The sequence below is a fragment of the Triticum aestivum genome, chromosome 7A, assembly GCF_018294505.1.
Source record: "Triticum aestivum cultivar Chinese Spring chromosome 7A, IWGSC CS RefSeq v2.1, whole genome shotgun sequence".
NCBI lineage: Eukaryota > Viridiplantae > Streptophyta > Magnoliopsida > Poales > Poaceae > Triticum > Triticum aestivum.
In genome coordinates this window covers 727,866,714-727,937,603 of record NC_057812.1, presented here as the reverse complement: position 1 = coordinate 727,937,603, position 70,890 = coordinate 727,866,714, and the positions used below count along the sequence as shown (strand labels likewise).

At 47.2% G+C, this 70,890-nt stretch overlaps 3 protein-coding genes and 2 long non-coding RNA genes across 11 annotated transcripts; 1 reads left to right on the top strand and 4 right to left on the bottom strand.

Annotated features, from left to right (window-relative positions):
- Positions 1 to 11,795: 11,795 nt before the first annotated feature.
- Positions 11,796 to 13,447, bottom strand: LOC123147127 (expansin-like A4). Its single transcript, XM_044566362.1, has one exon. It carries the CDS (start codon positions 13,270 to 13,272, stop codon positions 12,343 to 12,345), a length of 930 nt encoding a protein of 309 aa, XP_044422297.1. The 5' UTR covers positions 13,273 to 13,447; the 3' UTR covers positions 11,796 to 12,342.
- An 11,874-nt stretch (positions 13,448 to 25,321) lies between these two features.
- On the top strand, positions 25,322 to 56,947 carry LOC123149753 (uncharacterized). 5 transcript variants are annotated; one of them, XM_044569477.1, is made up of 5 exons: positions 25,322 to 25,462; positions 25,671 to 25,793; positions 26,069 to 26,159; positions 56,070 to 56,292; positions 56,455 to 56,947. In XM_044569477.1, exons 1-4 carry the CDS (start codon positions 25,410 to 25,412, stop codon positions 56,244 to 56,246), a joined length of 444 nt encoding a protein of 147 aa, XP_044425412.1. In that variant the 5' UTR covers positions 25,322 to 25,409; the 3' UTR covers positions 56,247 to 56,292; positions 56,455 to 56,947. The 5 variants fall into 5 exon arrangements, with proteins under 5 accessions (XP_044425412.1, XP_044425415.1, XP_044425414.1 ...); XM_044569480.1 differs by having other exon boundaries at positions 25,677 to 25,793; positions 26,072 to 26,159; positions 56,070 to 56,947; XM_044569479.1 differs by having other exon boundaries at positions 25,677 to 25,793; positions 56,070 to 56,947.
- LOC123149754 (uncharacterized) lies at positions 27,283 to 27,644 on the bottom strand. The gene is made up of 3 exons (XR_006474832.1): positions 27,608 to 27,644; positions 27,400 to 27,525; positions 27,283 to 27,321 (listed from the first exon to the last, which is right to left on the bottom strand). It is a non-coding gene; the product is annotated as an uncharacterized lncRNA (long non-coding RNA).
- On the bottom strand, positions 28,232 to 29,608 carry LOC123149752 (uncharacterized). Of its 2 annotated transcripts, none has more exons than XM_044569475.1 (8): positions 29,449 to 29,608; positions 29,300 to 29,374; positions 29,033 to 29,188; positions 28,893 to 28,958; positions 28,728 to 28,817; positions 28,542 to 28,654; positions 28,381 to 28,461; positions 28,232 to 28,301 (listed from the first exon to the last, which is right to left on the bottom strand). In XM_044569475.1, exons 2-7 carry the CDS (start codon positions 29,372 to 29,374, stop codon positions 28,455 to 28,457), a joined length of 507 nt encoding a protein of 168 aa, XP_044425410.1. In that variant the 5' UTR covers positions 29,449 to 29,608; the 3' UTR covers positions 28,232 to 28,301; positions 28,381 to 28,454. The 2 variants fall into 2 exon arrangements, with proteins under 2 accessions (XP_044425410.1, XP_044425408.1); XM_044569473.1 differs by having other exon boundaries at positions 28,542 to 28,657; positions 29,449 to 29,604.
- A 306-nt stretch (positions 56,948 to 57,253) lies between the features above and the next one.
- On the bottom strand, positions 57,254 to 58,944 carry LOC123147126 (uncharacterized). 2 transcript variants are annotated; one of them, XR_006473059.1, is made up of 4 exons: positions 58,127 to 58,944; positions 57,848 to 58,045; positions 57,637 to 57,733; positions 57,254 to 57,561 (listed from the first exon to the last, which is right to left on the bottom strand). It is a non-coding gene; the product is annotated as an uncharacterized lncRNA (long non-coding RNA). The 2 variants fall into 2 exon arrangements; XR_006473060.1 differs by lacking the exon at positions 58,127 to 58,944 and having other exon boundaries at positions 57,637 to 57,738; positions 57,848 to 57,890.
- Between the last annotated feature and the right edge of the window lie 11,946 nt (positions 58,945 to 70,890).

Genomic DNA, 70,890 nt, shown 5'->3' with positions numbered 1-70,890 from the left:
AAAGCACATACCTTGACAAAATTTTGAAGAAGTTCAAAATGGATCAAGCAAAGAAAGGGTTCTTGCCTGTGTTACAAGGTGTGAAATTGAGTAAGACTCAATGCCCGACCACTGCAGAAGATAGAGAGAATATGAAAGATGTTCCCTATGCATCAGCCATAGGCTCTATCATGTATGCAATGCTGTGTACCAGACCTGATGTATGCCTTGCTATAAGTTTAGCAGGGAGGTACCAAAGTAATCCAGGAGTGGATCACTGGACAGCGGTCAAGAACATCCTGAAATACCTGAAAAGGACTAAGGATATGTTTCTCGTATATGGAGGTGACAAAGAGCTCATCGTAAAAGGTTACGTTGATGCAAGCTTTGACACTGATCCGGATGATTCTAAATCGCAAACCGGATACGTGTTTACATTAAACGGTGGAGCTGTCAGTTGGTGCAGTTCTAAACAAAGCGTCGTAGCGGGATCTACATGTGAAGCGGAATACATAGCTGCTTCGGAAGCAGCAAATGAAGGAGTCTGGATGAAGGAGTTCATATCCGATCTAGGTGTCATACCTAGCGCATCGGGTCCAATGAAAATCTTTTGTGACAATACTGGTGCAATTGCCTTGGCAAAGGAATCCAGATTTCACAAAAGGACCAAACACATCAAGAGACGCTTCAACTCCATCCGGGATCTAGTCCAGGTGGGAGACATAGAGATTTGCAAGATACATACGGATCTGAATGTTGCAGACCCGTTGACTAAGCCTCTTCCACGAGCAAAACATGATCAGCACCAAAGCTCCATGGGTGTTAGAATCATTACAATGTAATCTAGATTATTGACTCTAGTGCAAGTGGGAGACTGAAGGAAATATGCCCTAGAGGCAATAATAAAGTTATTATTTATTTCCTCATAATCATGATAAATGTTTATTATTCATGCTAGAATTGTATTTACCAGAAACATAATACATGTGTGAATACATAGACAAACAAAGTGTCACTAGTATGCCTCTACTTGACTAGCTCGTTAATCAAAGATGGTTATGTTTCCTAACCATGAACAATGAGTTGTTATTTGATTAACGAGGTCACATCATTAGTAGAATGATCTGATTGACATGACCCATTCCATTAGCTTAGCACCCGATCGTTTAGTATGTTGCTATTGCTTTCTTCATGACTTATACATGTTCCTATGACTATGAGATTATGCAACTCCCGTTTACCGGAGGAACACTTTGGGTACTACCAAACGTCACAACGTAAATGGGTGATTATAAAGGAGTACTACAGGTGTCTCCAATGGTCGATGTTGGGTTGGCGTATTTCGAGATTAGGATTTGTCACTCCGATTGTCGGAGAGGTATCTCTGGGCCCTCTCAGTAATACACATCACATAAGCCTTGCAAGCATTACAACTAATATGTTAGTTGTGAGATGATGTATTACAGAACGAGTAAAGAGACTTGCCGGTAACGAGATTGAACTAGGTATTGGATACCGACGATCGAATCTCGGGCAAGTAACATACCGATGACAAAAGGAACAACGTATGTTGTTATGCGGTCTGACCGATAAAGATCTTCGTAGAATATGTAGGAGCCAATATGGGCATCCAGGTCCCGCTATTGGTTATTGACCGAAGACGTGTCTCGGTCATGTCTACATTGTTCTCGAACCCGTAGGGTCCGCACGCTTAAGGTTACGATGACAGTTATATTATGAGTTTATGCATTTTGATGTACCGAAGGTTGTTCGGAGTCCCGGATGTGATCACGGACATGACGAGGAGTCTCGAAATGGTCGAGACATAAAGATTGATATATTGGAAGCCTATGTTTGGACATCGAAAGTGTTCCGGGTGAAATCGGGATTTTACCGGGTTACCGGGAGGTTACCGGAACCCCCCGGGAGCCATATGGGCCTACATGGGCCTTAGTGGAAAGGAGAAAGGGACAGCCCAAGGGGCTGCGCGCCTCCCCCCTTCCCCTAGTCCTATTAGGACTAGGAGAGGTGGCCGGCCACCCCTCTCCCTCTTTCCCCCTTGGGAATCCTAGTTGGAATAGGATTGGGGGGGGGGGGAGTCCTACTCCCGGTAGGAGTAGGACTCCTCCTGCGCCTCTCTCTTGGCCGGCGCCCCCTCCCCCCTTGGCTCCTTTATATACTGAGGTAGAGGCACCCCAAAGACACACAAGTTGACACAAGTTGATCCACGTGATCGATTCCTTAGCCGTGTGCGGTGCCCCCTGCCACCATATTCCTCGATAATACTGTAGCGGAGTTTAGGCGAAGCCCTGCTGCTGTAGTTCACCAAGATCGTCACCACGCCGTCGTGCTGACGGAACTCTTCCCCGACACTTTGCTGGATCGGAGTCCGGGGATCATCATCGAGCTGAACATGTGCTCGAACTCGGAGGTGCCGTAGTTTCGGTGCTTGATCGGTTGGATCGTGAAGACGTACGACTACTTCCTCTACGTCGTGTCATCGCTTCCGCAGTCGGTCTGCGTTGGGTACGTAGACAATACTCTCCCCCTCGTTGCTATGCATCACATGATCTTGCGTGTGCGTAGGAAAATTTTTGAAATTACTACGAAACCCAACAGTTCCGGCCCTCATAGTCCGAGTTAGGTTATGTTTTGATGTTTTGGACGTGATTTGAGTCCTTTTCTTGTACGGGAAGTCCAGCCACCTCATATATATGTGAAGGGTGACGGCCGATTGAACAACACACAATTGATCTATCAATATATCATCTTTTTACCTTTACCTTTATCTCTCTCCCTTGTTCTTCTTCTTCCTCGTTCTTCGTTCGTTCTCCGTTTGCAGGGCGGCGAACCTCGATGCCCTAGGGGCGATCAGGTCGACCTAGGGCAGCCCATAGCTGCCGCACGCCCTGACGGGGTCCCTCCCGGGCGTGTGGGGTTTCGGGTCCTCAAAAGCACCCGCCGGATTGTCTTGCGTACCGCGCTTCCGGCTGGTCTCCTTCGGCATGAGCTGCGGTGCATCACCCGCGGCGTCGAAGATACACGGTGACGTGTTCATGTGCGAACACACTTTTTGGCGACTCCGCTGGGGACGAAGCTTTGAACGGTCTCCAGCCCGTTCTTGCTACGAAGAGATCGTCATCAAGTTGCTGCAATCTACAAAGGTAATATGAACACTCAATTCCCCTTTGTAGATGCAAATAATCCATATGTTGTTGCTGGATCACCAAATGAGCATAATGTATCAGCTAGCCCTAGTTTTATCAATCATGCATCTAATTATGCGCAAGGGCCAATGCAAAGCAATCTTCATGCTTCAAATTCTTATGATTTTAGCAACGTACAACATATGTATCCAAACTCTCATGCATCGGCAACCCCACAAATCCATATGCCGATGAACAACATGATGGGTTTGGTTAATCAATTTGAAACACCTCATGTTAAAATTTCCAATAGCATACAAGAAAATGTTTCACCTTTTTATTCATTGGCAACTAATTTGCAATATGTGAATACAACCTTGCTGATGGATGCGAGAATTGGCCATGCTACTGCTAGCTATTCGGCCAGTTACTCTCAACCGTCATATGCTAGACCTCATGTTAGTAATTTTTCGGCACCATACACAACTGTAGATGCTCAAAATTCGGCTTCACACCTTTCAAGTAATAGCCGAATAAATGTAAATTTTACAGGAGCGGTTGTGCCAAATATTGTAGAAAATGAGGTAGTGGTGGCTGCATTGAAGAGTTTAGCCCAGAATAAGAGGATTAGTGCTATTTGCCTTGAACAACATGAAAAAGGGCTATTTCCTGATTATGCCGCAATAAAAGCTAGAGTTTTGCAAGAAGATGAATATTTGCCAATTGATAAAATTGGCGAGCAAAAATATGGTTTTACAAAAATGCATATGCCTTCACCTAGTACTACATCATATTATACACCCCCTACACTACTGTAAAATTTCGACAACACCCGTGTGTCATTGCCGAGAGAATCTAAAAGCATCGGGGGGCAATCGTATCCGGAGTGGGCTGAATTTGAGAAAAAGCTTAAAGCCAACTTTGCCGCTCGCCACCAGAAACAAATAGAAAAATAATTGGCTTAGATAAAAGAAGCATTGCCAATGGGTAGTATCAATGAAAAGAAGGATGATTCGGAAGTCGAAAGTGCTTCGGTTGAAAAAGCCGAATCAAGTAGTATATATTCCAAATCCATCAAATCCAAAGAGGCAAGTATTATTGAGAAAGGGCATGGCAAGCATAGCAAAACAACCATGCTTGATTTTCTGAAGTTAATGGAACATACTTCCTGCCCTGTGAGTTTCGTGCCATAGAAATTGACAAGCTTCAAGGACAAGAACAAGTAGCCGAACAAAGTTCAATTGACAAAGATCTTCAAATTTATGATGCACGAAATCAAGAAGAAAATTGTGACATGGTGTTGGGAAGTCATCCAGAAGCAAAGCACAATATTATTCATCATATGCAATCATCATGCACTCACAACATATTTGAAGAGGTATGTCTAGCAAGTAATTTACCTATTTTCAGATTTGGTCACAACTTTATTGTTGATGCATCTATTAGAAAAATTCTAGTAAGTAATTTTCAAAGACCAATGAAGAAGGGCAATTTACTTGTTAGCGATAAAATTGTTACTAAGCATATCGGCCAATATATTGTACCATTCAAAGAGACCGATAGTGACTTATTACTGCAGCCAAAGTTTTTCCCATTGCTTTATTTAAAGTTCATATCTAATTGGGTAGCTTTTCTTGCTTCATGCTTGGCTTATGCATGGTCTCAATTGAGACGTGTATGTTCTAACTACTTTGATTTCATAAATTTAAAGCCAAGGTTAAAATCTTTTGGGAAAACCGATGCTAGTATAGTTTCTTATTTAATGACATCAGAAAAAGTATGCGAAAGAGAATTCATAGCCGAATGGGAAGATGCCAAATCTGAACCATTCGTTTGCTTAACTCCAAAGCCGTTCTCACAAAAAGATCGGCTAGAAAACAAAAAGTATACCTTCAGTTCAAACATGTGTGATCAAATCTTTACTTTGTTGTTGAAAAATAATTACATTAGAATTCTTGATCACCATGTCAAGCCATCTATCCAAGGACGAATGTATTGTAAGTTGGATGATTTGTCCAAGCATAATTTTGAGGACTGCCACATGTTTCGTCAAATAGTTAAATTGGCCATTGAAAAAGGACGATTGAAATTTGTTGAAACACTAAATGATGACAGTCTATTCCGATTGGTCTTGATGGAAAAAAGTTTTTGCATCGGCTACTTCAAGCCGATCCATCTAAAGAGAAGGTAAAAACTGCAGGTGATGGGATCAAGCTTTCAAGTAAAGAAGAAGTTGAAGATCACAATGAACATGAACTTGAGGGTGAGAATTCCATCGAAGCTACAATGAAGACGCTAAGGACGGCGGGGGGGGGGGCAACAAGGAAATCCAATGATCGATGAAAGCAAACCACAAGAAAACAAAGGCCGAAATAAGCGCAAGTGTAAGAGATCAAAAATCACCTTCACTGAACTATTGGATAAATATCAAAAGAAGAGTGGAGAAAAGAATGCTTATCGGCCAAATCATGCAAAGAAACCAAGATCACCCCCAAGGCGCAAATATGAGGATCGGTATTCGCAAAGTGAGCATTTTAATGCAACATATTCATATCCTTATTTTGGGCCGCCAGTGCCAATGCCGTGGATGCATCTCTATGCTCATGTAGATTCGTATCCATCATGGGACATGTATGATACAAGGGCACACTCTCCATCTTATTTTAGACCATATAACCAATATTATGCATCTCCAGAAGATCACATTTGAACAATCATATGTTAAAGGCCGTTTCAATCATAAGGAATCGGTCCGGAGCTCAAAGAAGAAGAAAGATGTGGTCAAACAAGTGTAGCGTGTTAAAAGAGATGGTCGTAAGAGTGCAACATTAGATTTGATCTCAAATGAAAAAGAGCTAATTGATGTGTTGACATTGGCTACTAAAGGCAATGAGACGAAGCAACCAATTATCAAGAGTCAAAGTGCCAAATCTGAAGAAAAGAAGTTGACAGTGCATAAGGTAAAACAAGAATTGCCATTGCTTCAAATAAAATCACAGCCGGGGTGCCCACTCGGCTTATCGTATTGGCGAAAGAAGGAATTACAAAAACTTAGTGCACAAGAGCTGAAAAAGAAGAACATGGCATGGGTTCCCAAGAGGAGCAGTCAAAATAAAAATGATGTGCAACCTTCTATTGCAACAAGTGTTATAAAAGTGAAGAAAGAGAAGGATGGAAACCAGAAACAATTAAGCCGAAGGTTTGCATCACCCCATCAAAATCTTCGGTTAGCACATCATCCATGTTTTTCAACCATACCATTGATGCCTTTGCCATGGAATTCATCATCAGGTATGATAAATTACCCTCCCTAGATTTATTTTGATCCATGGAAGCGACATAATTTTCTGCATCATGAGAGGGTATTACCAAATCTCTGTACAATTTATTAGCTACATTTTTTCTTGCTAATCCAAAGGGCCAAAATATTTGATTGCTATTTCATTTGTTTATTTCGGCTATACATGATTTGGTGAATGAATTCTACATGGACCTCATGGTAATGGCCGATACTTATCTATCGCCCTAAGAATATATGTAAGAATGGCCGATGTGGTACTCTAACACCGTCCTTAGTTTGAGTAGAGATTGAGAAAAGTGCTTGCAAAGGAATTTGTCAAATTGATGCCATTGAGGATATTATGCATAGACCAATTCACCAAAATTGCAAAGTGAACTTATGTTTTGATTGGGTGTGCTTTGGCTTGTTAGTTTTCAGAACTTACGTAAGGCCAAATCATGGTTGATTTTATTATTGAGCATCATATTGACATCATGCATAATATTGATTTTAGCTTGATCTCTCTAGTACCATGGAGATTATATATTGATGGTTAAATTTGTAGCAAGGGCCAAGGTGTTGGTGTTGTTTATATATCTCCTTATGGTGCTATTTTGTGAAGCCTCATGCCGCTTAAAATATTTTTGCACAATGATCAAAGTCGAATATGCATTGTCATTCGGATTGGAGCTTTGCCTTGCAATATGTTGTTGGAAATATGCCCTAGAGGCAATAATAGAATGATTATTATATTTCCTTGTTCATGATAATTGTCTATTATTCATGCTATAATTGTATTATCCGGAAATCGTAATACATGTGTGAATACATAGACCACAATGTGTCCCTAGTGAGCCTCTAGTTGACTAGCTCGTTGATCAACAGATAGTCATGGTTTCCTGGCTATGGACATGGGGATGTCATTGATAACGGGATCACATCATTAGGAGAATGATGTGATGGACAAGACCCAAACCTAAGCATAGCACAAAGATCGTGTAGTTCGTTTGATGTAGCTTTTCTGGATGTCAAGTATCATTTCCTTAGACCATGAGATTGTGCAACTCCCGAATACCATAGGAGTGCCTTGGGTGTGCCAAACGTCACAATGTAACTGGATGACTATAAAGGTACATTACAGGTATCTCCGAAAGTGTTTGTTGGGTTGGCACGAATCGAGACTGGGATTTGTCACTCCGTATGACGAAGAGGTATCTCTGGGCCCACTCAGTAATGCATCATCATAATGAGCTCAATGTGATCAAGTGGTTGATCACGGGATCATGCATTACGGTATGAGTAAAGTGACTTTCCGGTAACGAGACTGAACAAGGTATTGGGATACTGACGATCGAGTCTCGGGCAAGTAACGTACCGATTAACAAAGGGAATTGAGTACGGGATTGATTAGGTCCTCAACATCGTGGTTCATCCGATGAGATCATCGAGGAGCATGTGGGAGCCAACATGGGTATCCAGATCCCGCTGTTGGTTATTGACCAGAGAGTCGTCTCGGTCATGTCTGCTTGTCTCACAAACCCGTAGGGTCTACACACTTAAGGTTCGGTGACGCTAGGGTTGTATAGATATGAGTATGCAATAATACGAAAGTTGTTCGGAGTCCCGGATGAGATCCTGGACGTCACGAGGAGTTCCGGAATTGTCCGGAGGTGAAGAATTATATATAGGAAGTGTAGTTTCGGCCATCGGGAAAGTTTCGGGGTCACCGGTACACCGGATGGGTCCCGGGGGTCCACCGGGTGGGGCCACCCATCCCGTAGGGCCCCATGGGCTGAAGTGGGGAGGGGAACCAACCCATAGTGGGCTGGTGCGCCCCCCCTTGGGCCCCCCATGCGCCTAGGGTTGGGAACCCTAGGAGAGGGGGCGCCTCCACTTGCCTTGGGGGGTACTCCACCCCTTGGCCGCCCCCCCTAGGAGATCCCATATCCTAGGGCCGGCGCACCCCCCTAGGGGCCTATATAAAGGGGGGGAGGGAGGGCAGCCATACCTCAAGCCTTGGCACCTCCCTCTCCCTTGCTACACCTCTCCCTCTCGCAGAAGCTCGGTGAAGCCCTGCTGCGTTCACTGCTGCATCCACCACCACGCCGTCGTGCTGCCGGATCTTCATCAACCTCTCCTTCCCCCTTTGCTGGATCAAGAAGGAGGAGACGTCATCCGCTCCGTACGTGTGTTGAACGCGGAGGTGCCGTCCGTTCGGCACTCGGTCATCGGTGATTTGGATCATGGCGAGTACGACTCCATCATCCCCATTCTCTTGAACGCTTCCGCTCGCGATCTACAAGGGTATGTAGATGCACTCTGCTCCCGTTGCTAGTTGACTCCATAGATTGATCATGGTGAAACGTATGAATTTTTTTTGTTTTCTGCTACGATCCCCAACATAGGTGCTATACATATTGAGGCTTCCGGTGATTCGTTATTAGTAGTGCAACAAATATCCAAGGGTTATCAATGTTTTGATGAATCACTTATAGTTTATCTTTTGGTATGTCTAGATGCAAGATTTACCATGGGTTGCTTTAAAATTATTCATATATCTAGACGTGACAATTCGAAAGAGTTGGCACAGCAAGCATCCGGCTACTATGGTAACCATGGTGTATTGCATTTCTATCAATAGCCGATGCTAGGTCTTGCCAACATAGGTAAGGCCGACTCGAAGCCCACCGCTCCGGCCACTAATGAAACTTTTATGCAGACGAAGTAAGGATTGGAGGAAGTTCATTCTTGGTTATCTGCAAAATCCTAGCGAAAGGGTGAACAATATGGTTCGGGGGATGGTTTTGATCTATGGAATCTTATCACCGGATTGTTATAGAAGCTGAGAAGTTCTCACTGGATGGACTGCCAAGCTCCTAGACAGAGGCAATCGACTCATTGTTGACACCATATTTTGGCATGGTCAAAAATATAATTAAGAAGGCTTCAAATGGAAAAGTGCTCAAAGTGAGAAAGTTCCGTATCGTCAAAAGGAGAAACTTTGATATTTGGGCCGTAGCCATCCGATCTAATCTCTAAGGCCGAAGTTGTGTTTGAAGTACTGAGATTTTGCATTCCGAACACTATTCGTCTGATTATGCCCCCAAGATGGCCTCATAGGGGAAATGTTTCTACACGGATTGTCTTTGTCCCGTCGAAACAATCGATTTTGATATAAAAAACATCTAAATCGGAGCTCGTATGCAAAAGTTAGAGTCAAAAAGGTGTGCTGCATAAGTCTGCCCGGGAAGTTCCGGGCAAAACTTCCGGGGAGGTTCCGGGCTAAACCGAAAGTTTGCACGCGGTGCGCCCCGAAACTGGAATTTTAACATTATTTGCAGATTTACGGGGCCGATTTCGACATCAAGATGACCTCGGATGAAAAAGTGATCAACTAAGGAATTTTTCTGCATTGCAAGATCTACAACTTTGCTTTTGGGACCATCGCGATCCGAAGCCATATGCGACCTCCAGGAGCTTTGCAAGAGGGCTACTTGATGTAATCTTAGCCCGGAAGTTCTGGGCTGACCAGAAGTTCCGGCCCTTGTAGTCCGAGTTAGGTTATGTTTTGATGTTTTGGACGTGATTTGAGTCCTTTTCTTGTACGGGAAGTCCAGCCGCCTCATATATATGTAAGGGGTGACGGCCGATTGAACAACACACAATCGATCTATCAATATATCATTTTTTTACCTTTACCTTTATCTCTCTCCCTTGTTCTTCTTCTTCCTCGTTCTTCGTTCGTTCTTTGTTTGCAGGGCGGCGAACCTCGAGGCCCTAGGGGCGATCAGGTCGACCTAGGGCAGCCCATAGCCACCGCACGCCCTGACGGGGTCCCTCCTGGGTGTGTGGGATTTCGGGTCCTCAAAAGCACCCGCCGGATTGTCTTGCGTGCCGCGCTTTCGGCGGGTCTCCTTCGGCGTGAGCTGCGGTGCATCACCCCCGGTGTCGAAGGTACATCATCCTCATCTCGGCCGTTCTTGACTCCCTGCTTACATACTTCATGTTTGTCTTTCGCATCAAAAAACCCCTAAAAATCATTGATTCCCCGAGAAGATCCTTTTTCTGGGTTGGTGAGGATGACTATTCGGGTGCCAAATGCCTGATTGCGTGGAAAAATGTTTGCACGCCAAAAAAATCGGTGGGCTAGGGCTGAAAAATCTACAGGTTCAAAATAATTGCCTCCTAATGAAGTTTGCTGTCAAAGCCCTCTCATCCACACCATCACCATGGCTCGATTGGCTAGAGCTTGAACACCCCAATGCCCTAGTCTCCTCGGGCCCCCAAACCTCTTTCCTATGCCGCACGATTGCTCAACAAATCCCAACCTTACAGTCAATCTCCTTCGTTTTAACAAATAGTGGAACGCACACTTACTTCTGGTTAGACACCTGGCTCACCCCAAAACCTCTAGCTACCACCTACCCACACCTCTTCTCCCACTCAACACTGCAGCTGGTTAAAGTGGCTAACATCTTGCGTTTCAGTCTCGAAACAAACCTCCGTAATCGTCTCTCTCTCACAGTAGAGACAGAGCTGGTTTCGCTTTTGGCTGTTTTGCAGGACTTCGTGCCTTCGGCAGAGGAAGATCAACGGTTCCTCCTTAAGGGTCATGACTTCTCCACCAAGCAAGCTTACAGCACCATTATGGCAAGGCCAGAAATAGACCTCATTGCTCCTCTCATCTGGAACACCAAGGCTCCATGCAAGATCAAGATCTTCGCTTGGCTACTCTTTAAGGATCGCCTGGACACCGCCATCAACCTTACCCACAAGAGCATAATCCGCTCGGACTTATGCACACGGTGTGCCACGCGATCGGAAGATTCCATTCACCTCTTCATCTCTTGCCCCCTCGCCAACAGAATCTGGCAGAGAGTAGGCATTCTGCCTCAAGATGAAGACCTCAATGAACTTTGGGACGTTCCAATACCTCACCACCTGCCCAGAAACGCATGGCCCTTCGTCCTGCTTGCGCTACTCTCCTCCATATGGGCCGCGAGAAATGATATGCTCTTTAGAAATGTTGATCAATGTTCTGTAATAACTATCAGGAACCTAGTAGCAGACTTAGATCTTTGGTCACACCGTCTTGTTGATACGGGTGACAAGCAGGACGTCTCCTCGTGGCGTACCTACCTCTCTGCACGATGCATTGTGTCTGTGTAATCTGATTCTGCTGCCTCGGCAGTCGTTTTGAGCAATATATTTAGGTGGGGAGCTCCCCTCGGTGATTCTAAAAAAACTATGAGCGGTAGTTAAATGACGATGTCATGCATGTACAATAAACTACTACTCCATCCCATAATATAAGAATATTTTCAAGCTATGTTAGCTTGAAAAACATTCTTATATTATGGAACGGAGGGAGTAGAGATAAGTGTCACAAAATTAATTCCATAGAGAATACGGTGGAATAAGAATCAGCAATGGCCGCAAGATTTTTGGACTTGGACCCGCCGGCTAGATGCCGAATGCCTAATGCCGATAGCTCACCCACCCACTCATGTAGTGCATGCATGAGTACAATGACAACGATCTCAATTCTCAAGCGTGTCTATGTATAACCCATTAATATATGCACTAGCTACTTGCTACTGAGGTCAATGGCCGCCCGTCATGGTGGAACCACAATCATGGAGCACGCGCCATTTCTTCCGGCGGACCTTCGGCGACGACGACGGCGAAAAGTTGTAGGCGATGAAGGGGTCTAGGTTGGAATATCCTAAGGGCGTCGTTGCGAACTTCCCTTTCTTTCCGGTTCCTTTTCGCTGTTATGCCTCTTTCTCCGTTTCTCTTCACTTTTCCGCGTGTGCCGCGTGTCATACATCTTCCCGGCGGCCGGCCGGTGGCGTGCAGGCCTGGTCCGATGGACCACCGGTCGATCACTAGGAACCAGCAAGGATGCGAGCGCGCGTGTGCGTGTCAACTGGGCTCCTACTCCTCTTCGTCGTCGTCCCCGGAGGCAGAGGCGCAGCTGCATGTGCGCGCGGCGACGTCGGTGACGCGCAGCCCAGTGTCGTAGACCGCGCCGGCCTGCCACTCCGCGGGGAACACCGCCCCGTCAGCGCGCAGCCACTTGCCGCCGGAACCCGCGGTGACCACGAGCCGGAGCTGCAGCGGGCCGGCCGGCGCGCGCGACGTGCGCCACACCCCGGGAGACTGCTCGCGCCGCGTCATGTACTGCCATTGCGTCGGCGACGGTGCGGCGGCGCTCTGGGCAGCACGAAGAACCGCCTGCGCGACCTCGACGGCGACGATGTCGGTCTGGCCGCCCTGGTAGAGGAAGCAGAGGGCGAGGTGGCCCTTGTCCCTGTTGCTCGTCTCCTCCACCCTCACCGCTAGGTTCTTGCTGTTGTACATGCATGGTATCCTCCTGAAGTCGACGTCGACGGCCGTGTCCACTAAGCTCGCAAGCTGGCCACTGTGACCAGCAGTAGTCAAGGCGGCGAAGGCGTCCTTGCTGAGCAGGAACTTCCCGCCACCGACGACGCCTGCTGTTCTGTTCACCTTCGGCACGTCGGCAACGACGATGACCTTGACGCCGCCTTCCGAGCACGCGCTCCGGTCCCTGCACCTCAGCTGGTAGCAGGCGCCGCAGGCCTGGCCGCCGCGGAAAAATCCAGCACCGACGGCCGCAATGTGGAATCCCCCGTCGGCCGCGAGCTCCGCCGGATCACCGTATCCGCACGCGGCGCCTGTGAGGGCGCCGGCGTCCGGAGGGAGGATGGAGGCGGTGGAGCGGCGCGAGCACCAGCCGCAGCGGTACAAGGATGACGGCGAGGGAGCCACAGAAGCGCACGCGAGCAGCGGTTGGGCGACGGCAGCGGCCACCGCTAGGACGAGGACGAGGAGCAGGCGCGCCATGGTAGGTGGATCGATGAGGCTAGAGTCTAGAGAGCAAGATTAATAGTTAGTCGATGAGTATCCTCCTACTGTGCAGATGGATGTATGGATAACGTGGCTGAGAATGAGACTGGGATGAGAAGGTGTGTGGTTGAAGACTCTCTTTAAGCACCAAGCTAGCATCGAGAGTTGGAGACGGACTACGTGGGGGGCATGAAGAAGATCATGTCGAGGCAAAGGATCTTTTCAACTCCACATGCGTGCCAAGAATAGTCTGAGGAAAGTCTTAAACTGTATAGTTAACTGGCTACCAGTTGGAGGGGATCACGAGAGGATTTCATGTGCCCATGGGCTGGCCGTAGATCGTGTCTGCCTGATTCGGACGTGCACGATGGATGGACCGATGTGTACGTTCATGGCTGTCCTTGGACGAAAGCTAAGCTGCACCCCCATTTTCTTTCGTCTTGCGTGCAACGCGAGAAGCATGCGTACGTTGCGCCGGACCGGCTGACCGGCGGGCACGTCGAGTTCTCTACCCCAACCTGGTACGGTGTCGCCGGCTTCATGGATCCTGTCGGCATATTCCAAATCCCGTGATTAGAAACTAAGAGCATCTATCCGGCCGCGGACGCCCCTTAAATGTTATGCCGCATATCTACATACCGTAAATTTCGATCCTCAAATCCATACAATCCATACACGTTGATCATACAATACAAATTGTTTGAATTTCAAAGTTCGTAACAAAGCAAAGCAGATCATAGTTCAGCAAATCGGATATTCCAAAATGAAATCAATGTCCGAGCGTGACGGACGGCCTCGGATCACTGGCCGGGCGCCTGCTCCAAGCGGAATGTGTCGTGCTCCAGGCGAAATGCGTCCTGCCCCACTTGCATCCGGGCTGCCTCCTCCACCTGCATCCGGGCCGTAGCCGCCCTCGCCACCTCGTACTCCCTACGGTCGTTGATCTCCTTCTTCTTGTCCGCAAGCCACTTCTTCGCATGCTAATCCAAGAGGGTTTCGTCCACCAACATGATCCTCGCATCTTTCGCGTTCCGTGCGAGTTGCAACCTCTCCTTCTCAAGCTCTATGTCGGCAAATATCTTGGCCTTCTCGAGTTCCCGTTTGATCACCGCTTGTTGCTTCTTCAACTCGATCTTCTGCCTCTCAATTTCGAGCTTCTTCTACACCCTCTTCCGGTCCCACTTCATTCTTTTCTTTTACGCATCCAACATGAGATTGTACCTCTCCTCCTTCTTATTCTCCCTCACCGAAAAAAATGCTCGTCCATATGGACGACATTTTGGTAGCCTCGGCATAACTGGCGGCATGTGCCTTCTCCCACTTGTTTCCCATGACTAGGCCATTATCATTTGGTACGGTGGCTTTTCCATTCGACACGACAACATCATCCTCTTCATCGTCCAACCCAATTGATTGATTGGAGCTTGAGCCATAATTTCTCTTCTAGCCGGAGTTGAGATCGGTCACAAGTTGGTTCCACTTCGGCTTTTCATTCAATATGACCCAACAATGGCTAAAACCAAATGGTTTCTTCTCCACCTCGTGATACAAAGTGGCCGCCACCGCCGTCTAGCTAACAACATATGTATGAGCACGAGAATGCAAACACAAGAAGCATATGCAAAATGACGAGAAGATGAAGCCATTGAGCTTACGTGAGTTGCGACTTCCATCCCACTTTGAGAGCGTTTGGTCACTTGTGAGTAGTAGCCGATGTACTTGTTCACTTCCCCTTGAATAACCCCCCAACGATACTGGAGAGATGCCACATTGCGGGTGGTCACGATAGGATGCGGCTCCACATAATCCATTTGTTCGTGATACTCCTTCCAAATCTTTGTCCAATAGGTGTTCCCCTTTTACTCGTTGCCGCATATTGAATCCATTGTTGTGGCCAACCAAGCTTTGACCAACAAGATGTCCTCAAATCTTGAGAATGCTGGATCTCTTGCCTTCAGCGTCTTGGTCTTCTTCTTCTTCTTGCTTGGATTGGGATCGGATGTTTTCCAACTTCAAATGCAGTGGTGGCCTCCAATTCATACTTCATTTCGGTCGGATCTTCATTGTCATTCATCATGTTCGACAAGAACGCCTCCTACATGATTATGATTTGCAAGCACTCAGCATGTGCGAAATGAACTAGTGGTATACGCAAAAATCTGACCGGACAGTAGCAAAGAAACGCACCGACTCTTGTTCGGTCATTCCGTCAAACATGTTGAGGGCAGCCCGGACACTGCCTGTGCCCGTGCTCATCCGCGCCCGAACGAGCTGCGGCGAGTCATATACGCCGACCACCGACATCTGCGTGGGTGGAAAGCTCTCCGGAATGGCCCAACCAGCCGTCGAATCATCCTCTGTCCCAATGGGTCGGACGGCGTAATCCGTGTATGCGCTCGGATGGAAGGGATGCGGGGATCCGAGCGCGGCGGAGGAGACAGCCGCTCCACCATGTCTGAACCTCCCTGCAATGTTGCCTCCCTCTCTCGCTGTCGGCGTCGCCGCAACTTTCGGGCGACGTTCTCTGCCTTACAAGTTGCAGCCAACGAAGTGACCCCGCCAACGGACGAGGCAGACTGTGTCTCCATCGCGGCGTTGTGGGTCAGGCTGGACGACATCTTCGGCGGTAGAACGGAACCGGTGGTGAGGATTGGGAGCAAGGGTGGAGGACGGCGAGGGTCTGTGCACGGGAAAGGTTGGAGGGTGGCCGAAGAAGGAGAAATGGTTTGGTGGATTTGGTGCAATTTAGGGTGAGCTCAGGCTGTCGAGTCCGACATAGCGGGCGTGCCGAGCGCTCGGGCGCCCATATATCTGCCTCATATTTAGACTGGATATGAGAGATCCTGGTCAGACAGGACATTTGAGGCCCGTTTAAGAAGTCCTTTTAAATCAAAAATCGTGACCGAACAGTGACCGGACGGCTGTCCAGACATATGAGATGGGCTTAAGACGCCCAGAGGCGAGCAACCACGGCATTTCCAATCATGCACAAACGAGAGGGGCCGGTCTTGATGTCTTGTTGCGCGCCATGTGAGTGGTGGTGGGCACCTACGGCCGCACGGGCTCAAGTATCAACAGTTTTCTACTAGTAGTACAGTAGCTGCCAATTGAGTTGCCGGTGGGGGCACCGTCGTGGAAGAAGAACAGAGGGCAGGAAGGGATCTTGGGATTTCGACCCGCCGGCCAGGGCGACGGCGACGGCGACGGCCACGACCCACTAGCTAGCTAGATACATTTTCCTCTCCAGGTTAATTAGACCTTTTTCGATTATATTGATCCGTTGATGCAACCAGCTTCTTCTTATAATAAAGACGAAGCAAAGGGAAACAAGTTAGGTTACTTTGTTTGTTTTCGAATTACAAAAGTCCTTACGACCAAGCAGCAAAACTGCCCGTGAACTCACGTTACACAGCAAGGAAATTAAGAAGACACTGTCCTACTAGTGGATGCATTACTACGGAATAATGGAGTTGGAGTACATAACCTCGTCAGCACGTACGTGTGCATGCATACATGTACAGGGTTTCTCTCCATTAATAAGGAACAGTTTCGATACAAAGTGCACAGTAGAGCATGTACGTACTTGTTCCTTCATTAAAATTATTTTGAGAACGACGGCTTATATGTAAGTTGTTTGAAGTTGCAATTGGGGTAAGTTCATTTCGTTGGAGAAAAAGGAAGGAGACGATGTTGAACTCTGAGGTCGAGCTAGAAACGAGGCCGAGCCAATTGGAGGTGAGGAGTGAAGAAGAACCATTTAAGGCGGACGAAAGCTTAAGGAAAAACAATGGAGAGTGGCCCGTTGGATCTTGATCCAATGGTTAAGAAAATTGATTTATCCAAAATAAAACTTTAGGTGACTGAGATTTAGGAATTGTTTGGAAATGCTCCGCTCCCTAAAAATCAACTCGGTTCTATAAAACTCAAACCCTGGAAGCTCCACGAAATGTCGCTCCATAAAATAACTAGAATGGGGTACAACTCCATGTTTTCTATGAAGTACTTTATGGGGTGCTCCAAAAACTCTAGAAACTGGAGTTGGGGAAAAACTACCCATCACTACCACCAGTTAGTGGATACCCTTTTGTTTTTTCTCACGTCATCCAATCAAATAGACCTTTTTCATCAAATTTTCCATTTTTGAAGCTGCAGCTAGTTGGAAGCCAAACATGATAAACTGCTTTTTGGTGGAACCGCAACTCTAGAATAAAACTGTTCCAAAGTGGACTTGATGTAGTGAAGCTGATTTTGGAGCGGAGTAGTGCCAAACAGGCCCTAGTCCACATTTGAGATCCCTATTTGTTCCTTCATGGCATCTATGGTCAGTTAATTATCATATTTATGTGTGTTACTATGCATTCATGCATGCAGAGGAGACACATGATAAAGGTTGGAATAAGTCACCAATCACTTCAACTTTGGTTAAAACAACTGCCATGAGAAAGATCTTGCAAGTTGAAACAGAAGGAACTATTCAATCAATGTTGGAAGTGGCCGGATCAACAGGAATCCATGTGCCAGCTAGAAACTAGTAATACAATAATATTTTTCAGGCATGCATGTGGGGAACAAAATCTCCGTGATTTTGACTACGTCGTCTCTTGAAACTGTTTGCGATAACAGCCATAATCAATTTCTTCCCTGCAAAAAGAAAGCCATAATCAATTCCAGTATGGCACCTCTTTGAAAATGATACAACCCCTACTGTACGGATACGTACTGCTCCTGGCCGATTTGATCCCAGATTCATATTCTATCCATTAATATTATTTATATAAAGCAACAATTATGCTGAAATGAACTAATTAAAGAAATGCTTCATACTATGAATATTCATAGTACAACTAATTAAAGTGCAAGTGTACACAGTTGTTTGATTGGATTGGATCGATGATACACAGTTATGCAAACACATTGATTAGCCCGTATCTTAGCTCACCCACCCACTCTGCGTCCTAGCATGCATAGGTACTAAATGGCAGTGATCTCCAAGTCATGTGTGATGGCCACTAATATGCACTAGCTAGCCGGTTTCTAGTGTATTGGTCAATGGCCGCCGTTGGAGATGCCCTTACACAAGAAGTTGGCAACGACATATTATGATATTGATCAATCTCGAGTGCATGCAACTGGCCTCTAGCCACTAAGTAACGTCCATGCGCTAGCACTAGCACTAGCTAGTTACCATGGTGTCATGCATGGAAGATGGAACCCGCACCATACGTGCGACTTGCCCACCGCACTGAATTTTAACAAAGTATAGTACTAGTAGATTGTTTCATCGTTTCAACCATTGCTGCAGTCCATTTCATACCCATTTTCGGCTGATTTCGCTTTGGGATTACAATTTCAGACATGGAGGATAACGATTGGGAATGTTACTCACTAATCACAGAGAGCTAATCACATGTGTTCTGCCCCGCAAAAAAAAGCATATATGTTCCGAACGGCGTCATCATATTTGGCATGAAAAGTAATAGTTTGTTGGGGCTGCCTCTGCCCACCGATGCCAGAGTTCAGGAGCTGTTCATGGCTTCAGTTCAGTTCTGGGGGATGGACAACGGATTTGCTTCTGGACAGAGCCCTGGATGCATGGAATAAGTTTCTGTCACAGCTACCCGGCACTATTCAGTGTCTGCACCTGGAAACGGCTCACGGTGGCTCAAGCGCTTACCGGCGATCGTTGGATGCATCACCTAAGGGAGAATCTGACGCTGCAGGCTGTCTGTGAATTCACCGCCTTGTGGGTTCAGCTACAGGGTGTGGCGCTAGGCCAGCATCCGGACACGGTTTCCTGGCGGTGGACGGCAAACGGCGAGTTCTCCAGTCAGTCGGCCTATGCTATTAGTTGAAACACTGGGTTTAGGGTTTTGCGTGGGTGGCTAACATCCAGCCTCACGTCTTAATATATAGATGATCAGAATACAATTACATACGTATACAAATACGTGTACATGTACAATATGCTAGACCCTATTTTACATGCTCCCTCAATCTGAACTATATACAAGATTCAGATTGGTTCTAAAACGGTCTAGCATCTGTCGAGTAGAGGGTTTAGTAAATACATCCGCTAACTGATCATCAGTTGATATAAACCTGACTTCCAGTTTACCAACAGCTACCCGTTCCCTTATAAAATGGAAATCAATCTCAATGTGTTTGGTACGAGCATGAAACACTGGATTCACCGTCAGGTAAATTGCCCCTAAGTTATCACACCACAATATGGGTGTGCGTTGCCGTGTGACTCCAAGTTCTGTGAGAACTGTGTCTATCCAAATGTGTTCAGCCACGCCATTTGCCAATGCCTTATACTCTGCCTCGGTGCTAGACCTCGAGACCATAGGTTGCCTCTTGGAACTCCAAGATATAAGATTGGGTCCAACAAATACAGCAAAGCCACTAGTAGAATGCCGGTCATCAACACAACCTGCCCAGTCTGCGTCGGTGAATATACTGACTCCAGTAAATCTAGACTTACGAATCCGTAGTCCCGTGTCTAGCGTACCTTTGATATACCTCAGAATACGCTTAACTGCTTCCCAATGAACCTGGGTAGGCTGAGACAGGAACTGGCACACTTTGTTCACGACAAAGGAGATATCTGGACGGGTGAGTGTCAGATACTGCAGTGCTCCAACTACACTGCGGTACCTGAAAGAGTCATCGATACTCAGCAATGCTCCACTGTGACGCGAGAGGCTCTCGGATGTAGCAAGTGGAGTGGAAGTGGACTTGCAGTTCTCCATGTTGACGCGATGAAGAAGATCAAGTGCATACTTCTTCTGTGTCAATGTCATGCCCCTGAATGAAAGGACGCTTCCAATCCAAGAAAGTACTCCAGCCTGCCCAAGTCTTTGATGGGAAAACTCGCAGACAAGGACTGCACAAGGCGATCCACCACATGAGGTGTAGAATCGGCAATCACAATATCATCAACATACACCAGCATGTAGATCTGAATAGCACCATGTGAAAATATGAACAAGGACGCATCCGCCTTGGAAGGAACAAAGCCAAGCTGTGAGAGACGCTGACTCAATCGAGCATACCAGGCACGCGGCGACTGTTTGAGCCCGTAGATGGACCTCTGGAGTTTGCAGACATGAGAGGGATGATGAGCATCCTCAAAGCCAGGGGGCTGCTGCATGTAGACATCTTCGGCCAAAAATCCGTGAAGAAAAGCATTACTCACATCAATCTGGCGAAGACACCACCCGCGGGAGAAGGCGAGAGAGAGGACCAGACGAACCATGGTAGGCTTCACCACGGGGCTGAAAGCATCTCCATAGTCTATCCCTTGCTGTTGAGTAAAACCACGAGCAACGAGGCGAGCTTTGTGCTTGTCAACAGAACCATCCGGATGATGTTTGGTCTTAAAGATCCACTTGCAACCCACAATATTAACACCAGGAGGCCGAGGCACCAACATCCATGTGTTTGTGTGACGAAGGGCAGCAAATTCCTCAGACATGGCGGCACGCCAAGCCGGTTCACCAAGAGCATCACGATGAGAGGTTGGTGCGGCGAAGAATGCACGCCGACGAGTGTCGTACCGCACCGTACCATCCGCGTATGTCTTGGCCTTACGCGTATGATCGCGGTGACGGGTGACCATAGTGTGCCCGGTAGCTGCATCACTGGTAGAAGGTGGCGGCGACGAAGGAGACCCGGCCGGTGGTGTCGCGGCTGAACGATCGTCAGCAACAGGCAACACGGGCCGGGGGGACGCGTCGGACTGGGCCGAAACAGGCGACGAGGGAGATCCAGGTGGAGACGGCAGCCCAGAGGATGCGGCTGGTGACTCGACGACAACCGAAGTAGGCGAGGTGGGCTGGGCCGACCTAGGCGAGGCGGGGAACGCAGCGGGCAACCCAGTCGTGCCTGTGGTCGCGCCAGCGGGCGAGGCAGACGGGACCTCGAACGCGCCAGTGTGCGAGGCCGACAAGGCTGCCTCGGGAGGCGTGACATGCACGTCGGGGCCGTGCACGTCGATCGCGCCGGTGGATACAGGTGCGACGATGGGTTCCTGGGAAGAAATTAGAGCAGCATCTGCAGAAAACAAGTCAGGTGACAAATAGGACAGGTCTTATTTCCGCACATGGACATCCGAAACCGGTTCATTAGATGGAAAAGTGAGAGCATGCTCAATGGAGGCAATGTCAACCGAGACACCCGGGCTAGAGTAAGGGAAAACTGACTCGTCAAAAACAACATCACGAGAGATGTAGATCATACCCGAGGTGCGATCAAGACACTTATAGCCCTTATGCAGAGGGCTATAGCCAAGGAAGACACACATCTTCGAACGGAACTCTAGCTTGTGAGCATTATACTTGCGGAGACTAGGCCAGCAAGCACACCCAAAAATCCTGAGAGAGGAATAATTGGGTTGAACATGAAACAGGCGGAACATAGGCGTGTCTTTGTTGAGAACCGAAGTGGGCATACGGTTGATGAGATAACACGCCGTAAGAAAGGCCTCATCCCAAAACCGTAGTGGGAGAGACGAGTGTGCCAGTAAGGCAAGACCGGTCTCGACCAAATGACGGTGTTTGCGCTCGGCAATACCGTTCTGCTGAGATGTATGTGGACACGACACATGGTGAGAGATGCTCGTGCATTGAAAGTAGCGTTGGAGCTTGTGGTATTCACCACCCCAGTCGGACTGAACAACCTTGATTTTGCAATCCAAGAGGCGTTCGACATGAGCCTGAAAGTTATAGAAGACTTGCTCAAGTCGGACTTATGTTTAAGCAAATAAATCCAAGTGAAGCGCGTGTAATCATCAACAAAACTGACATAATACTTGTACCCCCCGAAGACGCAATAGCGGGACCCCAAACATCTGAATGTATTAATTCAAGAGGTACAGTGGTGACATGATAAGACGTGGAATACGGTAGCTGATGACTCTTAGCACGCTGACATGCATCACACACTAATGGTGAAGTATTTGAACTAGAGCAAGGAAGATCATGACTCCGAACAATGGAGGTTACCACATTATTTGTAGGGTGACCTAGACGTTGATGCCATTGCGACGACAAAACACGGACACTGGATGAAGCATGTCGAGATGACGAAGCACGAGTAAAGGGAATCGGATAGACCCCCCCTCGACTGCTACCTTGAAGAATGACGCTCCTGGTTGCTTTGTCCTTAACAAAGAAAAAACGACGGTGAAATTCAACAAACACGTCATTATCACAAACAAGGCGATAGACAGAAAGAAGATGCTCTCTGATGTGTGGAACATGAAGGATGTTGCGCAGTTTGAGAGATGAACCGGGTAAACAGGAATGACCAATGTGTGAAATAGACAAACCTGCACCATTGGCCACCTGAACCTGGTCCTTGCCATCATAGCGCTCATAAACCTGGAGGCGTTCAAGATCACTCGTCAAGTGATCCGTAGCTCCGGTGTCCAGCACCCAAGGATAGTCGACGGTGTTGGTGGAGACCGAGTTGGCGGAGCGAGAGTTGTGGTCCTGGTCATAACGCTTGCGGCAATCATCGGCCTCATGCCCCCAGTTTTTGCAAATTTGACACCGGGGGCGCCAACGGTTGTTGCGACGGCCACCACCACCGTTGTTGCCGCCGCTACCCCCGCCACCTTGCCGACCATTGGCGGCGTAGGAGGAGTTGCGGTTGCGGCCACCGTTGGGGCCGCCGTTGCCGCCTTGACGGCCTTGCCCGGGCTGGCCGTTGCCATCGGCCGGGCGACCCCCACCCTGGGAGGGGTAGGGCTCCGAGTAGGGAGCGCGTCCACCATGTCCGAAGGGGCTAGAGCGAGTCATGGCGTTAGCCGAGGAAGTCCACCCCTCCACCGCACTCTGCTGTGCCTGCAACGCCTCGAAGGATAGAACCAATGAGTAAAAGCTGGAGTAGGGCATGGGCGCGTTACTCACACCCAAGGAGGCGGCGATGGAGTTGTAGGCGGAGCCAAGGCCGGTGAGGATGTGATCGATAAGCTCATCATCGCGGATCGGGGAGCCGGCAGTGGCCATAATGTCGGCAAGCGCCTTCATCTTGTGCATGTATTCCGCGGCGGAGAGATCGTCCTTCCTCAGCGACTGAAGTTGCCGCCGGATGTGACGGACGTTGGTGCGGCTCTGGGCGCCGAACATGGCGGCGACGGCTGTCCACACCGCATGCGCCGACTCGTAGCCAATGAGTTGGCATGCAATATCCACATCCATGGAGGTGAGAAGGAGCCCCTTGACGCACTGATCTTGAACCCACCATTGGTGGTACTCCGAGTTGTCGACGGCGGTAGCAGCGTCGCCGGTGCCAACAACGAGTGTTTTGGCCGGTGCCGCCTTGGTGCCATCGAGGTGTCTGTGGAGGTTGGCACCGGTAAGGACAGTGCTGGTGATGCCTCCCCAAAGCATGAAGTTGTGACGACCGAGGCGGACGGAGATCGTCGGGACGGTGAGCGCGGCAGGAATCGTGGCGACGGGGGACGACACGAGGGAGTCGGCAGTTTGGCCGGTGGAGAGGGCGGAAGATGACATCGCTGCGGCGGCGTGGAGAAGAACGTCACGCGGCGGCGGCTGAGGCAAGATGCGGCGGCGGTGCGGAAGATGACACGCGCGGGAGCAGCGATCGGAAGCGGCGCAGCGTACAGGCAAAGCTAGCTAGCTAGCTAGCAAGCAGCTGGATGGATTCCTCTGGCTGGATTAATCTCGTACGTGAAGCAGCAAGCGGAAGCGGCGGCTACGCGGAGAGAGGATCGGGCGGCGGCGCGAGGGACCTGCGGCGGCGGCCTGACCTAGCTGATACCAAGTTGAAACACTGGGTTTAGGGTTTTGCGTGGGTGGCTAACATCCAGCCTCACGTCTCAATATATAGATGATCAAAATACAATTACATACGTATACAAATACGTGTATATGTATAATATGCTAGACCCTATTTTACACTATTCAGTTTGATGGATCAATGCGGATGAGTTACAAACAGCTGATCCGGAAGTCAGAGGCACCACTGAAATGCAAGGTGTTCTCATGGATGGCCTGTGCTTGGCAAAATCCTGACTGGGGACAATCTGAAGTAGCCAAACTGGCCTCACAACCCGATGTGTTGCCTCTGTAATGCCCAGCGGAGACCCCGTGCATCTCCTTGCTGGCTGCCCATTCACGATTAGCTTGTGGGGAAAGATTATGCAAAAGTGCAATCTGCCTTTGGCCCTTGTGCCGTCGCCAGGATGTGAGAACATTTGGGACTGTGGTACCAATGAAGACAGGAGGTGCCCGCGATCCACAAGGCAGCTTGGAGCTCGCTTGTGCAGCTCAGGTGGTGGACTGTGTGGAAGGACAGGAACACACGCATATTTGAGCAAAAGAACTCGACGGAGGAGCAAGTGCTTGATCGTATCAAGAATGGTCTCATCGATTGGACGTTGGCAGGCAAGCACAAGGTAGCACGGATGATTCATAGGCCACGGGAACCAGATTAATTCGCTTCATTGTTGGTAGGCTAGTATTGGTGCTTTCATTTGTCGGTCGCTTTGATACTAGTTTTATATCCTGGGCATATCCAAATGCCCCTGTAATAACTCTATCCTAATTTCAATGAAATGCTGTATCATGCAGCCTTTTACGGTGCATCAGATCAATATTGACCGTTCATATTTTCGTTTGGACGGTCTAGATATGGAAATACTACCACAGATTTTCGATAGTATATTTTCTTATCAGGGGTAGTTTCGGTAGTTTGCTATTTACCAAAAACGCGGGCTGGTTTCCTCAGAAAACGAGTGAAGGGCATTTGTGGAATTTCACGTATTCATCTTTTTTTTTTCATTAGCCATCGCCGTCTGCTCCCTGAGGGAAATGAGGCCGACTGTTTAGGCAGACCTCGAATGAGAAAAAAAATCCCAATCGAACGCTGGCCGCGGTAGGGCGAGAGGACGATGACGAGCCCCGGTCGCCGTGACGGCCCTTCGCGCAGTCAGTGCGGGCGCTAGGGTTTGGTGCCCCGCCTTCGGCCAGATGAGCGGGCACTGCGGCGTTGCCCCCATGGTGTCACAATCATCGTCGGCGAGATGGCCCTGCCATTCGTGTTCTGGAGCTGGTGGCTGAGGGGGAGGGGGGAGGGGGACGAAGGCGAGACGTTGCTGCAGCGGCATGCCCCATCGCCGTGACGGCCCTGCGCGCCGCCGAGTTGGAGTTCCACTAAGGTACTAGCTTCGTACAGATCTCACTTGTCGATTGATTTGATTTGCCGCATTGGATGATATTTGGGTCTGTAATTTGGGTTTGTAGTCGTTGAAATTGCACATCTATAGAAGCTGAAATCATTGTTATTATTATGGTGAGGAATCATGATACAAGTTGTTTTTCTGGTCGGCGGCTAAATGTCCCCGCCGTTCGTGTTCCCCTCCTAAGCTGCAGGATGTGGAGCGGGTCGCCGAGGGGGAGGACTAAGGCGAGACGTTGCCAGCATGCCCCGTCGCCGTCAAGGCCCTACACGCCGACCAGTGCCGTACAGATCTGTCGTGGCCGATGCAGGTACTCGCATCCGACCCATCGATCCATTGGCCCCCATTTCTTTCCTCGATTTCGTAAGCTAGCTTCTCCATCCTCTCTGGCCCAGGCACCGCCACTTGCTAGCTGTGTCTGTACCGAGGCTTATTCTGAAATTGGACCTAGGCTTATTCAGCTTAGTTCATGAATCATTAAGATGTCATAGCATCACAAATCCTATGTTTTTGTTTCTCACTCAAATAGTGCCGTGTGGAGATAAACAATGATGTCAAACGTGTATGTCTATCCTTCCTGTGTAGCAGTGACAAGCGATTTGGAGGGAAAAAGCTGATCCAGCCATGGTCCTCGCCTAGGAGGAGGACGAGTTCCATCACACCAGCAGCAGTTCAGGTCCATGCTCGTCCTCTCTGCTCATCTTGTGTACTTGCACAAGGATTTTTTTTGTATGTGATATTAGTGCAGAGCATGTGCAGTTTCAGATTCGACATAGAGCATGTTTCAGTTTCAGCTGATTCAGTCATGGTCATATGAACAGACATTCCAGTTCAGTCTAGTTAATTAGTACACCTGTTCAACACTCAGATAGGCAATGGATAGTTCCCAAGTGGGTGGCCAAGTTGGCTTTTTAGAAAATCCTGATCATCGATTAAATGGTAGGATGCACAAGTTGAAATAACAGGACAGCATTTGTCTATCATTCATTGGCATAATACAGAATTGAAACCCCAGGTTTAAAAAGATTGTGTTGCTTCCAAGGACACAAGTAACAAGGAAATTGCGACTGAAAGTGTAAAGCCACTTAGAAATTTTGTTTTTGAATCACATCCTATAAACCAAAGGGAATTGCATCATTAAACAGCGAATACAAGATTTTGTGCGTGAAAGACTTTAATTAAAAATTAATGCAGATATTCAATATGGATAAAAGTAGTAAATGTACGGCAATTTGCCGTATAGATAAAGTAGCACAACCAAAAAAAATGTTTGATACATCTTCGATGTATAGATAAAATAATAAAATTGAAAACGGTGTGGAAACCGTCTACGGGGCAAAAACCACACCACCCCCAATCCTATTAACTCTTCCCTAAGTCTAGCACCACACAACTATAGTGCGGAACCATCGTCTCCTAAGGCATCTCCGCTGTCATTGTGTCCGTCGTCACCTCCGAGGTCGACGTCTTCTAAATCATCTTCTAAGTCAACTGCTGGTATGGCCTTTCGAACTTTCAACTCATTGTGAGGTGAATTGATCAACGCAGCAGCAAGCCATCTTCTGAACTGTCTTATGTCATCCTGCATAGGAGGTAGACGTTAGGACCCTTTGTATATGTGAAAGTTAAGTTAGATAGGGAAGATGTAGGTACCTGGTTGAATATTGCCGACAATCTCACTCCAGTCCAATATTGGATGTATTTCAACACCCATCTTTTTGCTGTGGCACTTCATAGTCTGTGATAGGCCACGAAGCCACTTGAGTGTCCGGCCATCTACTTCCTGGCATTCTATTTTCCATCACTGCTATATCAATATGTGTTTCCATTCCAAGAAGCTGCAAGTAACATATCACTCAATTTAGTACATTATTCGTATAAACTGTAAGTTATGTAAAATGTTGTTAGAGCCTCACCGCAGCAATTACTTCTTTGCGGTTGTTGCGTGATTGGAGTGAGTCCAGAATTTGAATCTCCCTCTTTTGGGAGTTGACAACAGCCAGGAACCAGTGGTGGTTGGGAATATTTGAAGGTAGGAAAATCTGCGTGCAAAATTTGTAACTGGTTTGAAGTGCCTAAAAATAAAATTTCTTATTTATATAAGAGAAGGGTGGATTTTTTTACCATGTCATGTTTCAGGTAGTTATCTCCCGATTTAGTGCCTGATTTGCCGCTTAAAACATCCAAGGTACAATTCGGGACTGTGCCATCTCTCTTTAGGATGTTGACAATGGTCGACCTTTCGACATACACGGTACCATGGTCTCGTACACCTTCTAGTCCGTCCAGGCGTAGGAGTTCAAACGCCGCATCGAGTACCTAAGAAAGAAGATATTAGTTTAATTGGAAAACATATAAATAATCAAAGATACTATTTTGCGTTAGCACTTACATCGTCATCCACCCAAGCTGCAAAGGAGGAATGATCTGGTGTTGTCAGGCATTTAAGATACTTCTGCGTTAGAAGTATGTCCTTGATCTTCACCAACTTGGCGGTCTCAGGAGTAGTGTTTACATAGTCAACTACTATATTCTGTGTAACTCGATCTGTTTCTGCCTGAAAATTGATCAAGTCCTCCTTGAGCTGTTTTAGCTGCTGGGCGCTGCTTTTCCCGGGATTCATCTTCTTATTCTGTGTGTACATAATATCGTTACTGTCATGTGTCTATTAAGATAGAGCTCTTTTCCTTCTGAGCGCGGGGGTGTAAAATTCGTATTCCTCGCTCTGAAGGAGTGAAGACTTCTTTCTCTTCCGGCCGTCATGTCTGACACGCCTCCCTATGGAGTCCATGGCATCCATGGACGTATGCTTGACCTTCTGCGATATTTGACTTAAGGTTAGGAATATGGGTTGAGAAAAACGTTTGTTAGCAATTTGGTTAAGATGTGATGCAGACCTCATATTCGGAGGGTAAGTTCTTGCTATCGTCTCTTTCAGTCTTTGACTTCTGAGGGTGTACATATGTTTTCTTCACCTTCTGCAATGTTGTCATCAAGTTAAGAATATGGTTGAAATAAACCCTTTCCTAGCAATATAGTTCAGACATGTGATGCTGACCTCAGATTGGGAGGGTAAGTTCTTGCTGTCACTCCTAAAACGCTTACTAAATGAGTCCACAGCGTCATCTCTGTCTGTTTTTCCTTTGTGGGGGTCCACAGGTGTTTTTTTACCTTCTGTACAGATGGACAAGTTAGCACTAAGTATGGTTGACAAAAAAACATTGTACCAAGATGGAATTCATACCTCAAATTCCCCAGCAAGGTTCTTGCTGGGGTTGCTGTAGACACACTTTGGCACTTCATTTGTACTAGCAGCAACATTCTTTGAGGTTTTCTAGTTCGCACGTTAAAATGAAAAATGGTTAGCATACATTCTGACATGAAGACAGTTAGAAATTTTGTGACATACCTTGATATTATTATCAACTCTCTGACCCTCATTAAAGTCCTTCTGTCCTACTCCAAATCGATGATCCTATTAATGAAAAAATGTTAGTCATGCACTCATCTAGAAGGATGAATTACAACAAAAAAAGAACAAATGCATACATTGAATGCACAAATGAAGTCCTCCAAGCGCATGTTGTTTTGCTTCTGGCGCCTTTCTACTCCGTCCAGTTTTGCGTAAATCTCCGAATATTGCTGACACACTATTGCTTTTATCTCTCCCACCTGGGCGAGTACGCGGCCTAGTGTCCCATCGACCTACAAGTTAAGATAAATTAGAACTGATTGTTTCATAAAAATATTTGTACAAACAAATAGTTTCAGCCTAAGAAACGAGTAGTATCATTGTACAAGTTACATAGGACGTACCTCAAAAGTAGACTTTGTAGGTTGATGTGAAGCCTTCGACACTGGCTTCCAAGGGCGCCTGAGGTCGTCTACCATCTGCAGTTTTTTATATATTATGAGTCATTTTGCAAAAACTGAGCAGATGACAACTAGTGACAGTAAGCATATACCTGTCCTACTCCTATGTAGTTCTGCGATATTATTTTGTCGACCTTTGCTGCCTTTTCTTCGTCCCAGTATTGTATCAATGGTTTATCTCGTTGAAGATAGGAAATGGTGCGATCAATATGGTCGACTCGGAATTTCTCATAGAACCATGTCTGGGAGAGAATTAAAAAGAATACATAATTGACCAATTAAAGAATATCATAGGAAATAATGAGTTTGTACTACCTGCAGTAGTGGGAGATTTCCCTCCAAGTTTGCGGCACCGTTCACAAACTTCCTCACACTTGACATTAAGTGGTCAAGAGATAGTTTAGCATAATTTATGGAGTTTATAGTATGTATGTCGATAACAATTCCCAAATATTTGGGATCAACATAGGGTTGTGTCGTTGGGCAAACCAACTTGCCAATGGTGTACAAGACATAAGGCTTCACAAACCGTGGCCTCTCTTCGCCAATCATCTTCTTACGAAGACCTGAAAAGGTTGTTTGTCAAGTATTGTAATTATGAAATTTGTTCCATTATCAAACGAAAAAATAGTTCTGAAAATATCATATACCTTTCAAGGTCAGTTTGTTATCTTCAGGATCCTTTAAATCAAGCCATAAGTCCTGCACTTCTTTGAACGAAGGAGGGACATAGTCCCTCCCCATGCTGGGAAGGCCTGTGATGTGTTCTACGTCTTGCAAGGTTATTCTCATAGGTACCATGTGTATCACAAACGCGACAACTTGTGAATCATATGTGCTAGCAATCTTTTGGCACAAAACTCTCCTAACATTCATTGCGGGAGTCTTTAGAGTTTCGCGAATTGTCGTTTGACTAGCTATGACATACTGTTCCTGGGTTAGCGACTGGACAAACTCCGAGTACCCGTGCATTGATACAACCTGGGTACTATCGTGGTTCTAAGTCTGACAGTAATGTAGGGGGGTAAGTATGGAGAGGCGAGATCTTAGCTATGGAGAAGTTGTAAGGACGCAAGGTTTACGAGTTCAGGCCCTTCTCGGAAGAAGTAAAAACCCTACGTCTCGGAGCCCGGAGGCGGTCGACTGGATGATGTGAGTATGAGTTACAGAGGTGCGAACCCTTGTATCGGAGGAGGGGGTGGCTTATATAGAGTGCGCCAGGACCCCGGCCAGCCCACATTACGAAGGGTTCAATGTACATTAAGGCAGGGCGTTACTGGTAACGCTAGTAATAAAGTGCTATGATGACCATAAAAGCTATTTAATGACCGACCATTAGCGTGCGGGGTGACTTTAGGTCTCCTGGCCGTCGAGTGGTTGGATCTTGGTCGAGTGATCACTTCTTGGTCAAGTGACTTCGAGTCTGTCGAGTGGAACACCTTCAAGTCGATTGAAAGGTGATTTCTTCTAGAGATGTCCTTGGGTAGGGCAGTTAGGACAGGTCCATGACCCTACCCTAGGTACATAGCTTCATCATTAGCCCCCGATGGATCGAGGTCTGAGCGGGGAAGGAGTTGAGGACCTCTCCGACTCGTTTTTCATGCTGTGAGCATATCTTGCTCTAGATCAATGGACCCGAGTGGTGGCAGCAACTTTCTTTTCAGTCGCCTTGATCCATTCTTAATACTTCGTCGAGTGAGTTTCTTTACTTGTAAGGCTCCGAGTGACGGTGCGGAGGAGATCTTTGGTCTGACAAGTTATTTGCTGCCCGTGGATTTAGTGGGATTCGAATTTTGGGAAGCGTGCGGGATGGGGGAGGCCGTAGTAATCGGACGAGATAGAGCGGAGCCGCCTCGATCCCTGCGCCACCTTTTTCACCACGTATCGCTCGTGCGGTCGTTACGGGATTTGACAGAGCCATCTGGGCCTACCTGTCAGCCACTCAGAAGCGGCCTCATATAAGGCGTTGGACCGGAGTCTCCCGAACAGTGCGCCCCATTATCTCTTCTCCTCACACCTCTCCTCTAAGCTCGCTCTCGCTCCAGCGCCACCGCGCCACACGCGTCTCGTCGGCGACAATGGTGAAGGAGAAGACAGCGGCTCTGGAGCGGGCAAAGAAGGCGACGGCGAGGTCAAAGGGTAAGGTGATGAGCCGGGGCGGATCTTCCTCGCGGACTGGCCTGCCGAGGGGTTGGATCCAGGGCGACTGGATCCACTCGAGGATCTCCCAAGAAGACCTCGATGACCTGGCCGAGGGAGGCCTGATCCCTTACGACTCGGCGCGGCTTCCGGGGAAGGAATCCGAGCCGCAACCCCGGGAGGGTGAGCGCGTTCTTCTTGCCACCCACGTCGACCGTGGGTTTTCCTTGCCTCCTCATCCTTTCTTTCGAGGGTTTCTGAACTTTTTCGAGGCTCAACTCCACCATTTTAACCCCAACTCAATCGTTTATCTTGCCGTGTTCATTTCCTTGTGTGAGAACTTCTTGGGTTGTCGACCTCACTAGGGTCTTTTCAAGCATATTTTCACTTGTCGCTCCCAGACAGTGAAAAAGGCTAACCCGGGTGACGAGAGGGCCCAAGTGATCCAGATGTGTGGGGGTCTTGGCATCCAGACGAGGGGAAAAAGCTCCTTTCCGGCCATGATTCTTCCCGATTCAGTTCGCGGATGGCAGTCGACCTGGTTCTACTGCAAAGACCAGTCGACGCCAGGGCAATCGACTGGCCTCCCTCCCTTCACCATGGACCGAGTGGAAAAACCCTCCCCTTTGAAGGTGCTCCCGGAGGAGAAGGCGCACGTGAAGGTGTTAGTCAACCGAGTGGTCCAGCTCATTCGTGACGGGGTCACTGGTATGGATCTCTTGGAGGTCTTCCTTCGGCGGTGCATCCAGCCTCTCCAAGCCCGAGACCACCCGATGTGGATGTATTCGGGTCTAGAAGACTCCACTCGGATCCACCCGGAGGAGGTCGATGACGACACGCTGGAGAAGTGGTTGTCGAGCATTACCGGGAACAAGGACAACCCTAGAGGAGCCAGGAGAGTTCTCCCATTTGACCAGTCGCGTGCACCAGAGCAGGTCTGATTCTGAGTTTTTGCTTGTAATCTGAATTCACTCACGCAGCTGTCTGTATTGCGTCGACTAACTTTTTCTCCCTGCTTTCTTTCAGGCTATTATTGAAATGTATTTGATGCCCAACGGGGAGCAAGAGCAAGCTCTGGAAGGCGAGGCGAGTGGTGGCGAAAGTGGCGAGTGGACTTCCGATGGTGAAGGGGATGGAGGAAGCGACGACTCGAGTGATGAGGAAGAAGTCAAGCCGCCTCCTCGCATAGAGAGACGATCCAAGCTTGACCAGGATCGGCCGAGTGCCCGCGACAAGGCGACTGCTCAGGCTGGTCAGTCTTCGAAGCGTCCTCGGATCTCTTCACCAACCACGACTGATAAGGCGCCAAAGCATCCCAAAGTTGCAGAACCGAAGACTCGGGAGGCGCTGCCGAAGATCAAGATCGATATCCATGTCGCCTCCGCGTTAGTGTCTCTCCTTGTATTCACTCGACGCTCCGCGCTGTTTGTTTTTCTTGTTTTAGCCGGACGAACTTTGGAATTGTTAGCGCTGCCACTTTCGGGACCTCAGCTTACAGGGATGATAATGAGGTGATGGAGGATGCGGTCACTTCTAATTCGGGTATGATTTCTGCCATACTATCTTTCTTTGGTCGATTCAACTGCATCATGCATCACTGGGTGACGTGATTTTGGCAATTTGAACTTTGTACAGCTCCCAACATTATTGACCTCCCTGATGATGATTAAGAACCCGAGAGGTCTTTGATGAGGAAGAGTAGGCGAGCTCCTGTAAGTGAGGCGCTACAGTCGACGCCGAGGGCGGAACCAGTCGTTCAGGACACTGGTGATGTCAATCGGGGTTCTGTTACCTTCACGGAGCCCCTGTCGAGTGTGTTGCCTTCTTCTTCGACCGCTCAGGCCCCTGTCGACCCGCCTTCACTTTTTGCAACCCATCATGTCCCGGAGGACGAGGTGAATGCTGCTAGAGAAGCCATACACCAGGCGGGCATTATGATGGAGAAGATGAAGACGGTGCGGGACGTCAGCCAAGCCGCCTACGATGCTAGCTCGGCTCTCCAGAGTAATGTTCAGGTTAGTTGGTCGCCGCTTGTTCTGTTAGGATATGCTATCTGAAGATTCTTTCCGAAAATCTTTTTATCTGTACACTCACTGGGTGTGTCGATTGAATTTTTTGGACTAGTGGGGGCGCGCTGAGTGCATCCACTGGGTGTAGTCCCCGAGGCTACGGTGGACTGCTGGCAGTCGACCGTAGTCTTTGTATTTTGTTGAGTAAAACCGAACTGGTAGTTTGTTTCTTCCGCTCGATCCGGTCGAGTGGAATAAGAACCGGTGGGGGCACGCAAAGTGCACCCACTGGGTGTAGTCCCCGAGACCGCGGTCGACTGCGGGCAGTCGACTGTGGTCTGAGTTCTACTTTGTCTCTCTTTCTTCTTCTTTTTTGAACTCGACTCCGGCGGGCCGGTCGAGTGGAATCAGAACCGGTGGGGGCACGCAAAGTGCACCCACTGGGTGTAGTCCCCGAGACTATGGTGGACTGCGGGCAGTCGACTATAGTCTTAGTATTTGTCGTTTTTGGCTGTGTAATAATTTCTCCCCTTTGATTTCAGAAATCTTGTGATCTTGGAGCTCGCTTCGCTGATTTGGAAAGTCAGCAGATTCAACTGAAACTTGACTTGGAGCTGGCCAGGACAGAACTGCAGACGGTCAGAGACGGCGCCGCCGGTAAGACAAGTTTGTCGACTGGTCAGCTTTAGGATCGAGCACCCTTCTGCTATTTCTGAATCAATCATCATTTCTTTGCAAAAAAACTGCGAGAGGCTTTGGCGAAAAAGGATCAGTATTTGTCTGCTGCCCAGAAGGAGGCTGACGACAGGACCGCTCTGGCCGAACAGAAGCTGGCTTCAGTCGGCCAGTTGGAAGAAGAGAATACCAGGCTGAAGACTGCTATGAATGAAGCCAACAGGGAGTGCACACATTGGAAGAAGGAGAACCTCAACCTGACCGAAAAGATGGAAGGCGTCGCTCGTAGGAGGGACGATCTGGAGAGCTACCTGAGGAGTCTTGCCAAGAAGTTGTATATCAAGCTTGAAGATGCACATTTAGTTCCGACTGATTTTTTTGTGTTGACTCAGTGTATGAAAGTTGACTTATCCTTGGATCGTGAATGCAGAGTTTTGCCAGAACTTTGAAGAGGAGACCGGGCGGATCGAACCAGGTCTGGATCCAATCAACTCTCCCGTGAAAGATGAAACTGCCACGAATCTGCTCCGACTGGAATCTCGCATCGATGGTGTCATGCACTACTTGGCTCGACTGAAGGTCGCCATGTCACGGATCGACCCGGCACTCTGGCCAGAGGCTACGCTCCAAAACGATCTTGAGTCTCTGATGCCTCGACTTAACGGAATGCCTGACTGAGTGCAGGAGTGGAAGAAGTCTTCTGCTCGTTGTGGCGCTGATGTGGCTCTGTCCTTGGTTCGTGTCCACTGCAAGGACGTGCGACAAGACAAGCTGGCCGCAATCAAGGTCGCAAACACCCAGAAGCACGACTTCTTAACTTTTATGGAGACCTTCATAGCTGCCGCCACTCGGATTGCCGATGGCATCGACCTGGACGAGTTCGTTGAGCCTGCCAGCCCTCCTCCCGCGAAGTGAACAAACTCTTGTGTCCTACCTTAAATTTGCCTTGGAATGCCGAGTGGTTTTTGTAACCATTAAACTTTTTCGGGCCGCATGCCCGAGTACCTCGATCCGTGATCCAGAACCTTTAGGATTTTATCTGAACTTGGTTTACCGTTGAGTATCTTTATGGATCTCCTGCTGAGTGAACCCAATCTTTATTCGAGACAACTTTCTGTATTTGCAGCGCAGCTCCGAAGGAGGGGGAAGTAGTCGACCCATGCCTTGTATTTGTGGCGAAGCTCTCCAGGAGAAGGGGGCAGTCGACCCGTACTTCATTATTGTAGAGCGGGATGAATCGCGCATTGTATTTGTGGCGAAGCTCTCCAGGAGAAGGTGGCAGTCGACCTGCCCCTCATCGTCCTTGAGGATTGAGATGTGTTTGGGAGAACTTAGGCGAGTACTGGACTGCAGCTAAGCCCCCAAATGGGAGGATTGCTCTCCACTCGGTAGGATTTTTTCAAAGTTAGGCGAGTGCCTGACTGCAGCTAAGTCTCTAGGTGGGAGAACTTAGGTGAGTACTGGACTGCAGCTAAGCCCCCGAGTGGGAGGGTTGCTCTTCACTCGGTAGGATTTTTCAAACTTAGGCGAGTGCCTGACTGCAGCTAAGTCTCTAGGTGGGAGAACTTAGGCGAGTACTGGACTACAGCTAAGCCCCCGAGTGGGAGGGTTGCTCTCCACTTGGTAGGATTTTTCAAACTTAGGCGAGTGCCTGACTGCAGCTAAGTCTCTGAGTGGGAGAACTTAGAAGAGTACTGGACTGCAGCTAAGCCCCCGAGTGGGAGGGTTGCTCTCCACTCAATAGGATTTTTCAAACTTAGGCGAGTGCCTGACTGCAGCTAAGTCTCTAAGTGGGAGAACTTAGGCGAGTACTAGACTGCAGCTAAGCCCCCGAGTGGGAGGGTTGCTCTCCACTCGGTAGGATTTTTCAAACTTAGGCGAGTACCTGACTGCAGCTAAGTCTCTAGGTGGGAGAACTTAGGCGAGTACTGGACTGCGGCTAAGCCCCCGAGTGGGAGGGTTGCTCTCCACTCGGTAGGATTTTTCAAACTTAGGCGAGTGCCTGACTGCAGCTAAGTCTCTGAGTGGGAGAACTTAGGCGAGTACTGGACTGCAGCTAAGCCCTCGAGTGGGAGGGTTGCTCTTCACTCGGTAGGAATTTTCAAACTTAGGCGAGTGCCTGACTGCAGCTAAGTCTCTGAGTGGGAGAACTTAGGCGAGTACTAGACTGCAGCTAAGCCCCCGAGTGGGAGGGTTGCTCTTCACTCGGTAGGATTTTTCAAACTTAGGCGAGTACCTGACTGCAGCTAAGTCTCTAGGTGGGAGAACTTAGGCGAGTACTGGATTGCAGCTAAGCCCCCGAGTGGGAGGATTGCTCTCCACTCGGTAGGATTTTTCAAACTTAGGAGAAACGGATTCGCAGCTAAGCCCCCGAGTGGGAAGATTGCTCTCCACTCGGTAGGATTTTTCAAACTTAGGCGAAGCGGATTCGCAGCTAAGCCACCCGCTGGGGGATTTCTTACGCAAACAAAAACAATAATAATCACTGCGAAAATTATAACACTCTTGTCTTTGATAAATAAACTACAGGAGTTTTTCTTATTACATCTCGTCCGAGTGAGAATTCAAGTATAAAAGGGGCGGAGTAGCTCCGCATTCCAGGCTCGTGGCTCATCAATCTGGCGATGGGCATTGTAGATGTGGTATGCTCCATTGTGGAGGACTCTGGTGACTATGAAGGGGCCTTCCCAAATAGGAGCAAGCTTGTGTGGTTTCTGCTGATCCACTCGAAGGACTAAGTCGCCTTCTTGGAAGGCTCGGCTCTTCATGTTTCTGGCATGGAATCGACACAAGTCTTGCTGATAGATGGTCGATCGGATCAGGGCCATTTATCTTTCTTCTTCTAGGAGGTCGACTGCGTCCTGCCGGGCTTGTTCTGCTTCATCTTCTTAGTAGACCTCGACTCTGGGAGCGTTGTGAAGCAGGTCGCTCGGTAAGACTGCCTCGGCTCCGTAGACCAGAAAGAATGGGGTTCTTCCGGTCGATCAATTCGGAGTTGTCCTTAATCCCTAAAGGACTGATGGGAGCTCGTCGACCCATGCACCTGCTGCGTGCTTGAGATCAGCATCAATTGGGGTTTCAGTCCTTTGAGAATTAGGCCATTTGCCCCTTCTGCTTGTCCATTCGACTGGGGGTGAGCGACCGAAGCATAGTCGACCCGAGTGCCCTGAGAGGCGCAAAAGGCCCTGAACTTGTCTGAATCGAAGTTTGACCCATTGTCCGTGATGATACTGTGCGGAACTCCATATCTGAATATCAACTCTCTGATGAAACTGATAGCGGTGCAAGCATCGAGATTCTTGATAGGCTTGGCTTCAATCCATTTGGTGAACTTGTCGACTGCTACTAGCACATGAGTGAAGCCGCTCCTGCCTGTTCTCAGTGGCCCAACCATGTCCAGCCCCCAAACAGCGAAGGGCCAGACGAGTGGAATGGTTTTCAGGGCTGACGCGGGCCTGTGCGGCATATTGGAGTAATACTGACATCCTTCACATTTGTCGACTATCTCTTTAGCCATCTCATTGGCCCTTGGCCAGTAGAACCCCGAGTGGATGAACACAGGTCCGAGAGGACGCATGATGACCACAGGTCCCCGAGTGGATATCGTTAAGGATCATCTGACCTTCTTCTGGTGTGATACACTTTTGGCCGACCCTAGTCGCGCTTTCCCTATATAACTGTCCTTTTATGACTGTAAAGGCCTTGGATCGATGGACGATCTATCGAGCCTCTTCCTCGTCTTCTGAGAGTTCTTTCCTTAGGATCTACGCGATATACGGTTCTGTCCAGACGGGAGTGATAACCGGCACTTCCATTATCAGATCGACCACAGCTGGAACTTCAACTTCAGTTGGATCCTTGGAGCTTTTTGGCTACGGGGCCTCTTCCGTGAAGGGATCCTACTGGACTGATGGTGTGTGGATGTGTTCCAAAAACACATTGCTGGGAATGGCTTCTTTTTTGGAACCTATTTTTGCCAAATCATCAGCTGCTTGATTTTTCAGTCGGGGTATGTGATGAAGCTCTAACCCCTTGAATTTCTTCTCCAGCTTTCTCACTGCATTGCAATAACCAGTCATGGCTGGACTTCTGACATCCCACTCCTTCATCACCTGATTAACCACCAAATCTGAGTCGCCATAGACCATGAGGCGACGGACGCCGAGTGAGATGGCCATGTGCAACCCATATAAAAGTGCTTCATATTCTGCCTCGTTATTGGAGGAATCAAAATGGATTTGAAGAACATATCTGAGTTTATCTCCTCTGAGGGACACCAACACCACTCCGGCACTGGAACCACTCAGCATCTTGGAGCCGTCGAAAAACATAGTCCAATGCTCCGAGTGAATCTGAGTCGGCAGCTGCTGTTCAATCCACTCGGCGACGAAATCTGCGATTGCTTGGGACTTGATAGCTTTCTTTGCCTCAAACTTGATATCAAGGGGAAGGAGTTCAATCGCCCATTTTGCCACTCGACCAGTTGCATCCCTGTTATGCAGGATCTCTTAATGGAGCGTCGCTGACGACTGTAATGGAATGACCAGAGAAGTAGTGAGCAACTTTCTTGGTGGTCATATAAATCCCATATACAAGTTTCTGATAGTGAGGATATCTTTGCTTCGATGGGGTCAAGACTTCAGAAATATAATATACTGGGCGCTGAACTTTGAAGGTTTTCCCTTCTTCTTCCCGCTCGACCGTAAGTAGCGTACTGACGATTTGTCCTATGGCTGCAATGTAAAGCAGCAAAGGCTCTTTGCCGATTGGGGCAGCAAGCACCGGCTGGGTGGAGAGCAGAGCTTTGAGCTCTGCAAACGCTGCATCAGCTTCGGGAGTTCACTCGAACTTGTCGGACTTCTTCATCAATCAGTAAAGAGGTAATGCCTTTTCACCGAGACGAGATATGAATCGACTTAGGGCAGCCAAACAACCAGTAAGCTTCTGGACGTCGTGCACTCGCACAGGGCTTTTCATTCAGAGTATAGTGCCAATGTTTTATGGATTGGCGTCGATTCCCCGTTCGGAAACGAGAAAACCGAGTAATTTTCCGCCAGGGACTCCGAATGTACACTTTGATGGATTAAGCTTGATATCATACCTCCTGAGGTTGGCAAAGGTTTCAGCAAGGTCAGTCAGCAGGTCGAAACCCTTTCTTGACTTGACCACAATATCATCCATGTATGCTTCCACGTTCCGACTGATTTGAGTGAGTAAACACTTCTGAATCCTCCTCATGAATGTGGCTCCGGCATTCTTGAGGCCGAACGGCATGGTAACATAACAGAAGCACCCGAATGGAGTGATGAAAGCTGTCTTGATCTCATCAGGTCCATACAGACGGATCTGATGGTACCGGGAATAGGCGTCTAAGAAAGAAAGTCGCTCACATCCCGCAGTCAAGTCGACTATCTGGTCGATGCGGGGAGAGGAAAATGATCTTTCGGGCAGGCCCGATTGATATGTTTAAAGTCAATGCACATGCAAAGTGACTTGTCCTTCTTGGGGACCATGACAACGTTGGCGAGCTACTCGGAGTGGAAGATTTCTCGGATGAACTCCGCTGCTAAGAGCCGAGCCACCTCTTCGCCAATAGATTCTCTCTTTTGGACGGCGGTCCGTCGAAGATGTTCCTTGATAGGTTTTACTTTTGAGTCGACTCTCAGGCGATGCTCAGCCAGCTCCCTGGGAACACCTGGCATGTCAAAAGGCTTCCACGCGAAGATGTCCCAGTTCTCATGGAGGAACTGGATGAGCGCTTCTTCTTATTTGGAGTTGAGTGTTGTCGAGATATGAGTCGGGGCGGCGCTGGGGTCGGTCGGGTGGATGTGAGCTGTCTTCGTGTCGCCAGTCGACTGGAAAGCTGACTCTGTAGCGGGCTTCTTGGCTCGCAACAGATCACTCGGGTCTGCAGTCTTCTGGTATTCCTGCAACTCCACCACTGACATCTGTGCGTCGGCGATCTTCGAACCTTTCTGAAAACATTCGTCCGCTTTCTTCCGATTGCCCGTAATGGTGATCACACCTTTGGGGCCAGGCATCTTCAATTTGAGATACACGTAATATGGTCGGGCCATGAAGCGTGCATAAGCCGGCCTGCCCAAAATAGCGTGATAGGCATTCTGGAAGTCTACAACTTCAAATGTCAATTTTTCTTTGCGGTAATTCTTGGAATCACCGAAAACCACATCAAGAGCAATCTGGCCGAGTGATTCAGCCTTCTTCCTAGGAATGACTCCATGGAAACTCATGTTGCTGGCACTGAGTCTGGACATCAGAATGCCCATCCCCTTCAACGTCTCAGCGTATAATATGTTCAAACCACTGCCACCATCCATCAGGACTTTGGTCAGTCGAGTGCCTTCAACAACTGGGTCTACCACCAAAGCTTGCCTCCCAGGGGTGGTGATGTGCGTTAGGTGGTCGGACTGGTCGAACGTTATGGCAGTCTGAGACCATTTCAAGTAACTAGGTGTCGCCGGAGCGACCATATTCACCTCTCGGTTAATAACTTTCAGTCGACTTTTGCTCTCAACATCAGCAAAAATCATCAGGGTGGAATTGACTTGAGGGTATCCGTCATCACTGTCCTCTTTGTCTTCGACCTTGTTTGACTCCTTTTCCTTACCCTTGGGCTGCTTGCCCTGGAACTGCTGGATCAAGAGTCGACACTGCCGAGTGGTATGTTTTGGGTAAATAAAATTACCCTCTTCATCTTTCTTCGTGTGGACGAGACACGGTAAGTCCAACACATCATTTCCCTCCTGGTCTTTAACCTTTTTGGGGTTTCAAGGCCCTTTAGGTTTCCCTTTAGACTTTCCTTGGGCCAAAGCTAAGGCTTCCTCGGGAGCCGCTGGCTCGGCTTTCCGCTTCTGTTTCCGACTGGAATTGCCTCCGGTTTCTTTGGCGACTGACTTGAGCTTGCCACTCCTGAGTCGATCCTCATCTTCGCCATTAGCGTACTTGGTGGCAATCTCCATCATCCGATTCAGCGACATATCTCCGGTTCGACCGAATTTCAAATTCAGTTCTCTGTACTTGACGCCTTCCTTGAAGGCACAAACTGCTTGGTGGTCAGGCACATTCTCCACCGAGTGATGTAACATGATCCATCTCTGGATGTAATCCCTCAAGGTTTCATTCGGCTTTTGCACATAGGACCGCAGTTCCATCAGTCCTGTCGGTCGCTTGCATGTGCCTTCAAATGTGGTGACGAACACTCGGGAGAGATCTTCCCAAGTGTAAATGCTGCTAGGTGCTAACTGGTTTAGCCACGCTCTGGCCGAGCCCTCCAACATGAGAGGCATGTGCTTCATGGCCACTTCATCATTGCCGTCGCCAATCTGGACGGCCACTCGGTAGTCCTCAAGCCAAGTATCGGGCTTGGACTCGCCAGTGAACTTACTGACTCCAGTCGCCAACCTGAAATTGGGAGGAATCACAGCGGCCCTGATGGCTCTACTAAAGCACCCTGGCCCCGAAACATGTACTCTGCTGCTGGTAGGTGCATCTCTGTCGTGACCTTCTCGGTGAGCCCTGTTCCTGTCGACCAAACCCTGGACGAGAATGGATCTCGCGTCAAAGCCTGGCCCTCTGGGGTCAACTGGAATCCTTCGCCCACCACTATGAGGGCGCCTGTCATCCTGCTGGCGAGGCACATACGACCCGCTCCTCGGGGGAGGCGTGGGCACTCGACGTCGACCGTCACGATCGACTCGGTGATCATACTGCTCATGGTTCCCATACTGGTCACGCTGGTCACCACGTCCCTCACGCCTCGGGGGCGATCTCGGGCTGTGAGCCAACTGGACTGTGTCCGCGGCAACGGATCTGCTGTGAATCCTGTTCCGCGACCGAGAAACAGCGGAATTCTGATCTCCTGCTGCCCGGAGTAATGCTCTGATCTGCAGCAAGCCTCTGCCAGCCTCCGACTGGGAAGGCTGAATCGACTCCGCTATACGGGCTGCAGCTGCTAAATTCTGAATCGGAGTTCGATATACCTGTGGGGGCGGGAAGAGCTGACGTCGACTGGATTCGGGAACCCGTTGTCGCGCACGCTCGTCGAGTGCTCGCTGGAGGTTCTCCAGTCGAGTGCGCTCGGCCAAGTTTGCCAGGCGTGCGTCTTCCAAGGCGCGAGCCTCGGGGGTTTCTCCGACGATAGGAGTGTGCAGTGCATCCATGTTCCGGCGGCGAAGTTCTTCTCTCTGCAGCGACGTGAGAGACTCGGGAAGATACTCTTCATGGAGACACGACGGGTCGCCTCCTCCCGCGCCTCCGTTGGTGCAGGTAAAACCAGGGGGACTGGGCGGTGTGTCGACCATCAGAACCTCTGCTGCCGGATCGCTGCTGTCGCATTCGGGTGCAGTCTCTTCGGAGCCAGTCGACAGGTCGAACAGGCCCTAGAGGGATTCGTCGGGCTCGATCGCCGCGACTTGAGGGATGGCCGACTGGTGGGCCACCGCGTGTCTCACCCACCGCTGAAGTCTCGACCGACCGGAGCGCTTGCGCCGGCGGGAAACGGGGAGGGAGGACAACATAGGAGCCGACTGGTAGGGGGTCGACGGTTGCCGCAGGAGCACGCCGCGGACGCATGCGCTAAAGTGCGTTGCCCCGCGGACAGGGTGTGCGTCCACGTCGAGCCGAGCTTCCTAAAGCCAGGCGGAGTCGTCGGCGATGAATGTGAGCGCGCCGAGACGGATCTCGCGGCCCTCCACCAAAACTCCGTCGAAAACCATGATGATTCGGATCGGAAAAGATCGCAACTCCTCCAACAAAACGCTAAAACACCGGCCCCACGGTGGGCGCCAACTGTCGTGGTTCTAAGTCTGGCAGTAATGTAGGGGGGTAAGTATGGAGAGGCGAGATCTTAGCTATGAGAAGTTGTAAGGACGCAAGGTTTACGAGTTCAGACCCTTCTCGGAAGAAGTAAAAACCCTACGTCTCGGAGCCTGGAGGCGGTCGACTGGATGATGTGAGTATGAGTTACAGAGGTGCGAACCCTTGTCTCGGAGGAGGGAGGTGGCTTATATAGAGTGCACCAGGACCCCGGCCAGCCCACGTTTCGAAGGGTTTAATGTACATTAAGGCAGGGCGTTACTGGTAACGCTAGTAATAAAGTGCTATGATGACCATAAAAGCTATTTAATGACCGACCGTTAGCGTGCGGGGTGACTTTAGGTCTCCTGGCCGTCGAGTGGTTGGATCTTGGTCGAGTGATCGTTTCTTGGTCGAGTGACTTCGAGTCTGTCGAGTGGAACACCTTCAAGTCGATTGAAAGGTGATTTCTTTTAGAGATGTCCTTGGGTAGGGCAGTTAGGACATGTCCATGACCCTACCCTAGGTACATAGCTTCATCAGGTACCCTGTATGTGCAAAGATTATTTTCAGTGACAAGCCAACAAAAATAAGAGATTTATTGTGAACAAATAATTAAGATTATCATTTAGGCTGTTTATTTGGCTATATGCGGTGTTGTTTTAATTTGCATGCATGTTCTCTTTCTATCTTTAATTTGCATGCATGTTCTCTTTCTATCTTCAGTAAGAGTAGGCTATGGTGAACGTGCCTACGGATTTTCAGCATATTTTTACTAAGAAATAAAAATATAATTTTACTGTACGTACCACTGAGAAATAAAAATATAACTTTACTGTACTCATTCGTTGACGTACTATATTGATGGCTAATTAGTTTAAGACGTGCCAGGCTGAAGTAATGATTTGATTAATGTAACTTGTACTTAAGCTAATCTTTTTTTGTGTAATCTACTGATCTTTTTTTGATGTAATGTAAACAGGATGTAATCGGGATTGTCATTCAAAAAAAGGAAATCGGGACTGATCTACACAAGAGGCGTCATGTGGATCTATAGTAGGCTATGGTAAATCGGGACTGCTATGTCATGCTGATCTACACGAGTTGATGTACGGGTTCAATGAGATATGTATACCTTCTTTGCCGACGAGTGTGGCGGCTTCGGTGCACCTAACTTTGTTGATGAAGGTGGGGGCTTCGATGCACGTGACTTGGACTGTTTCGTGACTGACTGTGCAGGCCTGACGGACGCAGCAGGATGATAGGAAGACATATGACGGTGGTGGTGATGGTGATGGCGAGATTGGTTGCTTCTGCTCAAGGTTCAAGGATGGGATTCAAGGAGGGAGGCTGGGCTGTGGTGAGGTTTAGGTTGATGCGTACAAAGCATATATATATGCTGGGTACACGCGATCGTGTAGGTTACAATCTAGTCATTTATTTCTTGCCGAAGAGATAAACCCGTGTTTTGTTTATTGTTGATGGGATTGGAAGTAACTTTCTAGAATCCTCCAAAATTTTCCTATCGAAAATACCACCTCCTCAAAATCTTTTGCATGCAGTCCGGTAATGTAGGGCGTGCATGCCTCGTCTCCTTCCGTTGCTAACGATAGCTACCTTTCTGGAAAGGAAACAAAATCGCCGGTCGGTTATCTACTTCTGTTAGACTACGTATATGTATCATTTATCTCCCCACAAAGGGGCCCCACCTCCCTTCCAATCATGCCCTCACATAATGCGTTCCCTGCACATATTAACACGACGAATAACGTTCTCATATAATGTGTTGCCTCCATTACAAATTGTCAAGGTTGCATTAATTGTGCCCATTGAACGGATGCCCGGACCCACGCAAGTATGAGCTAGTATGAGTTGTTCGAACCCACATGATGCCAAATGTGAGTACGAGTCGTCCAAACCCATAAGTGTCAGTACGGCTGCTCGGAACCCACAAGTGTCAGTACGGCCAGTCTTGACGGAATTTGTGTTTGGTGTCTGAAGTCGTTCATTTTTTGCGTGGGGTCCTCCCTTGGCAATTCGCACATGATGCCAAATTTTGGAATTGTGTCATGCATGGCAGGAGATACACCATGTGGAAACGTACTGCTTCAGTTAGGACGGAAGGCCAAGTCTCAAAGTGTTTTTTTTGGATCCACCAAACAGACCCAAATTTTTTGCACATGCACACAACATGGCAAGCACACATGCCAATTTTCGTTCACACCTAACATTTTATGCAATTTCTATGGTTTTCCGATGAAAAACCCGTAAAATACACGCCGGTCGTGACAGAACTTGTGTTTGGTGTCTGAACTCATTCATTTTTGGCGTGAGGTCCTCCCTTGGCAATTCGTACATGATGTCAAATTTTGGAATCGTGTCATGCATGGCAAGAGATACACCATGTGGAAACGTGCTGCTTCGGTTATGACGGAAGGCCAAGTCTCAAAGTGTTTTTTTTGGATCCACCAAACGGACCCAAATTTTTTGCACACGCACACAACAACATGGCAAGCACACATGCCAATTTTCGTTCACATCTAACATTTTATGCAATTTCTATGGTTTTCCGATGAAAAAACCGTAAAATACACGCCGGTCGTGACGGAACTTGTGTTTGGTGTCTGAACTCGTTCATTTTTTGTGTGGGGTCCTCTCTTGGCAATTCCCACATGATGCCAAATTTTGGAATCGTGTCATGCATGGCAAGAGATACACCATGTGGAAATGTGTTGCTTCGGTGAGGACGGAAGGCCAAGTCTCAAAGTGTTTTGTTTTTGGATCCACCAAACGGACCCAAATTTTTTGCACACGCACACAACAACATGGCAAGCACACATGCCAATTTTCGTTCACATCTAACATTTTATGCAATTTCTATGGTTCTCTGATGAAAAACCCATAAAATACTGGCCGACAAGAATCAGTTTGTTTTTTTGTTTATTTGTATTAATAGTTTTGGCCTTCGTGAATGTTCCTCGTCACACTTTATTTTTCAAAGAAACGTATTGGTTTTATTTTGAGTGAAGTCTGAAACGAACCTTGTGGTTGTAGACGCGGTCGCAAATGAACCCCGACCTTCAAATCCCGGAACTCCATACCCCGAACTATCATTACAAGAAATATGCTCAATTGCAACCGATCCCCTCCAATATGGATTCATCTAGGACATCCCGCCACCATATGCATGTCTTATGGTCGTTGCCAAAACTCGCAGTGAATTTGAAATAGGCCATGGACATGGATCACCAAAGTGAAAAGAATGCCTCCGAGATTCAATCATAAACCGCGATGTTGCTTGAGTTTTTGGTATAATGCCAATTCTTTGTCCCTGTCCCACGAGACTCTCGCCGCCGCCGCCTATGGCGGTCGATCCCGGCCGAATCCGGTGGCTGCCGGCAGCGCCCAGCACACCCACGTAATCCCCTCAGCCCGCTCCTCCATCTCCTCCGGCCAGATTCGGTGGGCGCGTCCTCCTGCTCACCCCGGGCATAAAAATCGAAGACCAAAACCGAAAAGACCGAGACCGAACCCGAAAAGACCGAATTCGAAAAGATCGAATAGAAAACGGTCTGTGCAAATAGAAGACCGAACTAGTTTCGGTCTGATCGGTCATGCTATGTTTAGGACCGAATAGACCAAATGGACCGATTAATAAAAGCCCATCCCAAGGCCCGTCCGGCCAGCCCACTAGACCCAACTACAGAGTAGAGTACAAGACCTCACATCCTCACATCCCGATTCACAGAAACCACCAGCAGCCAATCTCTCGTTCTCCAACTACTAACCCTAGACGCCATCTGCTGCTTGCCTCGATGCACGCCGCGCGCCCCAGAACGAGGACCGGCGCCCGAGCGGTGGCCCTGGCCGGTGAAGACCGTGTTGGAAATATGCCCTAGAGGCAATAATAAATTAGTTATTATTATATTTCCTTGTTCATGATAATCGTTTAATATCCATGCAAGAATTGTATTGATAGGAAACTCAGATACATGTGTGGATACATAGACAACACCATGTCCCTAGTAAGCCTCTAGTTGACTGGCTCGTTGATCAATATATGGTTACGGTTTCCTGACCATGGACATTGGATGTCATTGATAACGGGATCACATCATTAGGAGAATGATGTGATGGACAAAGACCCAATCCTAAGCCTAGCACAAGATCATGTAGTTCGTATGCTAAAGCTTTTCTAATGTCAAGTATCATTTCCTTAGACCATGAGATTGTGCAACTCCCGGATACCGTAGAAGTGATTTGGGTGTGCCAAACGTCACAAGTAACTGGGTGGCTATAAAGGTACACTACAGGTATCTCCGAAAGTGTCTGTTGGGTTGGCACGAATCGAGACTGGGATTTGTCACTCCGTGTAAACGGAGAGGTATCTCTGGGCCCACTCGGTAGGACATCATCATAATGTGCACAATATGTGATCAAGGAGTTTATCACGGGATGATGTGTTACGGAACGAGTAAAGAGACTTGCCGGTAACGAGATTGAACAAGGTATCAGGATAACGACGATCGAATCTCGGGCAAGTGTCGTACCGATAGACAAAGGGAACTGTATACGGGATTGATTAAGTCCTTGACATCGTGGTTCATTTGATGAGATCATCGTGGAACATGTGGGAGCCAACATGGGTATCCAGATCCTGCTGTTGGTTATTGACCGGAGAGTCATCTCGGTCATGTCTGCATGTCTCCCGAACCCGTAGGGTCTACACACTTAAGGTTCGGTGACGCTAGGGTTATAGAGATATTAGTATGCGGTAACCCGAAAGTTTTTCGGAGTCCCGGATGAGATCCCGGACGTCACGAGGAGTTCCGGAATGGTCCGGAGGTAAAGAATTATATATAGGAAGTGCTATTTCGGCCATCGGGACAAGTTTCGGGGTCACCGGTATTGTACCGGGACCACCGGAAGGGTCCCGGGGGTCCACCGGGTGGGGCCACCTGCCCCCGGGGGCCACATGGGCTGTAGGGGGCACGCCTTGGCCTATATGGGCCAAGGGCACCAGCCCCAAAAGGCCCATGCGCCAAGAGTCAAGGAAAAGGAAGAGTCCTAAAGGGGGAAGGCACCTCCGAGGTGCCTTGGGGAGGTGGGACTCCTCCCTGGCCGCACCCTTCCTTGGAGGAAGGGCCAAGGCTGCCCCCCCTCTCCCTTGGCCCTATATATAGTGGGGGGAAGGGAGGGCAGCCCAACCTAAGCCCTGGCGCCTCCCTCTCCCTCCCATGACACATCTCCCTCCTCCCGCAGCGCTTGGCGAAGCCTTGTTGGAATCCCGCTACTTCCACCACCACGCCGTCGTGCTGCTGGATCTCCATCAACCTCTCCTTCCCCCTGCTGGATCAAGAAGGAGGAGACGTCGCTGCTCCGTACGTGTGTTGAACGCGGAGGTGTCGTCCGTTAGGCGCTAGGATCATCGGTGATTTGGATCACGACGAGTACGACTCCATCAACCCCGTTCTCTTGAACGCTTCCACGCGCGATCTACAAGGGTATGTAGATCCACTCCTCCCTCATTGCTAGATGACTCCATAGATAGATCTTGGTGACATGTAGGAAAATTTTGAATTTATGCTACGTTCCCCAACAGTGGCATCATGAGCTAGGTCTATGCGTAGTTTCTATGCATGAGTAGAACACAAAGTAGTTGTGGGCGTTGATTTTGTTCAATATGCTTACCGTTACTAGTCCAATCTTGATTCGGTGGCATTGTGGGATGAAGCAGCCCGGACCGACCTTACATGTACTCTTACGTGAGACTGGTTCCATCGACTGACATGCACTAGTTGCATAAGGTGGCTAGCGGGTGTCTGTCTCTCCCACTTTAGTCAGATCGGATTCGATGAAAAGGGTCCTTATGAAGGGTAAATAGCAATTGGCATATCACGTTGTGGTTTTTGCGTAGGTAAGAAACGTTCTTGCTAGAAACCCATAGCAGCCACGTAAAACATGCAAACAACAATTAGAGGACGTCTAACTTGTTTTTGTAGGGTATGCTATGTGATGTGATATGGCCAAAGGATGTGATGAATGATATATGTGATGTATGAGATGATCATGTTCTTGTAATAGGAATCACGACTTGCATGTCGATGAGTATGACAACCGGCAGGAGCCATAGGAGTTGACTTAATTTATTTATGACCTGCGTGTCAACATAAACGTCATGTAATTACTTTACTTTATTGCTAACCGTTAGCTGTAGTAGTAGAAGTAATAGTTGGTGAGGCAACTTCATGGAGACACGATGATGGAGATCATGATGATGGAGATCATGGTGTCATGCCGGTGACGATGATGATCATGGAGCCCCGAAGATGAAGATCAAAAGGAGCAATATGATATTGGCCATATCATGTCACTATTTGATTGCATGTGTTGTTTATCATGTTTATACATCTTATTTGCTTAGAACGACGGTAGTAAATAAGATGATCCCTCACTAAAATTTCAAGAAGGTGTTCCCCCTAACTGTGCACCGTTGCGAAAGTTCGTCGTTTCAAAGCACCACGTGATGATCGGGTGTATAGATTCTTACGTTCGAATACAACGGGTGTTGACGAGCCTAGCATGTACAGATATGGCCTCGGAACACATGCGAAACACTTAGGTTAACTTGACGAGCCTAGCATGTACAGACATGGCCTCGGAACACAAGAGACCGAAAGGTCGAGCATGAGTCGTATAGAAGATACGATCAACATGAAGATGTTCACCGATGTTGACTAGTCCGTCTCACGTGATGATCGGACACGACCTAGTTGACTCGGATCATGTAATCACTTAGATGACTAAAGGGATGTCTATCTGAGTGGGAGTTCACAAGATGAACTTAATTATCCTGAACATAGTCAAAAGGTCTTTGCAAATTATGTCGTAGCTCGCGCTTTAGTTCTACTGTTTAGATATGTTCCTAGAGAAAATTTAGTTGAAAGTTGATAGTAGCAATTATGCGCACTAGGTCCGTAAACTGAGGATTGTCCTCATTGCTTCATAGAAGGCTTATGTCCTTAATGCACCGCTCAGTGTGCTGAACCTCGAACGTCGTCTGTGGATGTTGCGAACATCAGGCATACACATTTTGATAACTACGTGATAGTTCAGTTAAATGGTTTAGAATTGAGGCACCGAAGACGGTTTTGAAACGTCGCAAAACATATGAGATGTTTCGAGGGCTGAAATTGGGATTTCAGGCTCGTGCCCACGTCAAGAGGTATAAGACCTCCGACGATTTTCTTAGCCTACAAACTAAGGAGAAAAGCTCAATTATTGAGCTTGTGCTCAGATTGTCTGAGTACAACAATCATTTGAATCGAGTGGGAGTTGATCTTCCAGATGAGAGAGTGATGCTTCTCTGAAGTCATTACCACCAAGCTGCTAGAGCTTCATGATGAACTATAATATATCAGGGACATATATGATGATCCTTGAGATATTCGCGATGTTTGACACCACAAAAGTAGAAATCAAGAAGGAGCATCAATTGTTGATGGTTGGTGAAACCACTAGTTTCAAGAAGAGCAAGGGCAAGAAAGGGATACTTCATGAAATGACAAGTCAGTTGCTGCTCAAGTGAAGAAACCCAAAGTTGAACCCAAGCCCGAGACTAGGTACTTCTATAATAAAGGGGAACAGCCACTGGAGCAGAATTACCCTAGATACTTGGTAGATGAGAAGGCTGGCAAGGTCGGTAGAAGTATATTGGATATACATTATGTTAATGTGTACTTTACTAGTACTCCTAGTAGCACCAGGGTATTAGATACCGGTTCGGTTGCTAAGTGTTAGTAACTCGAAATAAAAGCTACGGAATAAACGGAGACTAGCTAAAGGTGAGATGACGATATGCGTTGGAAGTTTTTCCAAGGTTGATCAAATATCGTACGCTCCCTCTACCATCGAGATTGGTGTTTGCGTTGAGCATAGACATGATTGGATTATGTCTATCGCAATACGGTTATTCATTTAAAGAGAATAATGGTTACTCTGTTTATTTGAATAATACCTTCAATGGTCTTGCACCTAAAATGAATGGTTCATTGAATCTCGATCGTAATGATACACATGTTCATGCCAAAAGATATAAGATAGTAATGATAGTACCACCTACTTGTGGCACTGCCACGTAAGTCATATCGGTATAAAACGCATGAAGAAGCTCCATGTTGATGGATCTTTGGGCTCACTCGTTTTTGAAAAGTTTGAGACATGCGAACCATGTCTATTGGTGTATATGCATGAAGAAACTCCATGCAAATGGACCGTTTGGACTCACTTGATTTTGAATCACTTGAGACATGCAAATCATACCACATGGGCAAGATGACTGAAAGCCTCGTTTTTAGTAAAATGGAACTAGAAAGCAACTTGTTGGAAGTAATACATTTTGATGTGTGCAATCCAATGAGTGCTGAGGCATGTAGTGGATATCGTTATGTTCTTGCTTCACAGATGATTTGAGTAGATATTGAGTATATTTACTTGATGAATCACGAGTCGAAATTATTGAAAGGTTCAAGTAATTTCAGGGTGAAGTTGAAAGATCGTCGTGACAAGAGGATAAATATCTATGATATGATCATAGAGATGAATATCTGAATTACGAGTTTGGCACATAATTAAGATATTGTGGAAATTGTTTCACAACTAATACAGCCTGGAACACCATAGTGTGATGGTGTGTCCGAACATCATAACTGCACCCTATTGGAGATGATGCATGCCATGATGTCTCTTATCGAATTACCACAATAGTTTATGGGTTAGGCATTAGAGACAACCACATTCACTTTAAAAGGGGCACCACGTAATTCCGATGAGATGACACCGTATGAACTATGGTTTAGGGAAACCTAAGCTGTCATTTCTTAGAAGTTTGGGGCTGCGACGCTTATGTGAAAAGTTTCAGGCTGATAAGCTCGAACCCAAAGCGGATAAATGCATCTTCATAGGACACCCAAAACAGTTGGGTATACCTCCTGTCTCAGATCCGAAAGCAATAAGGGATTGTTTCTAGAATCGGGTCCTTTCTCGAGAAAAAGTTTCTCTCGAAAGAATTGAGTCGGAGGATGGTGGAGACTTGATGAGGTTATTGAACCGTCTCTTCAACTAGTGTGTGGCAGGGCACAGGAAGTTGTTCCTGTGGCACCTACACCAATTGAAGTGGAAGCTTATGATAGTGATCATGAGACTTCAGATCAAGTCACTACCAAACCTCGTGGGATGACAAGGATGCGTACTACTTCAGACTGGTACGTAATCCTGTCTTGGAAGTCATGTTGCTAGACAACAATGAACCTACGAGCCATGGAGAAGCGATGGTGGGCCCAGATTCCGATAAATGGCTCGAGGCCATAAAATCCGAGAGAGGATCCATCTATGAAAACAAAGTGTAGACTTTGGCAGAGCGGCTCGATGGTCGTAAGGCTATTGAGTACAGATGGATTTTAAAAGGAAGACGGACAATGATGGTAAGTATCATCATTAAGAAAGCTCGACTTGTCGTTAAGATGTTTTCCGACAAGTTCAAGGAGTTGACTACGATGAGACTTTCTCACTCATAGCGATGCTAAGAGTCTGTTGGAATTATATTAGCGATTACTGCATTATTTATGAAATCTTGCAGATAGGATGTCAAAACATTGTTTCTCGACGATTTTCTTGAGGAAAGGTTGTATGTGATACAACCGGAAGGTTTTGTCAATCCTGAAAGATGCTAATAAGTATGCAAAGCTCCAGAAATCCTTCTAAGGACTGGAGCAAGCATCTCGGAGTTGGAATGTATGCTTTGATAAGATGATCAAAGTTTTGGGTGTATACAAAGTTTATGAGAAACTTGTATTTCCAAAGAAGTGAGTGGGAGCACTATAGAATTTCTGATAAGTATATGTTGACATATTGTTGATCAGAAATGACGTAGAATTTCTGGAAAGCATATAGGGTTATTGGAAAGTATTTTTCAATGGAAAGCCTGGATTAAGCTACTTGAACATTGAGCATCAAGATCTATAAGGATAGATCAAAATTCTTAATGGTACTTTCAAATGAGCACATATCTTGACATGATCTTGAAGGTGTTCAAGATGGACCAGTCAAAGAAGGAGTTCTTGCCTGAGTTGTAAGGTATGAAGTTAAGACTTAAAGCTCGACCACGGCAGAAGAAAGAGGAAGGACGAAGGTCGTCCCCTATGCTTTTGTCATAGGCTCTATACGGTATGCCATGCTGAGTACCGCACCTGATGTGTGCCTTGCCACACATCTGGCAAGAGGGTACAAAGGTAATCTAGGAGTAGATCACCAGATAGCGGTCTAAATTATCCTTAGAGGAATAAGGATATGTTTCTCGGTTATGGAGGTGATAAAGAGTTCGACGTAAAGAGTTACGTCGATGCAAGCTTAACACCTATCCGGATAGCTCTGAGTAGAGATATCGGATACGTATAATGGAGCAACAATTTAGAATAGCTCCAAGTAGAACAGTTATTTGAAATGGCTCCAAATATAGCGTAGTGGCTGCATCTACAAGATGACATAGAGATTTGCAAAGTACATACGGATCGGAAAGATTCAGACCCGTTGACTATAACATCTCTCACAAGCATAACATGTTCAAACCCAGAACTCATCGAGTGTTAATCACATGGTAATGTGAACTAGATTATTGACTCTAGTAAACTCTTTGGGTGTTAGTCACATGGGGATGTGACCTTGAGTGTTAATCACATATCGATGTGAACTGGATTATTGACTCTAGTGCAAGTGGGAGACTGTTGGAAATATGCCTTAGAGGCAATAATAAATTAGTTATTATTATATTTCCTTGTTCATGATAATCGTTTATTATCCATGCTAGAATTGTATTGATAGGAAACTCAGATACATGTGTGGATACATAGACAACACCATGTCCCTAGTAAGCCTCTAGTTGACTGGCTCGTTGATCAATAGATGGTACGGTTTCCTGACCATGGACATTGGATGTCATTGATAACGGGATCACATCATTAGGAGAATGATGTGATGGACAAAGACCCAATCCTAAGCCTAGCACAAGATCATGTAGTTCGTATGCTAAAGCTTTTCTAATGTCAAGTATCATTTCCTTAGACCATGAGATTGTGCAACTCCCGGATACCGTAGGAGTGCTTTGGGTGTGCCAAACGTCACAACGTAACTGGGTGGCTATAAAGGTACACTACAGGTATCTCCGAAAGTGTCTGTTGGGTTGGCACGAATCGAGACTGGGATTTGTCACTCCGTGTAAACGGAGAGGTATCTCTGGGCCCACTCGGTAGGACATCATCATAATGTGCACAATATGTGATCAAGGAGTTTATCACGGGATGATGTGTTACGGAACGAGTAAAGAGACTTGCCGGTAACGAGATTGAACAAGGTATCGGGATAACGACGATCGAATCTCGGGCAAGTGTCGTACCGATAGACAAAGGGAACTGTATACGGGATTGATTAAGTCCTTGACATCATGGTTCATTCGATGAGATCATCGTGGAACATGTGGGAGCCAACATGGGTATCCAGATCCCGCTGTTGGTTATTGACCGGAGAGTCATCTCGGTCATGTCTGCATGTCTCCCGAACCCGTAGGGTCTACACACTTAAGGTTCGGTGACGCTAGGGTTATAGAGATATTAGTATGCGGTAACCCGAAAGTTTTTCGGAGTCCCGGATGAGATCCCGGACGTCACGAGGAGTTCCGGAATGGTCCGGAGGTAAAGAATTATATATAGGAAGTGCTATTTCGGCCATCGGGACAAGTTTCGGGGTCACCGGTATTGTACCGGGACCACCGGAAGGGTCCCGGGGGTCCACCGGGTGGGGCCACCTGCCCCGGGGGGCCACATGGGCTGTAGGGGGCTCGCCTTGGCCTATATGGGCCAAGGGCACCAGCCCCAAAAGGCCCATGCGCCAAGAGTCAAGGAAAAGGAAGAGTCCTAAAGGGGGAAGGCACCTCCGAGGTGCCTTGGGGAGGTGGGACTCCTCCCTGGCCGCACCCTTCCTTGGAGGAAGGGCCAAGGCTGCCCCCCCTCTCCCTTGGCCCTATATATAGTGGGGGGAAGGGAGGGCAGCCCAACCTAAGCCCTGGCGCCTCCCTCTCCCTCCCATGACACATCTCCCTCCTCCCGCAGCGCTTGGCGAAGCCCTGTTGGAATCCCGCTACTTCCACCACCACGCCGTCGTGCTGCTGGATCTCCATCAACCTCTCCTTCCCCTTGCTGGATCAAGAAGGAGGAGACGTCGCTGCTCCGTACGTGTGTTGAACGCGGAGGTGTCGTCCGTTAGGCGCTAGGATCATCGGTGATTTGGATCACGACGAGTACGACTCCATCAACCCCGTTCTCTTGAACGCTTCCACGCGCGATCTACAAGGGTATGTAGATCCACTCCCCCCTCATTGCTAGATGACTCCATAGATAGATCTTGGTGACATGTAGGAAAATTTTGAATTTTTGCTACGTTCCCCAACAGACCGTCGGCCGAGCGGCGGCCCTGGCAGGTGAAGACGGACGCCGCGAGCGGCGGCCCTGAGCCCCTGCTCCACCGCCAACCCCAACCTCCCGTCGATCGCTCCACCACCAAAAGTCTGCTGCCGGTGCTCCACCTCCCAAGGACCAGTTCAACCACTACAGTTCGTCACCACTCACCACTACCCGTCCTCTTCCACATGGTTCGTCCGCCGCCGGTGCTCCACCTCCCGAAGACCTGCCCACTTTCGGTTCTCCACATCGCAGCTGAAGGTGAACTACCCCACCTCTTTGTAAACCTGTAATTCCCACAAAAATAAGCACTCCTGCAGAATGTGTTTTGTAGGAAATACATGCCCTTGCTTTTTGTGCCAAATGTTAGCACTTGGAGACAACAAATAGAACACTGTATTTGTGCTTGTTTTGTGTCAAATGCTAGTAGCTTCAATACTTCAATACTGCATACACAGTAATGCATTTGTGCTTGTTTCCTGAAACTAGATATATACATGGTGTATATTTATGTTGTGATTTGATCAGGTCAATGTTGTTTGACAGACTAATGTCCTCTTTTTTTAGATGTTTTCTGAACATGATGAGGAACTGAATGAGAATGAAGATGCATTTATGAGTGTAGAGGCAGATGCAGAAGCAGGAGACAAATCCGTCTTACATAGTATTATTGACGATGAAGTTGTCGAAGGTGCCAATCTAGAAGCTGCTCAAGATGACAAGCCAATTGAAGTTGAATCATGAATCTTCTTACTTTGTGTCATATGAATCTTGTTACCTGCTCTCAAATGTAAACATGTACTGGTACTGTGTTACTTGTTGTTGCATATAAACATGTATTGGTACTTTCTGCCCTCAAATATAAACATGTATTGGTACTTTCTGTCCCATGCTCTGTCCTCCTCTATTCTGTTCAATTCCCCTGTCTTATAAACTTCAGTTTTTTGAACAGCATGGGTTCAGACAATAGCACGACGACCCAACATCTCAATTCCTGCGTGTATTGCTGGGAGAGTATGGAAGCTAGGGGATGATGTTGCAGCATTATGTACAGATGGAGATGTAGGTGCTGGTGCATTGCGTGTGGAAATGCAGAAGAGAACTGAACAAACTGCAGGGTATGGTGGTGCTGCTGCATCAGTTAGTGACAATTTACTTAGGAAAGGGGGGATGTTGGTGTGTGGCATTCTGATATTTGTATCAGGTTTAGTTCTAGGGATGATCTTATCCTAGTTCATTTGCTACTGATCTTATCCACAAATGGTTGTGAGGCAATGTAATGTATGTTTTCAGGAAATGTACTGAATGAAATTCAGTTTGCAGAATTTGCCAAGCAATGTACTGAATATCTGAAAGGCAGTGTACTGAATCCAGTTTGCAAAAAATTTCAGGCAATGTACTGTATTTTGAAAGGCAATGTACTGAATTCAGTTTGGAAAAATTGTGAGGAAATGTACTGAATTTTAAACAAATAGTGTACTTGATTTAGTTTGCAATTTTTTTTCAGGTTTGAAGTGTCATTTTGTACAGCAACAAAACAAATTGTACACAATGTAAAAGAGCAACATTTACTCATAGAGAATGTTCACAGTAATGAACTGAAATTATCTGAAGCCATGCTCACTTTTGACAGCAACAAAATAAACTGAATCAAGCTGTTTTTTGCCAGCAACAATATAAACTGAACCGATGCTCATTTTTGGCAGCAACAAAATAAACTGAACCAATGCTCACTTTTGACAGCAAAAAAATAAAGTGAACCCATGCTCATTTTTGGCAGAATTCAAATAGAACATGTTCACAGGTTTAGTTCCCATAGCATTTAGCATAGCACATAATCACAAGTTCACAAGGACACACACATCCAATAGCTCTGATGATAACTTCCATAGTACAAATATAACTCTGATGATAAATTCCATAGTAAAAAACTGAATGTATAACACTTGTGACCAATAATTCGACAGAATAATGGCAAACAAAAAGTGGATTTATTGTCATCTTTTCTTTGTCCCCCTTGTCATCTTTGTCTGTCTACTTAGACTTTCCAGCCGTTTTCCTGTACAAACTCAAATAAATTAACATGGTATTGACAGAGGGTTTAACATGTACTTCTGACAATGCATAAACTTACTTGAAAGGTCTTTTGTTCTTAGCACACACTTCGTCATTGTTCTCTTTTCTCTTTCTCCCCCGAGTCATCATAATAACTTCAGTCACCTTTGCTGAAGCTTTCCTGTGTAGTGCGAAACATTGTTTAAATTGCACATATTAACATGCTTCAACAATAGTTCGACTTGCACAAGTACAGTAGACAAGATACATGAAATTTCTTAAAAACTTACTTCACCGGTTTCCTCTTATTAGCACGATCCTCTTCTTCTGCCGCCTCTTCTTCTTCTTCTTCTTCTTCTTCTTCTTCTTCTTCTTCTTCTTCTTCTTCTTCTTCTTCTTCTTCTTCTTCTTCTTCTTCTTCTCCTGCTTCTTCCACAGTATTGTTCACTTTTTTCTTCCTCCCCCTACTCAACTGACCATGAACTTTCCTGCAAAAAGTAAACCATATTGACAGGCTGCAACCAAGAAATGAACATATACAATACACATCATAATGACCAAACACTTACTTCAATGTTTTCTTTTTTGCTTTCAAATTCTCCAGGAATGGCTTCAACCTCTTATTCGATTCTTTGGCTGGTCTGCCTTTGGGATTTATTATTGGTTTAGGGTCTTGAACTTGATCTGTAAACCATTGCCGCGCCCTAGAAAAATACGCCGGCATAGGAACAAATGATGATGTGCCAGTATTCACATCATTTCTGTTGCCCTCGTCGAATATGCTCCTCAGGTACTCCATCACCTTTTATGACCGCATTTCGCTAGTTGAGGCCGTGAATAAAGCCTCGCTAGCCATATTGCGCAGTTCATGGTACTTATCCATCTGTTCTGACCATACATGTGTATTGGCACTCCTCACAGAACCGAAAGCAGGCTTGGCTTGCATTGTCCATCTAGCCTTCACACAACATGCGGGGATGGTGCATATCCCATTGTACTTCAGAACGCAAAATATATGAGCACATGGAAAATCCTCGCTTTCCATCTTCCTACATCCACAATATGCACTTTCCATCTTAGATCCATCAAAAATACATATGACATGGAACCTAACGTGCACCGACTCTTTGCGAGCAACTCCATAGCTAACCAAACCAGTGTCCTCTTCCACCAAAAGAACATTCCATCTTGATAAGTTGACAATCTCGGCCTTTACCTTACTGAACATAACAGGGGTATAAATAGATGACGCACTTATCTCAAGTGGGTCGGCAGTCAATCTAGTGAAGGGGATTGTGTGCGAAGCTACAGCGTCCAATGCTGCTTCATTCCGACGCAAAACTGACACACAGTGTTCAACGTGTTGCACAAGATCAATGAGTTTCATTCTCCTATTCAGGTGCACATGAAGCCTCGAGTTTAGAGACTCACTCCTCTGATTGCTCAACATCCCTAGGAAATACCTTTCCTTGTTATATGCTATAGACCACTTCTCTCTCAGCTCGTACATCATGTGAATCCATGCATATCCATGGCATAGTAAATAAATTTCCTAAATTCCTTAAGCTTTTCCTTTCGGAGGTGAAGCACCATATTCTGCTCGATATGCCAGCTGCATAGACGGTGATATGTGCTAGGCCAGACTGATGATATGGCTTTGGCCATTGAAGCGTCACCGTCTTTGATCGCTGAAATGGGATGCTTCTGGTGCATTGCCTCCAAAAAAACCTGAAGCAGCCACTCATATGAGTCAGCCGATTCGCCGGATACAAGACCAACCCCAAACACGACTGTGTTGCGGTGATGATTCAGCCCCACAAATGGAACAAACGGTGACCTATATTTGTTTGACCGGTATGTGCTGTCAAACACCACCACACCACCAAATGCAACATAGTCCAAGCGAGATTGGGCGTCTGCCCAAAATATGTTCTGCAGATGCCCATCATTGTCTGTGGTGTATCTATAAAAAAAATCTGGGTCTTTCATTTGTTGTGCTGTCATGTAGTTCAGCACAAACTAAGCATCGCTACCTTCTATCTTTTTCTTCTTCTCCAATGCGACATGATTATATAGATCGCGAGATATAAATCCAGCCTTGCCGAAACCACCAGCCTGCTTCTCCATCACATCCATTATATGATGTGTGCGAAGTCCACCAACCGAGTACTCAATGACATCCGCTTTCTGTGGGTCGTTCAGGCCACGATGAGACCATAGGAAAGGTGACAACTCAGGATTTATGAATGGATGGCTATGTTGGTCAACAAAATTCTTTACAAATCACAACCCAGTGCTTGCTTGAAGCTCAACCTGCAAAAGAGCAGGACAACCACACCGAGAGAGTGCCCTTGGCGTCCTTTTCTTGTCGGTTTCATCAAAGTGCTTTACGTCACGATATCCTTGTTTGCAGCACACAAACGTCCTCCGGTATGCATTTTCCTTGTTTCCCTTATATTTCAGATCGCCCTTTCTAACACCAAACCCTTTGCTCTTCGCATACGCTAAGTAGAACTTGTATGCTTCGTTCTCACTTTTAAATGTCTGCCTGACCATCGAGCCGTACTCCATAAATTCATCTATCAAGATGCCTTCACCAGCCATGCCGATATCCTGCCATAAGAAACAGCAAAACCTGTTACATATTTACATGAAAGAAAATATGCTGGAACTAAAACATATTAATTATACATTATCAACTATTATCATCTGTAACTGAACCAATAATCTCTGACATCCTTACTAGTTTCCTGAGAAGCCAAGAATCCTACTGGCCATAGTAATTTAACCCATCGTTTTCATGTTCCCAAAAATTTGTATTATGTTCTTGTAAGAAGTAACATGCATCCCACAATATCAAACACATAATCTGAGAGCATTTTACTCACAGTACAAGAACTAGAAACCTCACACACACTACTAATTCAGCATCCACACGCACAGAAAACCCAGCAGCTGTTTTTGAATTGGTATTGCGTGCACAGCCAGCATCCATGTGCGCCAGCTGTGGTGTTTGGGGAGAACCGGAGGCAACGTACCTATGTGAGGGATCACGACGCGCGGAGGAACCGATGTCGGGCGCCGTCAGAAGATTCTGCGACGGAGATAGAGGGCCACCGGGCGGCGCGGGCCGGCTGCGCCGTTGAAGATCTTGGGGCCCGTCCAAGATCTTGCGGCGGCGACCGCAGGGCGGGAGATGGAGCGGCCGCCCAAGTGTGACTCAGGCAACAGCGACCGATGGGCGGGGGAAGAAGCGACCGCGGGGGGGGGGGGGAGGCGGCCCCTGTGCGACGGAGCGATCCGCAGGGCGGGGGAAGGAGAGGCATCCCCTGTGCCACGACTGCCGGGCAGATAGGCGGCAGCACAAAACGCACGAGAAGACCTATGAACAGATACGGCAATTATATTCCAGCTGTGAGTACGTACGATTCTATTCCAGCTGTGAGTACGTACGATTCCAATCACTGCAATTACCCATGTTATAAATTAATAACATTATCATTAAGAAAGGACTAATCTACCCTTACATCCAATTACTAAAATGTCCTCAAGAGAAAAAACAGGGATCAATAATGACCATTGGATCACCTATATACTACCCACTATTTACAGGAGTATGATGCACCGTAAAATGTCTCTTTTTTCATCAAAATAAAAAAAAGTAATAGTTTCACAATTTTTTCAGTAATTGTGTAGCTTTCAAGTACATATGCCCGTGCGTTGCAATGGCATAATTTTTTTCCATATGTTCCTAGTATAATAAGCATTGCTCAAGACGCTCTACTGAATAAAAGCTCTTCTCCTCCTGTCGGCGCCGCCGTCGGTCCACCCCATCTTCGATGGCCTCTAGGCCATGAAGGCGCGGAGGATCTTGCCCCCCTGCCCCCCCCCCCTCGCCGGCAGGAGGGACCCCGTTCTCGTTCTTGTTAGGTTCAGCGTCTTGGTTGAGTTGTGTGGTGGCGGTGATGTCCCTTATTAGTAATAATGTCTCCTACATTATATCCTCATCACGATGGTCCATCTAGCATCGTCGGAGGGCGTGTAGTGGTGTTGGTCTTCAGTGGATCTGTTTGGATCCGTACTTTGGTCATCTTTGTTCGGGTGTTTACTGCTGGAATTTTGTCTATTTTGGACCTAGCCCAATAGCAATTTCAGAAATTCCTAATAAATCCTAGAGGCCCACGCAGCCCATTTGTGCAAGGCAAGAGGTGAAACAAAAGTTTAGTCCCACATTGCTAGTTTAGAGGGAGTTGGACCTCTTTATAAGGGAGGTTCTTTCCCCCCATGTATGAGCATGAGAACAAGAGGGACATCCACACGCGCTCCTCCTCCGCCGCCCGCCTCGCCATGCCACGCCTCGTCACGCCGCGGGTTGCGGGTTGCGGGAATGAGCCGAGCCGATGTCTAAATTTTTGCCACGCACGACGGGTATACGAAAGGTCACGTGGGAGTTGAAACGTTTTTCTGTAGTGGACACTGAATTCGAACGGCGCGCCTCTTCGGCCGCTGCCTGTTCGCTTCGTCTCCCTTCGTTGCTTCACCTCCCGCCGCAGCCTCTTCGCGTCCTTCTCCTGTGCCTATGTAAGAGAGGTCGCTCCTCTCCAAAGAGACACAACAGAAGATCCCCTTCCTCTCGCCACAAAGTTCCTGAGCACTGCGCTGCTGCTACGATCTTCCCCATCCCGGCTTGCGGCGTGCACCGCAGGTCGGGACAGTAGGCCTCCGAAACCGCACCTTTTGAGTCCTGTACGGGAGAAGGGTGATAAGGTTTTTGGGGAGCGCTCAGCGCGACTACTGGCTGCTTCATCACGGACGATCCGGTCGCCGACGACTTCTTCCCCGACGTCCACGACCTCCTCGACGACATGGCAGGCGAGGACACCGACCCCAAGTCCAGCGCTTCTGCTGCTGCTGTCCCGTACGTGTTCTTGTCTTTCCTGTTAAAGGTTCTGCCGCAGTTCCTTGTTCTAGTCCTTGTCCTACACATGTTAGGTTCTACTTCATATATGCTACTTGCTATACTGTCTACTTTACATATGATAGGCTACGGTTCATATATGCAGAAGCTATTTACCTTCTCTCTGTCAGAACGCATGACTTGTTTTATCTCTTCTATATTAGTCATGCTTTATCTAGTATTTCTGTTAATAAAATCATTTGGTAAATTGCTCATATTTCCAACAATCCAAAAACCTTATTATAGGCAATTTACCCCAAGTGGTTTTGCTGCTTCCATGAGACCTCCTATGTTTGAGGGTATCCACTATAAGAGGTGGCGCGTGAGAGCAGTCTTATGGTTTCAAACCATGAGTTGCTATGACGCCACTCTCGGCAAACCTGAAGGAGAGCTTGATGCTCAACAGGCACAAGCTTTTCAGAAAATGGATACTCTGTTTAAGGCTGCTCTCTTGAGTGTTCTTGGTGAGAACATAGTTGATGCTTATGCGTCAATTGATAATGGAAAAGATATGTGGGATGCACTCGAGGCCAAGTTTGGGGTCTCGGATGCTGGCACTGAGCTGTACATCATGGAGCAATTCTATGATTACAGGATGACTGAAGAGCGCTCCGTGGTTGAGCAAGCTCATGAGATACAGTCATTTGCTAGAGAACTTGAGCACTTCAGTTGTATGCTACCGGACAAGTTTGTTGCCGGAGGTATCATCACTAAGCTTCCTCCTTCATGGAGGAACTTTGCTACCTTGCTGAAGCATAAGAGGCAGGAGTTTTCCGTCCCGGATCTCATTGGCACTCTTGATGTGGAAGAAAAGGCGAGAGCAAAGGACACACGTGCTCGAGGTATTGAGGGAGGATCTAGTGCCAATGTGGTACAGAAGCAGAACTTCCAGCCCCACAAGTTCAAGAACAAGGGCAAGTTTGATGGTAAAGCAAAGTTTGATGGGAAGAACAAGGCTGTGCAACACACGAACTTCAAGAAGAAGAATGGCAAGAAGAAAGGTGCTTGTCATGTGTGTGGGGATCCTGATCATTGGGCTCCTAGTTGCCCTAATCGCTATGACAAGCGTCATCCTGGGAAAGGCGGCAAGACCGCTAATGTTGTCATTGGAGACACTGACATGAAGGATGCTGGGTATGGTATATTTCCCACTATTCTTTCAGTATGTCATTCTCCTGACTGGTTGATTGACACGGGTGCTAATGTGCATGTATGCGGTGATATTTCCATGTTTTCGTCTTATCAGACCGCAGGGACTTCAACCGTGCTGATGGGCAACGGTTCAAGTGCTTCTGTTCGTGGTGTTGGCACGGTCGATCTGAAGTTTACTTCGGGGAAGATCGTGCGGCTGAAGAACGTGCATTATGTCCCCTCCGTCAATAAAAATCTTGTTAGCGGATCTCTTCTGTGTAGAGATGGCTACAAGCTTGTCTTTGAGTCGAATAAATTTGTAATATCCAAGTATGGAACCTTTGTTGGTAAAGGCTATGAGTCAGGAGGCTTGTTTCGTTTATCCTTATCAGACGTTTGCAATAAAGTTGTTAATCATATTTGCAACAATAGTGAATCCAATGTGTGGCATTCACGTCTTTGTCATGTTAACTTTGGTTGCATGTCGCGACTAGCGAAGTTGAACTTAATCCCTAGTTTCACCACCGTCAAGGGATCTAAGTGTCAAGTGTGTGTGCAAGCTAAGCAACCTCGTAAGTCTCACACGACTGCGGAAATAAGAAATCTTGCACCACTAGAGCTCATACATTCAGATCTATGTGAAATGAATGGTGTGTTGACAAAAGGTGGAAAGAAATATTTCATGACGTTAATTGATGACTCCACTAGATACTGCCGTGTGTATCTTCTGAAATCTAAGGATGAGGCTTTGAACTTTTTCAAGATCTATAAAGCTGAAGTGGAAAACCAACTTGATCGAAAAATCAAGAGGCTTAGGTCCGACCGTGGTGGAGAGTATTTTTCCAATGAGTTTGATGCTTTTTGTGCGGAACATGGTATAATCCATGAGAGGACTCCTCCCTACTCACCTCAGTCAAATGGGGTGGCCGAAAGAAAGAACCGTACTCTAACTGATTTGGTTAACGCCATGTTAGACACATCGGGTCTCTCCAAGGCATGGTGGGGGGAGGCGATATTGACAGCATGTCATGTCCTGAACCGAGTCCCCACAAAGAACAAAGAGATAACTCCATTCGAGGAATGGGAGAAGAAAAGGTTAAAACTCTCTTATCTACGAACATGGGGTTGTTTGGCGAAAGTCAATGCTCCAATTTCAAAGAAGCGGAAGCTTGGACCAAAGACTGTGGATTGCTGGGATATGCTTTTCATAGCATTGGCTATAGATTCTTGGTTGTAAAATCTGAGGTACCTGACATGCATGTCGGTACGATCATGGAGTCGAATGATGCGACGTTCTTTGAAGATATCTTTCCCATGAAGGATATGGCTACCTCATCTAATCAGGAGATGCCTAGTTCATCGAATCAGGAACCAGTTACAATTACCGAACCCACAATTTCGATGGAACACTTTGAAAGTCCTGTGGAGGAGAACAATGAAGTTCCTATTAGGAGCAAGAGACAGAGGACTGCAAAGTCCTTTGGTGATGATTTTCTTGTGTACCTCATAGATGACACTCCCAGTTCTATTTCAGAGGCCTATGCATCTGAAGATGCTGACTACTGGAAGGAAGCGGTTCGTAGCGAGATGGATTCCATCTTGGCAATGAAACTTGGGAGATAACTGATCGTCCTTATGGGTGCAAACCTATAGGATGCAAATGGGTATTCAAGAAGAAGCTTAGGCCTGATGGTACTATTGAAAAGTACAAGGCTCGGCTCGTGGCTAAGGGTTATACCCAAAAGGAAGGTGAAGACTTCTTTGATACTTACTCACCTGTGGCTCGACTGACCACTATTCGAGTTCTACTTTCACTAGCTGCCTCGCATGGTCTTCTCGTTCATCAAATGGATGTTAAGACTGCTTTCCTAAATGGAGAGTTGGACGAGGAAATTTATATGGAACAACCAGATGGGTTTGTACTAGATGGTCAGGAAGGGAAAGTGTGCAAGTTGCTGAAGTCTTTGTACGGACTTAAGCAAGCACCCAAACAGTGGCATGAGAAGTTTGAAAGAACTTTAACAGCTGCAGGCTTTGTTGTGAACGAAGCTGACAAATGTGTGTACTATCGCCATGGTGGGGGCGAGGGAGTTATCCTGTGCTTGTATGTTGATGACATACTGATTTTCGGAACCAATCTGAATGTTATTAAGGAGGTCAAGGATTTCCTATCTCGTTGTTTTGAGATGAAGGATTTAGGAGTGGCTGATGTCATTCTGAACATCAAGTTGTTGAGAGACGATGATGGTGGGATTACATTGCTTCAATCTCACTATGTGGAAAAGATCTTGAGTCGCTTTGGCTATAGTGACTGCAAGCCCTCTCCAACACCATATGATGCTAGTGTGTTGCTTCGAAAGAATCGAAGAATTGCTAGAGACCAATTGAAGTATTCTCAGATTATTGGCTCGCTTATGTACTTAGCCAGTGCTACAAGACCTGACATCTCTTTTGCTGTTAGCAAACTGAGTCGGTTTGTTTCAAAACCAGGAGATGTGCATTGGAAAGCTCTAGAAAGAGTTTTGCGTTATTTGAAAGGCACTGCAAATTATGGAATTCACTACACCGGGCATCCAAAGGTGCTTGAAGGGTATAGTGACTCAAACTGGATCTCAGATGCTGATGAGATAAAGGCCACGAGCGGTTATGTATTCACTCATGGAGGTGGCGCTGTTTCTTGGAAGTCTTGCAAGCAGACCATCTTAACGAGGTCAACAATGGAAGCAGAACTCACAGCACTAGATACAGCTACGGTCGAAGCAGATTGGCTTCGCCGGCTCTTGAATGACTTACCGGTTGTTGAGAAACCTGTACCGGGTGTCCTTATGAACTGCGACAATCAAACTGTGATCACGAAAGTGAGCAGCTCAAAGGATAACATGAAGTCATCAAGACACGTTCAGAGAAGGTTAAAGTCTGTCAGAAAAATGAAAAACTCCAGAGTTATTGCATTGGATTATATCCAAACGTCTAAAAATCTGGCAGATCCTTTTACTAAGGGTCTATCACGTAATGTGATAGATAATGCATCGAGGGAGATGGGTATGAGACCCACAATATGAGTTGTTCACAGTGGTAACCTATTCTTTGTGATCGGAGATCCCGTGAATTAGATGTGGAAGACAAGCTGTTGGTCAACTGAGAGGAGAGTATCCTTACTATTCACAATACCACTCCATGAAGATGCAATACTCTCCTTATCTGCATGGCAGGTTGATGTATATCTTAATGTGTTCTAAGTGGCTTATTTAAGCAGAGATGTTATCCTGCAGAATATCTTTTGAAGAACACACCTATATGAGTCTGATTGTCAAACTCTATGAGAGTAGGGTTCTCTCTAGTAAACTCATGAAAGGTCACGGAGTATGACGCATAAGCTCCACTCGCGGGGAAGACCCACGGTAGCCAGGTATCGGTCAAGGCTTTATGTGAAGCTAGATTCGCAGAAAACTTGCAGTTCAAGGCCCAGTCCACTGTTCAAGTTGCTTACTAGTGTAGCATAAAGTTCTAGGTGGAAGTTCAACTTAACAGTCTCCACTGCAGTACCGCTATATAAAACAGTGTTTTGGAACCAAAGGCAAATTTTTGTGTGCCTCTGGGATCTGGTGGGGGATTGCTGGAATTTTGTCTATTTTGGGCCTAGCCCAATAGCAGTTTCAGAAATTCCTAATAAATGCTAGAGGCCCACGCAGCCCATTTGTGCAAGGCAAGAGGTGGAACAAAAGTTTAGTCCCACATTGCTAGTTTAGAGGGAGTTGGACCTATTTATAAGGGAGGTTCTTTCCCCCCATGTATGAGCGTGAGAACAAGAGGGACATCCACGCGCGCTCCTCCTCCGCCGCCCGCCACGCCTCGTCACGCCGCGCCGCGGGTTGCGGGAATGAGCCGAGCCGATGTCTAAATTTTTGTCACGCACGACGGGTATATGAAAGGTCACGTGGGAGTTGAAACGTTTTTCTGTAGTGGACACTGAATTCGAACGGCGCGCCTCTTCGGCCGCTGCCTGTTCGCTTCGTCTCCCTTCGTTGCTTCACCTCCCGCCGCAGCCTCTTCGCGTCCTTCTCCTGTGCCTATATAAGAGAGGTCGCTCCTCTCCAGAGAGACACACCAGAAGATCCCCTTCCTCTCGCCACAAAGTTCCTGAGCACTGCGCTGCTGCTACGATCTTCCCCATCCCGGCTTGCGGCGTGCACCGCGGGTCGGGACAGTAGGCCTCCGAAACCGCACCTTTTGAGTCATGTACGGGAGAAGGGTGATAAGGTTTTTGGGGAGCGCTCAGCGCGACTACTGGCTGCTTCATCACGGACGATCCGGTCGCCGACGACTACTTCCCCGATGACGACTTCTTCCCCGACGTCCAAGACCTCCTCGACGACATGGCAGGCGAGGACACCGACCCCAAGTCCAGCGCTTCTGCTGCTGCTGTCCCGTACGTGCTCTTGTCTTTTCTGTTAAAGGTTCTGCCGCAGTTCCTTGTTCTAATCCTTGTCCTACACATGTTAGGTTCTACTTCATATATGCTACTTGCTATACTGTCTGCTTTAGATATGATAGGCTACGGTTCATATATGCAGAAGCTATTTACCTTCTCTCTGTCAGAACGCATGACTTGTTTTATCCCTTCTATATTAGTCATGCTTTATCTAGTATTTCTGTTAATAAAATCATTTGGTAAATTGCTCATATTTCCATCATTTACAGGTTTGATCCTTCTGATCTACGAGTTCCTTCATCGGCGATGGTTGCTACTCTGCTGCGCTGGTCCTATGGGGCTTTAGCACGACGACTTACCGACTGTCAGCCACATAAATACATATACTACCACAACTTGCCACCGTACACGTCACATACACACGACACCACACACGCGTACACGTACACATTCCATGAAAAAATCCATGCAAAGAAACTAACACAACACACGCGCGACATGCACAAAAAATTCCATGCAGAAAATATATAGCAAGTGGTCTCTCCACTTTGCAAATATATAAAGTCTGGGTGCAAGTACAACAAGCTTTGTAAAAAAATTGGTGGGGGACCACTTATACAAAGGCTCTTAGAGAAGGTTTTTTGGCCAAGATTGCTAAAATAGCAATTGGGTGCAAATATACAAAAGCGTTGAAGATGCTCTTACAAGCTAAATTCAGAGGCGAGCAACCATGGGATTTCCGATCATGCCCCCACATCCGAGGGGACGGTCTTGACGTCTTGTGGCACCATGTGAGCGATGGTGGGCACCTACGGGCACACGGGGTAAGTATGAAGTTTTTAGTAGTAGCTGCCAACTGAGGTTCCGGTGGGGGCACCATCGTGGAAGAAGAAGAGCGGGCCAGAAGGGGTCTTTGAATTTCGACCCGCCGGACAGGGCCACCAGACTCTCGCCTCGCTCCTTCACCCACAAACTAGATAGAGAAAATTTTCCTTCCCAGGTTAAACATAGGCCCCTTGCATTTCCATTGATCGGTCGAGCAAATAAACAAGAAACAAGGGAAACAAGTTAGGCTACTTGGTTTGTTTTCAAGTTCCAAAAGTCCATATCACCCAGCAGAAAAACTGCCGGTGAACTCCTCACGTTACACAGCCAGGAAAGAAACGATGGGCATGACTATGACATTGTCCTCCTAGTGGCTGCATTACTCCGGAATAATGGAGCCGGAGTACTACATAACCTCATCAACACGTACGCGTGCATGCATGCGTGCACAGGGTTTCTCTCCATTAATAAGGAACAGTATCTCGATACAAAGTCCACGGTGGAGCATGTCCATATTTGTTCCTTCATTTTCATTATTTTGAGAACGGCGGCTATATGCAAGTTGTCTGAATTTGCAATTTGGGTAGGTTGATTTCGTGGGAGAAAAAAGAAGGAACCGCGGTCCAGAAAGGTGTTGAAAGGAGTGGATTCAGGGATGGTGAAAGGTGAAGCAAGAAGAAAGAAAAACATCATGTTGGATCTCAATCCATCGGTCCAGAAAGCTAACTTACCCAAAATAAAATTCCTGACGACTTAGTCCCTACTTTGAGATCGGTATTTGTTCCTTCATGTCACTGGTCGTCAATTAACTCTAGTATTTACGTGTACTATACATTCATGCATGCAGAGGAAGACACATCACACATGCTAAAGGTTGTAATGAGACATCGTATCACTTTGAACTTTAGTTACAACAGCTGCCATGAGAAAGATCTTGCAAGTTGAAACACAACGAACTAATAAATCAAAGTTGGAAGTGGACAGATCAACAAGAATCCATGTGCCAATTAGAAACTAGTACTAATGCAATAATAATTTTCAAGCATGCAGCTGGAGAACAAAATCTCCCTGATTTTGACTACGTCGTCGCTGAAACTGTTTGCGAATCGCAGCATAATTTATTCTAGTATGGCATCTATTGTAAAATAATACAACTATGGCTGCATTGATACTGCTCCTGGCAGATTTGATCCCAGCTTGATATTCTATCAGTCAATATTAAAACAGCAATTTGGCCGAAATGAACTCATTAAAGGAATGCTCCAAGCTATAAATATTCATATGGTACTACTAAATTGAAGGTGTACACAGTTGTTGGATTTGGTCGACTTGCAATTATGCAAACACAATGATTGATTAGCAGCTACGCACATAGTTGCAGTTTCTTGTGATGATTAGCCCGATCTCTTAGCTCACCCACCCACCCTGTGTGCATGCATGAGTCTAAAATGATAGTGATCTCAAGTCAAGTGTGATGGCCACTCATATGCACTAGCTAGCCGGTTTCTGCTGTATTGGTCAATGGCGCCGTGATGGAATCAGAATCATGAAGCACGCACAGTTGGCATCGCATATATATTATATATAGCCATATGTATGTGCCTACAAATAGATAATTCTAAATACGACGTGCCTGTCATGATAATAATGTTGTCTTATATGATTATATCTAATCTCGCTGCAAAAAACTGGCTTAAATGAACTTAGCAAGGCAGTTGGAGAACAGATATCCATGATCGATTATACCAAATCATCATTTCAAACAATTTGATGACGACCAAATCATCATTTGAAGCAGTTTGCTAATGACCGATGGTTTGATTTTTTCCCTGAATAAGAAATATCAAACCCAAACTCGCACAGAAGTGTGTGTCAGCAATAGTTGCACATGTTGGGCCATTGCAAGGGTGGCAGCAGAACACAACATCGCAACATTTTAAATCACAAGAGAGGCCCTCCATTTGAAAATTAGAAACTCAGGAGAAGTT

What these genes read in the sequence shown, in the direction of transcription:
- LOC123149753 (XM_044569477.1), top strand. Translation starts at nt 25,410, where the DNA reads ATGCCCCATCGCCGTGACGGCCCTGCGCGCCGCCGAGTTGGAGTTCCA. An exon ending in ATCTGTCGTGGCCGATGCAG is followed by an intron (nt 25,794 to 26,068) that starts GTACTCGCATCC and finishes CTTCCTGTGTAG; the next exon opens with CAGTGACAAGCGATTTGGAG. An exon ending in TCACACCAGCAGCAGTTCAG is followed by an intron (nt 26,160 to 56,069) that starts GTCCATGCTCGT and finishes CTCTTTTTTTAG; the next exon opens with ATGTTTTCTGAACATGATGA.
- LOC123147127 (XM_044566362.1), bottom strand. Translation starts at nt 13,272, where the DNA reads ATGGCGCGCCTGCTCCTCGTCCTCGTCCTAGCGGTGGCCGCTGCCGTC.
- LOC123149752 (XM_044569473.1), bottom strand. Translation starts at nt 29,374, where the DNA reads ATGGTAGACGACCTCAGGCGCCCTTGGAAGCCAGTGTCGAAGGCTTCA. An exon ending in CTACAAAGTCTACTTTTGAG is followed by an intron (nt 29,189 to 29,299) that starts GTACGTCCTATG and finishes CTTAACTTGTAG; the next exon opens with GTCGATGGGACACTAGGCCG. An exon ending in GAGTTGATAATAATATCAAG is followed by an intron (nt 28,818 to 28,892) that starts GTATGTCACAAA and finishes CGTGCGAACTAG; the next exon opens with AAAACCTCAAAGAATGTTGC.